Source organism: Sander vitreus, chromosome 9 (assembly GCF_031162955.1).
Source record: "Sander vitreus isolate 19-12246 chromosome 9, sanVit1, whole genome shotgun sequence".
Classification (NCBI taxonomy): domain Eukaryota; kingdom Metazoa; phylum Chordata; class Actinopteri; order Perciformes; family Percidae; genus Sander; species Sander vitreus.
Window position 1 is genome coordinate 28,921,369 of NC_135863.1, and position 72,089 is coordinate 28,993,457.

At 42.0% G+C, this 72,089-nt stretch overlaps 3 protein-coding genes across 4 annotated transcripts in view; 1 reads left to right on the forward strand and 2 right to left on the reverse strand.

Moving 5' to 3' along the window:
* LOC144523739 (uncharacterized) overlaps positions 1-6,823 on the reverse strand; it is a 9,652-nt gene extending 2,829 nt beyond the window's left edge. Inside the window, exons 1-8 of one of the 2 annotated variants that reach the window (XM_078259555.1) lie at positions 6,529-6,823; positions 5,880-6,080; positions 4,544-4,677; positions 3,096-3,365; positions 1,832-2,522; positions 494-760; positions 184-394; positions 14-76 (exon numbers count right to left, since the gene is read on the reverse strand). In XM_078259555.1, the coding sequence (XP_078115681.1) occupies positions 14-76; positions 184-394; positions 494-760; positions 1,832-2,522; positions 3,096-3,365; positions 4,544-4,677; positions 5,880-6,080; positions 6,529-6,690 (1,999 nt within the window). In that variant the 5' untranslated portion in view covers positions 6,691-6,823. Of the gene's footprint in view, positions 1-13; positions 77-183; positions 395-493; positions 761-1,831; positions 2,523-3,095; positions 3,366-3,652; positions 3,876-4,543; positions 4,678-5,879; positions 6,081-6,528 lie in introns of those variants that run through there. The other variant, XM_078259556.1, reaches the window with a different exon arrangement.
* Positions 6,824-9,860: 3,037 nt separating this feature from the next.
* On the forward strand, positions 9,861-35,877 carry LOC144522986 (transcription initiation factor TFIID subunit 4-like). The gene is made up of 15 exons (XM_078258230.1): positions 9,861-10,356; positions 11,567-11,698; positions 12,778-12,875; positions 13,939-14,067; positions 16,579-16,701; positions 17,217-17,306; positions 19,517-19,660; positions 22,015-22,141; positions 22,452-22,530; positions 24,831-24,991; positions 25,624-25,754; positions 27,788-27,913; positions 28,055-28,111; positions 28,486-28,593; positions 35,761-35,877. The coding sequence occupies exons 1-15, from the start codon at positions 9,861-9,863 to the stop codon at positions 35,875-35,877; spliced, it is 2,118 nt and encodes a 705-aa protein (XP_078114356.1).
* A 3,809-nt stretch (positions 35,878-39,686) lies between these two features.
* On the reverse strand, positions 39,687-58,870 carry LOC144522842 (uncharacterized). The gene is made up of 6 exons (XM_078258090.1): positions 57,293-58,870; positions 52,064-52,201; positions 50,501-50,700; positions 46,232-46,376; positions 42,610-42,915; positions 39,687-39,845 (listed from the first exon to the last, which is right to left on the reverse strand). Exons 1-6 carry the CDS (start codon positions 58,868-58,870, stop codon positions 39,687-39,689), a joined length of 2,526 nt encoding a protein of 841 aa, XP_078114216.1.
* Between the last annotated feature and the right edge of the window lie 13,219 nt (positions 58,871-72,089).

Below are 72,089 nucleotides of genomic sequence, written 5' to 3' on the forward strand. Positions count from 1 at the left end.
GAACTGATTTTACCTGGTCCAGGACTGGCATTCACATTGGTGCAGTCACTTGCCTTTGACAAAACGCCTTCACTACCTAGAGGGAGAGATAGAGATTTTTTTTTTTTTTCTATCTATTTGTCTATGGATTTCTGCATCCACGGTCTGTGACTTGAAATGTGACCGAGAGGCATGGCAACTCACCAGTTGCAATCTCATGGTAGAGCTTTCTCATCTGAGGTGTGGGGACGTGCGGGACGCTCTCATGGTGACCGAACTTGTTCAAAACGGCACTTTGATGTTTGCATAGTGCGCCAGCGAGTCCATCTGAACACGTGCAGCATCCAATCGCCACGTCGACGTCATACTGCAACTCAGATGTAGCGCTTGGAACCACGTAGTGGTTCTGGTCTACCTGTGAAAACACAAACAAAAAACAACAACAATGTAGTTGCCATTTTTAAATTTGACTTCAGAATTGAAAATAATACAATACAGTTTTATAAAGCCATACCTGTGCAATATTTTCACAATCCACATCATTTACATAAAGGAAAGCCACTCTGTTGTTTGCTGTGTCGGTGAGGCGGCGGATGTAATGGGCCTCCATCCTGGTTGTTACAAAATCTACCAACTGAGTAACATTGTATGGCTTCAACCAGTGGAGGACCTTCTCCTTCCCCACTCTGAAAGCACTCTCCACTAAACTGTTGGTGTTTTGCCCTCTCGTTGGAAGTTCATTGCGAAGACAGATGGCCCACTCTTCATGTCTCCTGTACACCTGTAGTCATTGTCGAACAGAAAATTAGTCAAGAATCTTCTTTGCTGTTGGAGATGGTTACAGCATGCAGGAGTATGGTTGTAGTATGTTGCAAATATACTTTAGTGATCAGGTGCTATATTGTATGTAGATGTCCTCAGGCCAGGACTCTTATCAAGAAGAAGACTGGGGCAGATTGGACAATGTACAGTCTAGTTTCCAACCACTTCCTGTTTGGTGGGGCAACATGGACATTTTCTGCCTTGCCACGCCCACACCTTACGACAAAAAATGAAAAGCTTTAGATTGTACTGACCAATTCTGAAGTCAATCAGGTTAAATATGTAGGACGAGCTTGTTAAAGCACAGCCCCTGAAATGGTCAGAAACATTCCTAATTTCCACATTAAATTAAATATGGCCGACTTCCTGTTGGGTTAAAGGGATGGTTCCAAGAGGCTTTTTTGTACGCCTGGATAGGATACATATGCCTACCAAATTTCATACATCTACATGAAATGGGTGCTATTAAGCCAATATGCCACGCTAGAGCTGAAGATCTTTGCCGTTTAAAATGATAGAAATTAAGACCGAACCCGACCGAACGTCTTAATTTCTATCATTTTACACGAACTTGGGCTTGCGCTCCGGGTTGCGCCGTAAATGAGCGGTCAGGTGATGCCTTTCGATTAGCGCGAAAATGAAGGCTGGGGAGGTGAAACGGAGGCTGGCCTCTGGAGGACTTATTTTATTTCTTTGTTCCAACTTCCAAGTGGCCTATAGCGTTATACGTTAGTCATGAATAAATGATGTTAAACAATGTATAAATGACTCATTCCTGACAAAAGGCAAAAGAGCTGTGTGCGTGCGCACATTTGACTAATGTCGGGCTGTAAACGGGTTCGGGCTTTTAAAAAGCTGTCAATTAAAATGTACGTGTCAGGCTCGGGCCTTGTCAGGCCTAACTTTTAAGACCCGATTACAGCTCTATGCCTTAGGCCCTGACTCTTATCAAGCATGACAAATTGGGTAATGTACATTTGAGTAACCACAACTTCCTGTCTCACAACAGAACATCAGAAAGACAACAAACCTCAGCCAGGTAGTGGAGGAATCTAGGATATTTAATGGCAACAAGGTCAGCAAGACATCTGTTGTACCGTTCTGTCAGCAACGCGGTTGAGTCGGGGTAGACAAGGCTCTTGAATGAATTTAGGAGCTGTGGTCGGTCTTGCTTAGCCACACCATTGCGGCCACTCCACAACCACCTCCACATGGCCTGCAGTTGGTGGAACATGCACAGGAGCAGCTTTGCTCCGGGGAAAACTGCCTGGAGGGACTGACGCAGAGCACTGCAGTCATCCGTCATGATGACCTGAGGCTGTTCCCTCCCAAAAAAACTGCTGCCAGGCAAAAGGGTTCGCAGGAGTCGAAGCCCAGACGTAATGGTGGACTGACTCTCTGAGGTCGTTATAAGCACCCCCAATGGCAATCCTCCGGCGGTGGAGTGGGCGAGAAGAAGAAATATCCGGTGGTTCTGGCGCTCACAATTTCCCGATGAATCCACAAAGACGATTTCCCCGCTCTCCCTCAACTTTGTGTGCACTCTTTTCATGACCGGGGTACATACGGCAATGACCACCTGACCGCATTCAGTTTTTTCCATTTTTGCACTGGTTTCCCCCTGCACCATGTTGTACTGGTAAAGTCTATCCTTGAGATCTACCAGCATCTTCTCTTCTGACGGTGCAGTATAAGCTTTCTGAAAAAGCTTGTAGTAAAGTCTGCATGCAAGAAAGGAAGAAAGAAAGAAAGACAAACCGGTATCAGACAGTGTACAGTACCCCATACAATTCCCCCAGCTGTAGTAATAATTAACAGTAATATTTTATATGTACATCTAGGGCTGGGCGATAGGGAGAAAATCTGATATTTTTGACCAAATACCTCAATGTCGATATTGCGGCGATATTCTAGGGTTGACAATTGGTGCTTTAACAAAATATGTTCACACTTAGATTTTAGATAAATAATCATTAGTAATGTGGACATAATGTCTAAGTGGGGAAAAGGCAAATAATAGAACAGCAGTTACCAGACAACAGTCTGGTAAGTTCAGAAAAGTACATCACTTTACTGTAATGTAGCCTTTAAAACCAGGAAAAGACACCACTTCTGTCATATCACGATATTAGAATATCCAAAATCTAAGACAATATCTAGTCTCATATCACAATATCGATATAATGTCGATATATTGCCCAGCCCTATCCATAACCAAATGTATAAGCATATAAAGATCTATTTTTATATTGCACTTTTTTCCCCAATACTGAAATTACTATATTGTTTCGAACCTGTAACAGAAATACATGTCAGGACAAATGGAGTGGTCTGCAGCTGTGTAGATGGGACTTTCCCCTTCCTGCTCCTGCAGATCATACTTGATGATATCCAGTGCAGAGGAGGGGGAGTGGCCACACTCAAAGAGCGTCTTCAGTTTGGCAATGGTCTCGTCGGAGGCATCTCGCTTCCGCACAGCGTCAGCAAACGATAACTGGTGGTTGTGCTCATATCTGAGATAGATGTTCAATAGATAGCCATCCTTAATATGAGGATCCCCAGACCTGTAGGAGAAACGACACATATCATTACACACTTTTCCGAAGCTGAGGCTCCATCCACACCGCTACGGTTTCCTTTTTTTTTTTAAGCGTCAAAAACGATCTCCGTCCACCCAAAAGTGTTTGCTCCAGTACAGCAGCAGAACTAATCTCCGTCCATATTAACACGTCTGACAACGCATCACATGACCATTCTTATACACCGAGCATGTGCTACACGTTATTTTACTGAGTGACGTGATGTTTTGCTGCTGTACTGCAATTTTTATGGAGGGAGAATAAAAACATACCATGACAGAGAGGAAGAGGGCATTACAGGCCTACCCTCTTCTTCATCTCTCTCTCTCCCTCTCTCCCTCTCTCTCTCACAGTCAATTCTTTTTTTCCTTTTCTCCTTCACTTATTTCTCCATCTCCTTCTGTGGCGTTCTTCTGCTCTCACCCTCCTGGTCTCTCCAGTTTACTGCTTTCGCCTTCTGCATGTCCCTCCTTCTCTTCCTCCTGTGCACTTCTTCTGTATTACATTACACATATAGACAACTTTATCCCATTGTATTTGTCGTTTTCCCAGTTTGACAGTAAAGGTTGTAACCTGGTTTAATTTGATGCGATATGTGAGAGTAAGGCCGGCTTCACACTGGCTGCGTGGTGTGTCCGTTTTTATTTCGGCTCCCATGTTAACAGGTTAGAGCTTGCACACTGCCTGCGTGACACGCACTCTGGTGCGGCTCGAAAACGCGCGCATGCTAGAAATAGGACCGACGCCTATTTTTCCACGCGTCACATGTCATTTTGACACGAATACATTTAATAAATGATATTTTGATGTTTGAAAGTCTCTAAGTTTTGACATAAATGCAAATATCAATGTAATTTAAAAAGATAATAATAAATAATTATCGATTTTCAAATACAGAATACAGAACAATACAGAACGAAATATTCTGTAGCCTATTTTGCCGTCAATACTGCCGACGTTGCCTTTGCTGTAATCAAATCAGTATATATTTATGTTGAACATGGTATTTCATATTATCAATGGGAAACAACATACATGTGTCCAGACAAGGCTAGCAGCAGCAGCGGCGCGTCAGGCGCTTTTCTGGTGTGCAAAGACATAGAAAACGCCACGCAACAGAAACGCCACGCTCACGCCACGCAGCCAAGTCTTATCTTAGTTACCTTGACTTCCTCTTCTGGCTGTGTGCGTCCCTTTTCAGAACCAAGTACATGATGGCACCACATGACAAATTTTTTGTCTTTTTCGAGGGTTTAACAGGTCTGGGATAGGTGTTGTGCTGACACCTTAAGTCCACCTAAGACACAAAAATAAACTTGTGATTAATGAACATTACATAAACTGGCTGCACACTCCAGCTTTTTTAACGGGATATTGTGGATCACCATAATCAAACAAGCTAATTTATGCTTTATTGTAGCCCAAATCATAACCTATTACAATGCAGGACTATGTTTCAAAGGTCTTTTGTTAACCTTTTATTCATTTATCAGCTCAATTGTATTAGTTTAGGTCATTATCAGCAGTGGGAGTAAGAAGTATTCAGTAAAAGTACTAATACCACACTGTAAAAAATACTCTGTTACAAGTAAAAGTCCTGCATTGAAAATGTTACTTAAGTTAAAGTCTGTAAATATCATCAGGAAAATGTAGTTAGTCACATTTTAGAAAGGGTAAAGGATCCAAACAGCTGTGTGTTTAATGGTCTAATCATTTCAGCTGGACCTGTAGGCCGTTATATTGTTGGCTAGTTTCATTTATAATAAAACATAACTTTTTATAAACTACGTGTGTTTTGTGTCCTAATGTGTAAAGTAACTAAAGCTGTCAGATGAACGTAGTGGAGTAAAAATTACAATATTTCTCTCTGAAATGCAGCGGAGTAGAAGTAGAAAGTGGCACAAGTAAAGTACAAGTACTTAGAGCTGGGCAATATATCGATATTATATCGATATCGTGATATGAGACTAGATATCGTCTTAGATTTTGGATATCGTAATATGGCATAAGTGTTATCTTTTCCTGGTTTTAAAGGTTGCATTACAGTAAAGTTGTCATTTTCTGAACTAACCCGACTGTTGTAACTGTTCTATTATTTGCCTTTACCCACTTAGTCATTATATATCCACATTACTAATGATTATTTATCAAAAATCTCATTGTGTAAATATTTTGTGAAAGCACCAATAGTCAACACTACAATATCGTTGTGGTATCGATAGAGGTATTTGTGATAAAATATTGTGATATTTGATTTTCTCCATATCGCCCAGCCCTACAAGTACCTCAACATTTGTACTTAAGTAAATGTACTTAGTTACATTCCACCACTGGCTATCAGGTCATGTTCATACTTTTAACTAGGCTACAGTAAAATAAGTAGTCTATATCTTTTAGGCATCTTTGTGGACACAACACTGTTTCAAGCAGTTTGGATTTATCGAGTGAATGTGATCGACTAACAAATGAAACACATTGGTTGCGTTTTGGGAAACTTACCCTGTAGGCATTGTAACGTCCACAGTTTGGATATGTTTTAGACTTCCTCCAAGTCTGCCCAGAAGAGGTCTGGAAATACTCCAGCCATTTAAAAACCTCGTCTTCTGAGGTAATTCTCAGTTTAAAATGTGATCTAAACTGAGCCTGCGCCAGCTCCTCATAGGAGCACACCAGATGGACATATCCCTCAGGCAATATTTTCTGAAAGAAAGCATAATTGTCATTAATATGCTATACCTTATGGTCAGGGTTCAAAATTAACTTTTTTTTTTCTTTCCACCAGCCAAATTACTAGCGAATGTTCCGAGTTTACCAGCCACACAACAGATAACCAGTGCCTTTTAGCTGGTGAGTGAAGCAAATCTACCAGCCCCTTGCATACTTTACCAGCATTTGGCTAGTGGATGGTGCTAATTTTGGACCCTGCTTATAGTTACATTTTAGCTATGGTTAAGACACTAACAGTTACAGTTAAAAAGTTTGGAAACAGCTGTTAATATTGATGTATTATACATTTTGAAACTCTACCTAAAACGACATATTCCAAACCTTTGAATGTACTGTAGTGTGACCCTAGTTAGCTAGCATCCAGTATCACTATTTAATCTGATAGGCTACATATCAAGGGAATTTAGCGTTAAATCCTCACTTCCAGAAGTGGATGTCGTCCTGTCCCCTCTTCCTCTCCTGTTCCTGGCTGCTGGCAGTGTACGCACGGCGTCATTTTCCTCACTTCCAAAAGTGGATGTTCTCCTGTCCCTGCTTTTCCTTCTCCCTCTCCTAGCTGCTGGCTGTGTAGGAACGAAGTCATTTTCAATCAAAAATGTAAAACTCCACCACTAACTTCATTCAATATCCTCGCGAAAACAGTTCTAATCTAGCATGATAACGCCACAGTAGGCTGCCGTAAACAAGAAGTTCGCTTCGAGGAAAGATGTCGTTCAACCCGGAAACCGTAGCAAAACGGCGCGAAGGCACGCCCTACTCGGCCTCTGATTGGCTTACCCTGGTATTGATGCCTAAATCTAACCAATCCAACCAAAGAAGGCAACTACTACTAGCCAATCAGAGGCAGAGTAGGGCGGGTCATGCCGTCACTATCCTAGAAAAGGCAAACGGTTCACACGTTCTTAAAATACAATAAAATGTTAACACAGATAATTATCCATGCAATGAATTTATTAATAAATGTAGACCTAATGTTGCCCCTGTGTGCTGCTTCTGCAAAGAGGAGGTTGAGTCCTTCTCTCATGTATTTAATGCCTGTACTGTATTCATATAACCAGTCCATTTTTTGGAGACTCATAAGGTTTTGGTCCCATCCCATTACAGAATGTAGGCCTAAGGTCTTATTTTTAAATGTAGAGTCTAACAACAAGGAAGTTGATAATGTGACGAAAAAAAAACTGTGTGTTTGGGCAAATATATTCACAAAGTCAGACTTCTTCAGTTTCTTCCCAACAAAAAGTTGTTTTATAGTGAACTTCAGACATTCTATGACTCATATGTAAAGTTAAAAAAAAAGTTTTAAAGACTGGACAACATTGCCAGAGGATTTATGTTGGTTATTTAATGTTATAAGCTGTAACTGTAGGCCTAAGCTGTATATTTATGTGCACATTGTACAAATACTGATACTGATACTAGTACTTTTTTTATTGTAATAATACTGTAGTAATAAAGTATAAAAAAAAAAAACATTCTTAAAGCGTAACTCTCGCCAAAATTCAACCTAGGGTCTTTTTGTGAATGTACCCGAGTCAAACTTTTGTCTAAAAGCATATTCAGGACGGAAGCGCCACTTTTAAGATTTACCGTATTTTCGTTTTTCGGTCAAATGGCCTTTTGAATGGGAGTGCTAGGGGCACTTCTATGCTAGCCTCAAAATAGCTATTTTTAAAACACTAAGAAGGCTTGACACAACATGAAACTTTGCTCCTAGTATCACCAGGGGCTTTACACCGTAACTACACCGGTGCACAAGGGATATACTAAATCTGTGGCTACTTGTTTTGATATCGACTCGTTTTGACTGCCGAGGTGGTAGCGGCTGGAAACAACAAGAGCTACGGTACTTTTTTAGTAAACTCTGGGTACACAAACAATGTTCTCAACGCTGGAGTGCCAGTGCTGAGCTATCATTTTCTTGGTTGCAGTTGAGCCGGCTAGCCAAATTTTCCTCTGTCTCCCAAGCAGGTGTAATTTAGAGTCGTCATTTAGTAACAAAACAATCGGGTCAGTAGGAATTCAACATCCTATCACATCAGATATTATTGATGTTGTTTTATTCCAGAACTCATGCACCTGTTCACACTCCCAGACCATATGCAGGAAAGTTCCAGTTTGTTCAGGTTGACAGAACGTGCGATAGGGAGTAGGAATGACTTTAGAGATGTAGCTCTTCTGAGGAGTCCAATACGTCCTATGAAATATGTTGAAGTGGATCTGCTGGTGATTTGGGTTCTTGGAGCAATGGAAAATGTTGTCCCAAACTGTCTCCCAATTATTGCGTTCCCCTCATGGCTCAGCTCTGTATTGTTTTGTTTTTGTTATCATAATATATAGAATTACATCTTTTGCTTGCAATTTAATTACGGGATTCTTTTGAATGTTGAAACAGTTTTCAATTGTCTTCCAGAACTCCAAAGGATACCGACACTACCAGATAAATGTATAATTTTAAATAAAGTTTCCTCTTGAATTTGTCAAAATTCACATTTTTTTGTCCACAGCCACAAATCTTGAAACAAATTTGTTATTGGGATAAATATTGTGCAATATTTTATAATGTAATTCTTTCAATTTATCGGGGAGTACAAATGTGTACGGGAGAAGCATAGACTGTAAATAGTATATATTAATATTATCAGTCGATGGGTAGAAGCCATGTTGTTTCCCAATGAATATTAGAAAAATTAGAGTTCCAAAATTTTTTTCCCGTGGAGTGATTTTCCTTTTGCTGTAGAAATAATTCCTAATATGTGTATTAGTACTTCCCAACCTTTTCAAAATAGCTCCTAAAACGCTGAGTGACGTAAAACGGTGCAATTGCGTCATCTGCTGGCGGGAAAGTACTTCTAGATTTCCTTTTACAGTCAAAGTTTACTAGTAATTGTGTTCAATTGAGTCTTTTTTGTAGTTCACATTTCATTCTGCCACACATCTTCAACTTACAGATATTGTAATAAAATCATTCAGTATTTCTTTTTTCCTCAGCCGTAGCTAATCATGGTGTGTCCTTCTTTCCTGTGTGCCCCAAATGCAGCACTGGGTTCAGGCACCACGCTGCCTCAAAATCACCGACAACAGGTAAGCTCGTCACTTTGCTTTTTCTCCTGAAGTGTACTCGGTGGATTTCAGCGAACGCAGCCCTAACTAATTCAAACCGAAAAGTTTGTTTCTTTGGATTAAATAATGCCTGACTCCAGTCAAAAGTCTCGGAGCGAAACGACTCGCAATAACGTTAGCTAACGTTACGTTAATGTTCATAAACTAGCTAGCTTATGTCAGTTGTCTAAAGCAGCTGAAACACTTAGCTAACGCTACCGTTACGTTAATGTTCATATTTTATAAACTAGTAAATGTTAATGTCCTAGCTAGTCTAAAGCTAAAACACTTAACGCTAACATTGTAACATTATGTAAAGTTCGCTACCAAACAGAAAACACACAGAAGTGAAATTTTACAAATACTAAATATTTTCGCAAGTTAACTTGGGCAGCGTTTATTTTACGTAAGGTTTGGGAATTTGAAAGTTTAAAATACACAATTATAATTTAAGTGGTTACAATCCTAAATCATGTCTACTCATGATAGCGGGCCTGCTGAACTGAATCTTTTTCAATGGGGTACAACTTGGCTTAATCCAACATACAATAACGTTTTAGCACTTGGGAAAAAAATAATCAAACTCTTGCTTTTGTATTTCATAATTTTTGGATTATATATAAAATCCCATTGTTTTTCCATTCAGAAATAATTATGGCCACAAATAAAGTGGTTATTGAAGCCCCAAAGCTGGAGTCCAGCGGGGCAGCAGTGGCTGGAGACACCTCTAATAAAGTCCAGATATTACAGGTCCCAGCCAAATGTGGACCCATCGCTGCCGTGCAATCCCCAGCCACTGCTGCAGGAGGCTCAAAGGGTGACTGTGTGTCTGCCACCCCACCTAAAGTCCTCCCCACTGGCCATGGCCCCCAACCTCCCTCCTGTACAGTTGCAGTGCGTCAGACTTCCTCTCCTTCTGTCATGGTGGTATCAAAGGTGGTCACCCCAGGACGAGTGACTGCTACCAGCCAACCACAGGTAACAAAAGCAGCTTTGAGCCAGGTGGCCCCCATGAACCAGACCCCCACCCCAGGACGGACAGTGGTGATAACTGTACCCAGGGCGGCAGGTGCACAGACAGTCACTGTGGCCCCTCGGCTGCCCCACGCTGCTTCCCAACAGCTCCCAGCCAATATCCAGATACCAGCAGGTGAGCTGCAACACGCTACTGGATGTTTTTTTTTTTTTTCAACATTTTACACATATTAAGAATAAATCCTATTCATGAGTAATGAAATGACATTTGAGGCTTTATATAAATGTAAGTTTTTATAGCATTTAAGTTGGGCAATTTTGGCCTACTTAGATTGTAGAAGTAAAAAAAAATAAAAAATCATACTGGGGGACAGGACATTTTTTAAAGCTTTAGTGCGTACGTTTTTGGTATTAATGAATGTTACATTCAAGTCATTGCCAAATGAGTTGCTACGAAGCTAATAAGGCTCGACACAACATGAAACTTTGCTCCAAGTATCACCAGGGGCTCTACACCTTAACGAAAGCATTGACAACATTGGCTGTGTACACAGAGTTTACTAAAAAGAGAGGTTTTAACAACTCTCTTTAGCAGTTGTTTACACTATCCGCCATTTTTTTCAGTCAAAAATAGTCGATCACCGAATGCGAATGAACAGACTCCATAGGAGGAAATGTCATTCTTATATGAGGCTCCTTTTTCAACTACAAGGTGGGAGGTGCGCGATCACAGGCTTGTATCATTACAGTGAAGTGATGTCATTTTCTGAACTTACCAGACTGTGCTAGCTGTTCTATTATTTGCCTTTACCCACTTAGTCATTGTATCCAAAATATTGATGAAAATGTATCTTAAAATCTATTTTGTGAAAGCACCGATAGTTAATCCTACAATATCGTCGTGTTAGAAAATATTGTGGTATCTGACACATACTAGGTATACTTTACCCAGCACTGTCTTTTCAGGACAAATCATCAATTAATTACAATAGAGATGAGACGCGAAGATGAATCGGTTACTTGTCAACTATTAAACTAATCAGCAACTATTTTTTATAATCGATTAATCGGTTTGAGTAATTAAAACAAAACTTCCCTGGTTGCAGCATGTTAAATGTGAATAATTTCTAGTTTCTTTGCTCCTCTGCGACAGTAAACTGAATATCTTTGAGTTGTGTACAAAACAAGACATTTGAGGACGTCATCTTGGACTTTGGGAAACACTGATCCACATTTTTCACCATTTTCTGACATTTTAGAGATCAAACAACTAATCCATTCATCCAGGAAATAAACCACGCAACACAATCCAATCAACAATGAAAATAATCATTAGTTGCAGCTGTTAAATGACAGCAAGTGATTTGGGACTCTGATTGTGGCAGGTATGATGTTGATCCGCAGTGACAGTGGCCAGCTGATGCTTGTATCCCAGCAGGCCTTGGCACAGGCTCAGCAGGGACAGAGAGGCGTTGGTGGTCAAGGGCCTAGAATACTGGTCCCACAGGTATGTGTGTGCTGCTGCTGTGAGTTTACTAGATACTGAAGTGGATGAATGTAGAGTAGGGCTGGGTATTGTTCAAGCATATTTGATACTGGTACCGATACCAATGCTGTGACTTTGATACTGGTTCCTAAACGGTACTTTTTTTCGATACCAATTTCCCTCACTTTGTGGAAGACTCCGGTCCGCGTATTTGGCGAGGGGTTTAGACGTCCTCCTTTAAGAAAATGTGTAGTTTTTTCCCCCACGCATTTTGTTTCTCTTTGTGGGATTTTGCATCTCTTTGTAATCGGTTTGTGTCTCTTTATGATAGTTTTGTGTCTCTTGTTCACATCATTTGGACTGTTATTATCACCATATGTGTCTACTGCATTTCGTTGTCTCTGTACTTGTACTTTGCACAATGACAATAAAGTTGAAACTAATCTAAAACATTTGAAAAGCTAGAGCAGATAATAAATATCTAATAAAAGCTTAAAGACAACACTTAACTAAAGAAGTCCAACTACAATCATATCTGAGAAAAGTCTTTTAGTTACGTTCGTTCGGCTTAGGTGCTGCCCAAAACGGCTCGGGTGCTGCACCTAAACCTTACGGTGGCAGGGAAAACAAAAAATAACATTACATATTACGGCACAGATCTTTTTATGTATTGTTCAGCTCCTACTACGTGAGTCGTCTCTGTGGAATCATGCTGCATGCTGATTGGCTCACTGACGCTGGTGAGATTTACTCCTCAGGTATTGAAATTGGGTATTGAACGGCGAGGCATTTTTCGATACTCAATACTTTAGAGGCAACTCGGTCGGTGCCTAAAAAGTATTACATTACATTACATGTCATTTAGCTGACGCTGTTTATCCAAACTCCAATCCAACTTCGCCCGCTCTAGAGCAACTATGGGTTAAGTGTCTTGCTCAGGGACACTTTGGTTGATGTATCGCAGTGGGAATTGGACCCAGATCTCCCACACCAAAGGCATGTGTCGTATCCACTGCGCCATCACCAATGTGGTACCCAGCCCTACTGTAGAGACATCCTCACCCCTGCGGTCTCGACTCACAGTCATGTCTGGAATCCAGGGATCTGCAGCATCTGGAAATAAAAGTAACGAGAAGGTGACAGTGATCAGGATGGCAGCCCCTCCCAGTTTCCAGCCCGCACCAGTCCAGAAGACCGCTGTAGTAAAGGTACAAAAGCTCAAACAGTCATGTAGTGTTCGCTCATGGGAAGTTTTACTGCAAATCGACCACAAATGTCATAAATAATGATACTTCGTCAATGATAATACTCCACCCATCATTTTTTAACACTTTTTTTAAAATTAATTTTTAACGAAACATTCACATATATATATATATATATATATATACAGATGCGTACACACTATACAATACAAAAAAAGTAACTAACAAATGTCCCTCCTATAACTAATGATCACCAGTGTTCTACCTCAGTCCTCCATAGTCTAAAGTCAAAGGCGAGATGTGCAGGGCCTGCATCCTACTCCCATTAAAGAAGCCCATCAATCATCCTCATTTGCACTCCCCCAATCCAGCACACTTTCCAAATTCGTATGTTTGAGATAGTCAATAAGAGGCCCCCACACTCTTTATTTTCCTTTTTAAAGTATAGGTCATTTTTTCTAAGAATACACACACTTACTTTGACCATTTACCAATACTTGGTCCGTGTACATTTTTCCATGATATTGCTATCATCCGTTTTGCTTGTAACAGACATCAATTTAAAAGGAACTGCTCCTTCTTTCTTAACTTATACTTCACCCATCATTAATAATAATAAATGATTCAGGATGACAGAAAAATAAAGACTGGTAGTCGCTTAGGTTTAAGTCACTCGGAAAATGATTGTTAATGCCTTTTATTAGGCAGTACTAGAAGGCTGACAGAGAACAAGGGAAAGACAAAGTCCCCCGCCGGACTCAAACCAGAGACATTGTGACCAATGTCTTAATCCCTAAGCCTCGCGGCACAAGTGAGCATTGCTAGTTTAGAAAGCAAATGGATTCCACCCATCATGAATAATGATGATAATGACGGAAAGCCTGCAATAAAAGTAAGAAGAAAGTGCCGCACACTCTGGCTCCTCAGCATTTCTCTATTTATTCTGACAGCGCTTCTGCAAAATCAACAATCAGCCTGCTGAAGAAATTAAGAATATGGCCTTATCATTTGTCAGTTTAATCTGCTGCTGTGTTCTTTGAGTGATAGATTATATTGTGTTGTTCAGGTGATTGGTGTTGCTCACAAACCAGCTGTAGTCCCGCCCCTCAGTGCTGTGTCTGAACAGGGGAGCCAGCATCGCATTCAGGCGGTCGTCGCGGAAACCAAAAAGGAACCCGCAACCACGATTAGTCAGGTGAGTCTGACCAGACCTAGCTCTAATGGCGCTGACACACCAACCCGATAATCGGCCGTTGGACAGTCTGGCGAGGTCGGTGACTCGAGTCTGTTCGCTGTGTTCCATGCCGTCATCCGCCGGAGGAGCTGTTGGCCTTGATTTGGGCCGACACGACATGTTCAGTCGGAGACAGGGCAGTCGGGACTCACCCGGAAATGGCGAGCGGATGAGCCTCTCAAAATCTGACGAGAATCTTTTAAACTGACCTTTGTTGATCTGAAATGAAGACAGATTCAGCAATTGTATGGCCCATTTCTCGCTTAAAATGTTTTCAGAAACACGTTTCGGTGAACTATTTTAGTACAATATGAGATCGTATTCTGAATAAGCCGCCATGACAGTCTGGCTGTGAATTTCCGGAGAAAAAAGACCCATGTGACGCGTTCGTCCTATCAGCTGCCGGTTTTCATTTTCTGAGAAACAATACAGAGAAGGGCCGCCTGCTGCTATGGAGACGTATTACGTTTCGCGCACGCGCAGAGCGTACGCTCAAGTCGGCGTCGCCTCAGTGTGTTTTGAGGCTGATCAGTCCGACTGCCTTTCCTGCCGACGGTCGGCCGTCTGGTTGGTGTGTAACAGCTCTAACCTGCATTCTCACTTTGGATTTCACTTGTCTGCGCCAACTGTCAGTCTGAAACTGCAGCACCTGGCCTGCAGCACCTGGACAGGGACCCTACTATCTCCTCCACGTGTTGTTATGGATCCCACGTAACTTCTAGGCAAGTCCCGCCCTACGAAGCAGCCCGATTTGTTGGGCTTAGGCATTGACCTCGAGTGGTTATGGTTAGGATAGCCGATTGGTCAGGGGATAGGACCTGAACAAATCGGGTTACGTTACCTTGTTAAACATGGACGCCTGGCCAATAGTAGTGTGTGAATGCTATTGAAGGGCGGGTCTTGCCTAGAAGTTGCGTGGATTCCATAATAGCGCCTCCTCCACACGTACCATTTCTTTTTTTGTGCTGTCATTACAGAAAAAACATATTTTTCAAATAAGAGTTAGTGTTACATTAACTAAAATAAAAAATAATAAACTCTCTTTACAGTAAAGCAAAGTTGCAAAGAGGATTACCACATCTCCGGTTTGGCACTCTTTGTAGTCCAAATAATAAACTGAGTCCAACCCCCTGAACATACCCAGCATGCCTAATTGCTGTGGATGTCTTGCTGTTGTGTTCAAACAGGAAATTCCCATAGTGTTCTTGGGTGGAGGTGCACTTGTTTTTCATGCTGACCATCTTCCATGTAGGGGTGACTCAATATTGTTATCGCGATATCATGTTGCGCAATATTATATCGAAAGTGGTAAGTATGCAATATTTTGTGGAGCGCTGCGTCCTGTCCGTTGGCTGTGTGGCTTAGTTGTGTTAGATTTTGAGCCCGCTTGAAATGCTATAATGATCATCATTTCATTGGCCAGTTACCGTGCCACTTGCACATGTTAGTACACGTCAGCGCACGGGTCCACTACGTGACAAACCCTGTGGAGCGTACCATGTGACGTGTGTGCAGATTTCAACAGAGTGACAGCGTAAGTGAAGAAATAGAGACAACAAAACGGAACGAATCAGAGAAAAGTTCTCTGTCCTGTTCTCTTTATTGATTTATTTTATACTGTCCAGCCAGTAAAACATGTCCTGTTCTGTAGACGTGGTCGTTATTTATTTATTCATGTTGTACCAGTCCAATATGACCGTCAGTTGAAATAAACCTTGTGTTGTAAGGAAACTTGTTTTATTTGTTATTAATCTGTTTTGATAGTATCGATATTGCAATATTCATAATCAATATCGCAATATCACATTTTGTTAATATCGTGCAACCCTACTTCCATGTACATTTTACCACTTAAAGCTGTGGTGTTTGTTTTCGGTGATGTTGGGCAAAAATTCCATAATCTTTCAGCATATTGTCCCATAAGTGGTCGGAGAGAGAACTGGACTCCTGCGTCTCCTCTAGGCTTTGTTTTCAAGCTTTAGAAAATATAGCCTGTGACAGGAGACCTTGGCCAATCACAGTTCATTTCAGAGAGAGCATTCCTATTTGGCGTTCTGCACATCAATATGCCCGTTTCTTTCTACCCACTGCAGCGTTAATGTAAAAAAAACCAAAAAACTACTGTTTTACTCCGGGGAATGTGTCCTGTTTGACGTGTAGTCATGAATTGTGGTTTTTCTTTGCAGAATTACATACTTTTGCTACTGTTTAATTACAAAGTCAGGCATTGGCTTACATACCAATTTAGAAGTATGTGTCAGCTTTAATATAATTTCTGACAATCACCAATCTATCTATTAAGTGAGTTTTCCTAGACAATTTACAGCGATCCAAAGAATGCCGGTAGTCGCTGCGTAAACGCTGATGCATCAGTTGCAAACAGCTGAACAGGAGGGATGAGAACAGCGTGTCACAAATTCACCAAGTTGACCTTTTATTACGCTTGGTTGTTGCCTGCCCTCTCATCAACAGGCGACCCTGGATAGTGTGAAGAAGTGCAAGAACTTCCTGGTGACTCTGATCAAGCTGGCCTCCAGTGACTCCAGGTCCGCCAACATGGCCAACAACGTCCGAGGACTGGTCCGGAGTCTGCTGGTACGCCTCTACTCGCCATCATCACAGGAGCTGCTTTCACTTAGTACAGTAATAGAATAATGAAAGTTTCTAATGTCTAAAATATAGTTTAAAAAATCTGTCAATTTTAGGCTTGAATTACCAATAATAATATCATAAATCCTTCAGTCGTCTCAGTGTTTTTAACCCGCTTTACAAATTCTTTACTGCTCATCACTTTTGGATTAGAGAAGAACTAGTACTACATGTATCGGATCTACTTTTGTCAACCAAATGTTTTAAGATTGATTGACTTGCATCTTGTAGACCTAAAAGTAGCTAGGCCTACTTATTAAAAAGCTAGTAAGTAGACCTTGAGTTAAGATTATTTTGTCAAATCCCTGTTCTTTTCACATTTCCTATTTGTAGTTGCATCATTTTCAGCAGGTGTTTTTTATTATTAACTTACCAGCTTATTTCCTTGTCTTTTGAACATGATGTTCCATGTAATATAAAAATGTATTAAAAGCCTGAAGTGTCCTTGTTTTATTCTGCAGGAAGGGAAGCTAGAAGCGGAGGAGTTTACAGAACAGCTGTATCGTGAGTTGAAGTCGACTCCACAGCCCTGCTTGGTGCCTTTCCTCAAGGTGACCAGAGAACAACACACAATTATTACCTCCTGAATAGTCTCTCATTGCCAGACCCATCTCCACAGCGCTGCGGATGAAGGTCTAGCAACAGGAGTGTACACTTAATTAGCTGGACACATTGTTAAACCTCATTTGCTTTTACCAGTGAATTGCCGTGTGTATTTGTTCCATAGCAAATCCCACCAATCGGTCCCAAACATCCCAGTTAGAGAGGAAATGCCGCAAACATCTAATTTGTAAATCTTTACAATCATTCCCCGAAAAAAACAAGCAGGCATACCCTTTTGCACCGTCCTTAAAGGAACACGCCGACTTACTGGGACTTAAGCTTATTCACTGTATCCCCCAGAGTTAGATAAGTCCATACATACCCTCCTTATCTCCGTGTGTGTCGTAACGCTGTCTGGCGCACCCACCACAGATCCTGGAGGTAACCGGCTCCAACTAGTCTACTGCTCCCAATAAGTGACAAAATAACACCAACATTTTCCTATTTACATGTTGTAATTTGTATAGTCACAGCGTATACAAATAACGTCACATGAGACACAGCCATCTTCTAACTGTATACAAACTGGGAACTATATTCTCAGAAAGGCGAAGCACTGCTACTTTGACGGAGTGATTTGCTTGCAGCACCTGAGAAGCCCCGTGGTGAGGAGCAGAGAGTAGCAGTGTTTCGCCTTCTGAGAATATAGTTCCCAGTTTGTATATGGTTAGAAGACGGCTGTGTCTCATGCGACCTTGTTATTTGTACACACTGTGACTATACAAATCACATCATGTAAATAGGAAAATGTTGGTGTTATTTTGTCACTTATTGGGAGCAATAGACTAGTTGGAGCCGGTTACCTCCAGGATCTGTGCCAACCAGGCTAGCGGTGGGTGCGCCAGACAGAGTTACTACACGCACGGAGATGAGGAGGGTATGTATGGACTTCTCTAACTCTGGAGGATACGGTGAATAAGCTAAAGTCCCAATAAGTCGGCGTGTTCCTTTTTAAACCTTGCCATTTTCAGCGTGCAACGTTGCTCACAGGTTCCGGTTAATGTTGCTTGATGCGACCGGAGTTTAAAGTTAACACAAAGAAAGCAGAAAGTGAGGGACATCCGGTGGAGCTTCCGGCAGCACCGGAACTATCCTGTAAATGAACCGCTGTCGATTTAGACCAGTGGTTCCCAACCTTTTTTCCTTGGCGCCCCCCCTATTTATGTCTAAGAAAAGCTGAGCCCCCCCTCCAAAACCGAAGTTGAGGTAACTCTCGAGATAGAGCCTTACATTCTTTTTTGATACAGAGGAGTTATCAGCACGTTTACGTTTCTCCGCCATGTTTCATTCATAAAATAGTGATGCCGTGGCGGCAGGAAAAACGAGGATGATAGCAGCTAGCAGCTGACCTGATGACAACAAGGGTCCCAGATTAAGAGGTCCCGGAGGTTTGGCCTACTAAGTAGCCTGCCTACAATTTTAAGCGAGAACAAAAATATTTAGTTTTTATACAGACTTTTGTATACATTATATATTCTAGTGTATTATCATAATTTGTTTAACGTGCAAATATATATATATATATTTTTTTACCTCAAACCAGATAAAGACTTGCACACCCCCTCTGATCTTTGCTGCCCCCCTGAGGGGTCCCCGGATCCCAGGTTGGGAACCACTGATTTAGACTACCTCCTGAATTACCAAAGAGCAATGTAGAAAAAATTATGGTAGGAGCTTCTCATTTTTGGCTGGCGCTGATACTCTTTTTCACTGGTTAAAATGTTGGCGACAGGTCATATCAGCTGTCGCTTATTACGTTTACGTTAATTACATAACTTGATAACGGGCCAAAACTAAACTGGGCTGTTGTCTGGTTTGTTTGCTCTCTGCAAGCCGGTGTCTGTACTCTGCCAAAGATTGTTTATGAGGTAAAGAACGCACTGTGTAATAGAAATAGAATAGAAGAGTAGATTGCACATTGTGTGCCGTGGTCAGTTGAGTAGTTCAAAAGAAAATGGCGCTCAGCTAGAATGAGTTAGCCAGCTACAGCGGTCACAGTTCTATGCAATGGCAGCGGTACGCATAAATAATGAATAAATGAAATGAATTTGAACTCTAAGTAGTTCATATAAAAATGGCTGTAGGCACTCAGGGGCAAAATGGAATTTGGCTGATGACATGACTTCTTTCCCACTCATCTTTTTGTCATTGCCATCAGAAAAGTCTTCCTGCAGTGCGCCGCCTTACTGCAGACCCCCAGTTATTTATCCAACAGGCTTCAGCCCGCAACCTCAGCACTCAGTCTTCCACCATGAAGCAGTCCAGCACTGACACAGGACAAAACCTCAATACCAACCAGCAGGTAAAGAAATGTCTGGATGTCTAATGAGGTGAGCAGTATACATTTTATAATAGAAAAACATGTCATTATCAATGAACGTGAGGAACAATTAATGTTTTGAATGCTTGTTTGAATTGGAGAAACCTGGTTTCCCCGGCTAGATCTGTCCCGGAGAACGCAGATTTCTCTGCCATGTATACGGTAGGGCTGCCTGATTCTGAACCCTACAGGACGCCATCAGTCTAAACCCCGTCCTTCAGAGCCTTCTCCACACCGCTGTTTAGTGGCATTTCTTTAAACCAATCGTAATCATCTTGGGCGGCGCAATGGTGCCTCTGCAAAATAGCCTTGGGAAGGAACTTGTGCTGGTGGAACATGTGCTCGTCAGCGGAAGGTGTCGCACATCCGGCCGAAAATGAGGGACATCCAGCGGAATTTTCAGCGGTACCTAAAAAAACAACAAAAAAAACAACCCGGAAATGAAACGTCGTCGATATAGACTATTCAGAGCCCAACCACTAACAACCGGTCACACTCACTCCATGCAATGCCATCATGAACTCCATTCTGCCGTCAGACCACAGAGGATGCAACGGGTTTCTCCACTCCCTCCTCCAACATCTGGAATCACCAGGCAACTTTGCTTCAGTCCTTTTTGTTGACTTCATCTCCACACTCAACTAGGGCTGGGCAATAATTCAACACGATAATTTATCGTCTTTCAATGGAATCATATCGTGATGAAATCATTTATCGAGATATAGTGAAACACAGTTACCTTGTCTAAATTAATAATAGCAAGCACATACCAACTCAGTTTTCTCAGAAAATCAGTTTGAGGGGATATCATTTGAAGAATTGCAGATTTGTTTTACCGTAATACCACACTATTTTTGTGCATGCATGTAAACATAGTATATAGCTGGAAAAGAATTATTTATATTTTCTCTATAATTTCACTTGAAACTGTTTACCACATTATTGATATTTATCTAAAATCTCATAAAAAATATTTTGTGAAAGCCCCAATTGTCAACCCTACAATATCACCGCAATATCGATATTGATGTATTTGGTCAAGAATATGGTGATGTCTCATCTATATATCGCCCAGCTCTACACTCGACACAATCCAGCACCACATGATCACGTGATAATTGCAGGATCACATATCACGCCAAAATCCATCTCGTCAGGCTTCAGGTAACGCGTTTGTGTTTGACCAGCAGCGGACCGAACCTGTCAGCGTCCGTTGAGGAGCTGCTGGCAGCTACATCGTGGGTGAGGTGTGTGTGACGGCCGCGACTGTTCCTTCAAAACAACAGTGGTGGGCGTGATAGACAGACGGTTCATCCAATCAGCTGCCAGGTATTTTTTTGAAAGTGCCTTCCCTTTCCAAACAGTTTCCAAAGACGGCTTCTTATATGGATCTGTTAAGAAGTCACCGGGCTCGTCAAGTTACTGACTACTACCTGCAGCTGAACATGGACAACTGACATTAGCACATTGGAAACCCCCCAACCCACACACACACACACACACACACACACACACACACACACACACACACACACACACACACACACACACACTGGACCGAAGCCGCCTCCATCCACAGCGAGACGGTGAGATACAGGACTGGAGAAGAGCTCGCTCCAACTGGAGCTTTGTCCCTTCTGCATTAGCAGCCCTGACCAATCTGCCTGGGTGACATTGTTGTGAGCTGAGACGGATGAATGCTTGCAGGAAGATTTATGTAATGTCTGTTAGGGTTGAACGATGAATTGTTTTCAATCGCGATTTGAAAGAATAATAATCGTGAAGACCGCGATTAATCGAATGCAGTTTTTAGTTGAATGTTTGGTGTAACATTTGGTTTAACGTTTTTAATTCCTTTTTTATTATTATATTTACCTTTTTTTCACAAGATAAATGCTGGAATAAAACTGAGGCATATCAGAAATATATGAAATTTCTGATATGAAATATGTTTTTATTGGAATAGTTTTATTCTAACTTTAGCTTTTGTGATGAATGTTCTGTGTTTGCTTATTAAAAGAAAAACACTTATTGCTGGCAGTTCACCTCTATGTTTTCATCCTTGCATAAGAATAAAGAGCAGTTTGGATGATGTCTCATGTTATAATGCTCCATGACATGTATATCTGTTACAGTGTATTAAACTTTAGCTGAAAAATTGCAAATCTAATCGTAATTGCAATATCTGGCAGAAAAATCGCAATTCGATTTGTTTTTGTTTTTTTCCCCCCCCAAATCATTCAGCCCTGCTGTCTATATCTGTGTGTGTGAAAACAAATCTCCCTCTTGGGACAATAAATCTAAATCTGATGTTAATGATTTCCCTTAAAATGCAGGTTAGCCACCAGCAGCCTCGAGGAGTGACTGTGAGAGCGACATCAGCCCAGTCCACAAACTACACGTATAAGAGCAGCAGACCCCCACCCAAACCCACAGTGGTCCCGTCAGGATCACACTTTACCGGTAACGGTTAGGACAAGGCTTCTTTGGGAACGTCACATGTTGGTTGTGATTCTTGGTGTCACGATTCAAATTCAGAATCAAGTCTCGATTTAAAACTAATTCTTGATTCTCTAAATAGAAACGAGAGAGCACTATTTTTAGGCTCTTATTCCAGTGCACTGGTTTGAGAAGCATTCACCTGTGTCCTTAGTCCAGTGAAATGCAGGTGGAAATGCACAAAGAAAACATACAATCAGATCGACCAGACTACATCAAGTCCACCAATTAAATGCTACTCTCCAAATAACTTTGTATGTTTTTCTTTTTACAGGATCTTTTTCAGTGAAGCAGCCTTTCACTCAGGAGCCACCTCGTTGTACCAAATTTGCATTCAGTTCAGGATCTTACAGGTAATACATAAAGTTGATATCTTTAGACTCAAATTTAAAGGGATACTTCACTGATTTAGCATTAAACTTTGTATCAGCATAAACACGGTAGTATTTTTGAATGACTGTGCTTCCCTCCCTCATGTCCCCTTCAGACAAGAGATCTCTGTATTGTGGGTCTGGAAAAATGCCTCCGCTGACGCAAAACGACTTTTGCGTCATCGGAGGCATTTTTGCCCAGAGGCAAAGGACTACAGCCAGTACTATGAGCTACTTCCGCATAGCCCATAGGGGGGTTGGACTGTCGGCTTTTTCCGGAGATTGCCGAGGAAAAAACGAGTGTCGGCCATCTTGAATTATCGCTTAGCTACTCAGCAACAACTGTTAGATTTATTCATCCTGAAGGAAATTTTAGAACAACAATTATGTGCATTCAAACTACACGTGTACCACCGGGATACATTGGTACAGATCGGGGGATATGCAGGACACTTTATTACAGACGGAATACTCGACATACTACGTGAGCTTCGCCCACCGGCTATCGAGACCAGCGGTGTTGCTCAATGCATCTGGCCGGTAAAGGGACATCATCAGCGGGGACGTTGAACGAATGTGTCGGTCGGTGGAAAGCTAACGTTAGCCAGCCACCTGTTCCATCAATCCTGCTTGCAAGTGTCCGCTCATTAGACAATAAACTGGACTACATCCAACTTCAACGAAACACCCAACGCGAGTTCAGAGACTGCTGTGTTTTTGTTGTTGTGGAAATATTGCTGTACCGGACTATCCAGCCTGCTGCTCTGTCGCCGGGTAAGACTAGCTAGTGGAGGTGGGCTGTGTTAACATGGACCGCCTGTTGCAGAAATGGGGGTGCTTGTATCCAACGAACTGCTAACTGCTGGTGGAGTTTGACTGTTAGATGCCGACCATTCTACATTTCCCGCAAATTTACGGCTGTGTTTATACTCGGTGTTTACAGCCCACCAAGCGCTAATGCTAGTTACCTGAACTTTACGGAGCCTATAATGTGTGTGCACTAGCCTGTTTCGTATGTCGTTTTTATATAATGTCGTTTTTATATATTTTAAATGTGTAACACCACTTGAGCCACGGTGAAACGTTGTATCGTGTATATGGTTGAAATGACAATCAAACACACTTGTTGAGTTGATCGTCTCACTGTCTGTCTGTCTGTAAAGGGTAGGCGTGGCTTGGGAGTAGACGCTAAAGCAGCGAAGCAAGTGCATTCTGGGATTTGGTGTCTTTCATCCACATGAGCCAAAAACACATTTTCTGGCTTTTTCTTGGCCTAGACGGCACCAATTTCTAAAAAAAAATCACATTTCTACTACATAAGTGACCCAATTTAAAGATATATTCATCTTTCCAATGGTGAAATATCCCTTAAGTGTGACGGGCTGACCTGTGTGGGGGGATTTCCAGAAACACCATGTTGTGGTTTGATGAAACAAAGGGAAAGCTTAGACAATATCAGGTCATTCATAGGTCACAGGTCAGGGGACGAGAATATGTGGGCAGTCTCTAATAACCAAACCTGTTCATCTAGAATTATGTTTGACTCTCTACATATTCAGAGAATCTAGGCAGCTGCATGATAAAGGAATGTTTCGTCTCAGGACTGTCTCCTGGCGCCTGATTCCCTTGAAGGTTCAGCTAACCGTAGTCTCTATTGAAGACGTTCACCCTCTGGGAACGTTCCGTGCCACCTGAAATTTTGCCGGATGTCCCTCTTTTTTTAGGCTGGATGTCCCACACCTTCCTCTTTCTTTGTGTTGGCGTTCTAAACTCCGGTGGATTTATGAGGACTATGGTTAACTGCTCCTCAGATCTCTGCAGGGTAAATCCAGACAACTAGCTGTCCAATTGGAGTTTTTTGTTGCACGACTAAAACTACTACTTTTGAACGATTGAAGACGATTGTGATTGGTTTAAAGAAATGCCAGTAAATCGGAGCACGTTTTTTTCCATTCCGGAATGCTGTGTGGACCTGCCAGACCATCCTCCGCAGCGCTGTGGAGGAGGATCTGGCAATGCGAGAGTAAGCTAAACATAACGCCTCCAGCATGAGTTTCAATACACCTTCAGGAAGACAGGAACTTCAGAAATTGGGATGGCACCCACACTGTACTGGGTGATCCTAAATTCTCCTCAATTGAGAGTCCAGTACATGCTCTTGTGTCATCAAGGTCACCTGAAACCACCTTCACATATGTGAAATGAGCTGTGCTGCTCCTGAGACATTCCTTAACAACCTGCACAGAGCAGACTTTGTGTGTGTGTGTGTGTGTGTTTCCCAGAGAAGATGATGACATTAACGATGTTGCTTCCATGGCTGGAGTCAACCTGAGGGAGGAGAATGCCCAGATCTTGACCAGCGTGGTTGGCTCTGTGGTGCAGTCGTGTCAAGACCAGCCCTTCCTCTCCCCTAACCCAGTGCTCAGCCGAATCCTCCGTACAGGTACAAGAGCTCAGCCAACCTGCTAGCCTCCACATTTCATTTAACGTTTTGACCACAAAGCATTCAGTTACATCGGCATTAGTGCAGGCTATTCTTTCATATTAGACAAAGTATTTGCAGCCACCAGCGGACAGCATGACTACACTAAATTGCAGTTTCACTTCTTACACACACAACCAAAATGGGGCTAATACTATTTTTTTTTTTTCTCATTAGGAATTCTGTTCATGGAAACCGTTCCAGGCTAAATTTAAAATGGGGCCAGAACTATGTCAAATGCCATGGCAATAAATGTATTAATTTAAGGCTACATTTACATTGCTACGTTTACTAACGTTACCATGGCAACTACCAGCAACAGGCAGGGTAACATGCTGCCTCCTGTCTATGCCCAGTGTACGAGAATGTTGATGAGATATGAGGTTTGGGCATGTTAGTTTAAACGGAGATTCTTCTACCGGAGATGAAAACACTTTTTACGGAGACACTTAAGTATTACTAAATTCATTTAGTCATGTTTATACTTCTATTTACAGTTTCCAACCTGTCTTTAACTGGACAAGCTTAGCTATAATGTGTCTTTGACTCTTCTTGTGATACTTGAGCCAGATGTTTTGTGTCTCCTGTGTTAGGACAGGCATTGGGAGTAACGGATGTCGCTCCAGAGGTGGTAGCTCTGGTTTCTCATGCCACGCAGGAGTGTCTCCGTGGGCTGCTGGAGAAGCTCAGTATGATGGCAGAACACCGCAAGCCAGCCCTGAAGGTACAGCAGTACCCATATGACGGAGGGATTTGTATTTACTCAAGCTAAGACAAACAGTCATACGTGACATATGGCAGGGTATTCAGGGTTCATATGTTTTGAAAAAAACTGGAAAAGTTATGGAATTTGAAAAATGCAAATTCCAGGCCTGGAAAGGTTTTGGAAACATAAAAAGACCCAGAAAGTTTTGGAAAAGTCATGGATTTATTATTTTTTTTTTTTACACAGCATAAGAATATGTGATTAACAAATGTATTTTCACGTCGTCCTAACCTCAACGTTCTATTTGGGGCGCGATATTACAAATCCCACCATGAACCACATAAATTGTCATTCATTTTATTGTTAAACCTCTGAGGGTAAACTTTAACACAGATTTTTATTCTTATTGTATAACGTCGACTGACATTTTCAGGAATACATAGTCATGGAAATCTGCCAAAAAGTCATGAAAAAGTATTGGTTAAAATGCGTATGAACCCTGGGTACTGCTGGCACCATGACAAAAACTAAATTCTGCTCAGTTTTTTGTTAGGGATGGGCATTCGATTACATTTTCTTAGTCGATCGTCGGGAGAATTAACGATCGACTATCGATTAATCATTAATATTTTTATATTAAAATGAATGATTTATAAATTAAAAATTCAATGAAAATTTTCTCGATGAGATCTTAATTACAACAAGAACAACAACTTAGTTAAACTGGAGGTTAGGCTAAACTTGGAGAGAGAGAGAGAGAGAGAGAGAGATAGAGATATATATATATATAAATATATTAAATAAATAAATAAAAAAAATATGCGCTGCGGTGCTCTGAAGCAGTGGAACCTGCTGCTGCAAGCCGGCGTTCTTAAACAGAGACCCTCGTTTGTTCCAAAATAATACATAAAAAGAATCATGTTAAATAATAACTTAACCAAAAACATAATACTTAGACAGGTTTTGTCAAAATGTAACTCAAGACTATCCAAGGCACGGACAAAGCCTAATAAAAAATAACCAGTAATAACTCACATACAACTTCTGCACCAGTCTACTGGTTTTTGATGAGAAAAATAAGCATGTTGACATGATCTGGGGTCAGACGTGATGGTACGTCGTGACAGAATGTGACATGCTGGTTCCAATATCCATCTCAGTGAACTTGCAGATCCCTTGGGTAATTTTCTCTGCTCGTTGTGCATCGCAGCTCCTCCGTGCTAACGCTGAGATGATGCTAGGTTGAGACAGAGCAGGATGCACCGCCACCGACATTAACCAGGGTCGGATGCACTTTGTTTAAGTGGTACATCATTTGAGTCGTGGCCGTGTTGTACTTATACACGGCGTCGCAGTGTTTGCAGTCGTTTTTTTAAATCAAAATGGTCCCACGCCACACTTCGCCGTGGCCCCTTCATGATTACTTTTGAAATCAAAACAGAAACTCGCAGGTAACTGAGTAGCCTATGACGCCCCCGGGTGGTAAAATGTTTAATTGCTGCCACACAGTGAAATTCATTTAATTGCTTCAAGACTCACACTACGCAACGCAACCAGCATTAGTTTAATCGATAACAAATTAACGTGTTCGACAACATTCTTAATCATCAATTATCGATCGTTGATTAATCATGCCCATCCCTATTTCTTATTAAAAGAAACTTTAACGTTTTCTTCTTATGACGGTTTCTTAATATTACTAGATATCACATTCTTTAGATCAGAAATGTCTCATTATAACAACATAAGTATCTTGTTATATCACAAAACATTCTTGGTAAAGTAATATTGTCACTGCCAGACTGAAATTAGCTTTTAGAAGATAATATATTAAACCCATATAAATCCATATAAATATATATATTTTTTTTAAACTCACACAAATATTTGTGGCAGTAGAGTGACTCTGCGTGGGGCACCAAAATACCACGCAGACGGGCAAAGGTCAGGAAAATACCAAACAATCTGAGCGGTGTTTACCCTGGGGGATGCGCTGCCAGGAAATGTAGGGCCTCTCCGTCTTGTTAACTTGTGTGTTTGTGTCGCAACAGGAGGACCCGTGGCATGCCAAGGTGAGTGATGTACGCTCCCAGCTTCGCTTCCTGGAGGAAGTGGAGAGTTTGAAAAAGAAGAGGAAAGATGAAGAGGAGAGAGAGAGACTGCTGCGTCTGGCCAGAGTAAGCGATGCACGTCCAGAAAGTAGCACGGCTTTTGTTTGACTTAAACCATCTTTTCATCTGAAGCCACTGCGATTGTTTCTGCCTATCATTACGTAAATTCTGCATACTCACTCAACATCTTTCTGTTTGTGATCACAGAGTCGCTCCCACACTGAGGATCCACAGCAGCAGCAGCTCAAGCAAAGAGCCAAAGAGGTGTGTATGTGTTTCATCCTGGAGAAAGCCGAGACTCAGCCAATACAGTCGGTGTGCAAGTCTGCAGGATCTTAAAAAGTAATACAAGTTTATAAATCAATTTTTTGAAAAATAACACGCTATTTTCTGAGGTATTAAATCTACATTTTGACAATTTTGTCCTTTTCTGTATGAAACTGTAAAGAAGTGTTGTTTGGGATAATAATAATAATAGTGTGTGTCATGTTTTTCGCTGGCAGATATAAGTGTGAGGGAGATGAAAGGCACTGGTAGCAGTGTGGCTATTTAAGTAGGCAGTACAACCTTCTCAGGCTCCCAGCCATCACGCTCCCAGAGAGCACGCACGCAACCCTTTGTCTCTCTTCTCTTTTCAGTTCCAACAAATAGAAGCAGCTCAGCTGCAGCAGAGAGAGGCCAACCTCACGGCTCTGGCTGCCATCGGGCCTCGCAAGAAGAGACCTCTGGAGCAGAGTGGAAGCCAGGTGAGTGAAAACCAAACTGCAACAGCACTCCACACTTCCAGCAGATATATTCACTTTAAAATAATACAAGGAGATGGTAGAATTACGACATTTGAACCGCTGGAAGGCTTTTAGTGTGAAACACCTGTGCAGGAAGAGCACTGAATGAAAAGTGGCAATGTTTGGAATTAGTGCGGGAAAACAAGACTTGTTTTAAAAAGAGAAACTCTGAGCAGCAGAGTGGTGAGTACGACAATTTGTGTTACTGATGGAATGGGTGCTGTGGAAATGAGACATGCTTCAACATTTTAAATGTTTTCTCGCAATGTGACAACCAATTTCAAGACTCATGAAGCTTACGCATTTAGATGTTGATTCCTTAGCCGTTCGGTATTTATGGAATGGACCACTGGAGGAAAATAGGGGAGGGTCATGTCTTTTTATTCTTTGTTGAGGGTAGGGTCATCCAATTTTTTTTAGTCCAGGGGGGAGGGTCACCCAACTTTTGTATTTATGAGAACAGCACAATTTCAAAGTGGCTTGTTTGGTGCATATTTATCCATGTAGCTCTCTCAGTCTCAGCCCCTATCGCTAGCAGATGGGTCCCTGTTTAGTCAGCCAGACAATTTGAGCTGTAGCTTTAGAGACCGTGGGATTTCCCAAACTGAATAAATCCCGCTCGCACATGTAAACACAAAACTGCTTTGCTAGCTCCATCGTGTTGTAACTAAGACATCTGCTAAAAAAATAATTTTATTCATTAGCATGATTGCCGTACTGTTTAGTTCAAAAACATCCAAAACCCCATACCGTTTATATATATATATATATATATATATATATAAATAAATAAATAAATTAGGGCTGTCAAACGATTACAATTTTTTAATCGCTGAATTCCTATAGTTAATCCCGATTACTCGCATATTTTATCACATGATTAAAATTCTATTATTTTGCATTTTAGAACAGTTTTTAAGTACATATTAACAATGGAAAGCCATTCTTACCAGTGTATCTTGATTGGGAATCAAATGAATGCAAAGAAAGTTACTTTATGAACTTGATTTTAAGATTTGTAATTATTTATTTACTGTAAACAAAAGAAAAATGTGTGAATCTGTCATTATTGCACAATTCCTCCAAGTACCTAACTAAAAAACAAAAAATCCCTATCCTTACCAGAGTCAATATAGTGTTTAGTAACTCCTAAATAATGTTGATAACTCACTGACGTCCAGTGATCACCGGTTAATGAGACAGCGTTTGCAGCACCTTGCAGCAGTTCCAGTGTGGCTGCTTTCTCCGTGTGGTACAGGCTGTGTATCCGTGAAAACTACTGTCCCCCTCGACGGCAACGAGACAGGTCAGAACATGCAAACCGTAGTACGTCTTTAAGATCCGAGTCCTCTACGATGCTGACAGGTCTGCAATAGTTGCCACCCGTTTAGCCCGGGTAGCATGCTAGCCGGTAGCATCACGTTAACTGTACTACTATGCTTAGCTCCGTAGGTGGTAGCTCAAGCTTGACGTGCTTTGGTGATATTTTAATTCGGCTTTACACAATGTGCATATGGCTTTCGACTTGTCTACGAGCCGTCCGGGAGTTTTGGAAAATAAAAAGCGCCATTCAGATTGTGTTGCTGCTGTCTTTCTCCATCATGCATGCAGCCTGCAGCAGCAGGATGTGTTCGGAGGAAGTGGCAGCTTGATGATAAGTAACGGTGCTGAAAAGAGTCAAAATAGTAGCCTGTTAGGCACGACGCAAAGCCGAGTGAAGTGTAAAATAAATTAATAAATGCCGGCATGCGATTTAAAAAAAATAAATAATCGCACCGCGTTGGCCCTTAATCGCATCGTGATTAACGCTGACAGCCCTTATATATATATATATAACACAAACGACAGGCTTTTCAAGGCATTTCAGAAGGAAGGAGTGGTAGCATGCAAGCCCCCAAATTGACGCTTGTCTGAGAAATGGAGTTTTGGATAATGTTCAGATTTGGCAAGCTTACCTATGCTAAAATATACAATGACTGAGGAAGCCTAGTGACGAGGCCATAGCAACCAGTGTTGAATTTGTTATTTCCCAGTGTCCTTTGCTGAATGGTCTCAATGTTTTATTGTTTTATTTCATGTGAATACTAGTTCACTAGATGAGTAACTTAGTATTTGAAGTAATGCAGTAATGCAGGAAGTGTGCATTTAGTTTCCATGCTTATTGTGTTTCCACAACAATGTTGGTGAGTAAATCTGCTGAAATGGCCACCACACCATAACAGAGGAGTGTGAAGCGTCAGATGAGAATTCAGCGGTTTAGTCACGTATGTCATGGCTGTAGAAAAAAAATGGGCATCTGTACATCTTTGCCAAGCGCAAACCAGTACAGAATGCATCAATAAATTGTTGGGGAGGGTCATCCCTTTTTTCCATATCATTTTGGAGGGTCATCCAAAATGTATTGCTGGTGAAAGAAGGATCAGGTCTATTTTGATTAAATATCCCAAAACTCCTCCAGTGGCCCCTGAAATAAATAACGAACAGTCCCTTATGAACGAATAGCTACAGAATACAAAAAACAATATCTTGCCAGCTGGCTGCCTAAGAAAAAAGCCCAAACCAACCAAACAGCTGCGAGTTTTGCATTAAGGGTCAAGTAAAACAAAAGTTGAACGCACCAAGCAGAGAAACAAAATGAGACACACCTCACACATATTTTCTTAGCACCAAAGATCGAAACGGAATAAAGAAATGCTCATGTAGCCCCAATGATGGATAGAAAATAAAAGAAAGCAGCATGTTCCACATTGGCACAGGTTATAGAATGAGGTGCTATAAAGGCCAGCACCTGCTAACGCAGACACACAGGAAGCCTACAGCTTACCACAGTTAGAATGTGTTAGTTTATCTCATGGAGTCTTTAATTCTCTGTGTGTTTAAGTCGCAGCGCTGCAGGCTTGTAGGTTTAAAGATGAGGACGCTCTGGTAACTGCGCATACTTGCCACTGCCTTTGAACTCCACTACCCAGCGCAGCCGGCAGCCTCTCTGGCTCTTTCCTCTCAGCCACAGGGCTTCCTCTACCTCTTCACAGGCTCTTCCTCAGCTGGCACAGCACACACTGAGGACAGGACCTATGGGGGAGCAATGGCAAATGTGTTTGGAGTGGTAGCTCTTTTTACAGCTATTCTTTTTCACTCTTCAGCATGTGCTGCTAAACACACCCAGGCAGAGAACTAGAGAAACAGCATATTGGGGTACAGGCACTTTTGTTCAGGCTTCTTGGTCAGTCTTGGTTTTTGGTAATATTTCCGTTGCTTCACTTCATAATTATTCGAGGACTTGGTCAACTTCGGTGTGAAAGCACATAATATTTACTTTGTTAAAGGTCCTATGACATGCTGCTCTTTGGATGCTTTTATATAGGCCTTAGTGGTCCCCTAATACTGTATCTGAAGTCTCTTTTATATAGGCCTTAGTGGTCCCCTAATACTGTATCTGATGTCTCTTTTATATACGCCTTAGTGGTCCCCTAATACTGTATCTGAAGTCTTTTATATAGGCCTTAGTGGTCCCCTAATACTGTATCTGAAGTGTCTTTTATATAGGCCTTAGTGGTCCCCTAATACTGTATCTGAAGTGTCTTTTATATAGGCCTTAGTGGTCCCCTAATACTGTATCTGAAGTCTCTTTTATATAGGCCGTAGTGGTCCCCTAATACAGGTGCTGGTCATATAATTAGAATATCATGAAAACGTTGATTTATTTCAGTAATTCCATTCAAAAAGTGAAACTTGTATAATGTATACATTCATTCCACACAGACTGATATATTTCAAGTGTTTATTTATTTTACTTTTGATGATTAGAACTGACAACTAATGAAAACCCCAAATTCAGTATCTCAGAAAATTAGAATATTGTGACAAGGTTCAATATTGAAGACACCTGGTGCCACACTCTAATCAGCTGATTAACTCAAAACACCTGCAAAGGTCTTTAAATGGTCTCTCAGTCTAGTTCTGTAGGCTACACAATCATGGGGAAGACTGCTGACTTGACAGCTGTCTAAAAGCTGACCATTGACACCTTCTACAAGGAGTGCAAGACACAAAAGGTCATTGCTAAAGAGGCTGGCTGTTCACAGAGCTCTGTGTCCAAGCACATTAATAGAGAGGCGAAGGGAAGGAAAAGATGTGGTAGAAAAAAGTGTACAAGCAATAGGGATAACCGCACCCTGGAGAGGATTGTGAAACAAAACCCATTCGAAAATGTGGGGGAGATTCACAAAGAGGACTGCAGCTGGAGTCAGAGCTTCAAGAACCACCACGCACAGACGTAAGCAAGACATGGGTTTCAGCTGTCGCATTCCTTGTGTCAAGCCACTCCTGAACAAGACACAGCGTCAGAAGCGTCTCGCCTGGGCTAAAGACAAAAAGGACTGGACTGCTGCTGAGTGGTCCAAAGTTATGTTCTCTGATGAAAGTACATTTTGCATTTCCTTTGGAAATCAAGGTCCCAGAGTCTGGAGGAAGAGAGGAGAGGCACAGAGTCCACGTTGCTTGAAGTCCAGTGTAAAGTTTCCACAGTCAGTGATGGTTTGGGGTGCCATGTCATGTGCTGGTGTTGGTCCACTGTGTTTTCTGAGGTCCAGGGTCAACGCAGCCGTCTACCAGGAAGTTTTAGAGCACTTCATGCTTCCTGCTGCTGACCAACTTTATGGAGAAGCATATGGAGATGATTTCATTTTCCAACAGGACTTGGCACCTGCACACAGTGCCAAAGCTACCAGTACCTGGTTTAAGGACCATGGTATCCCTGTTCTTAATTGGCCAGCGAACTCGCCTGACCTTAACCCAATAGAAAATCTATGGGGTATTGTGAAGAGGAAGATACGATACGCCAGACCCAACAATGCAGAAGAGCTGAAGGCCACTATCAGAGCAACCTGGGCTCTCATAACACAACTCCATGCCATGCCACATTGCTGCAGTAATTCAGGCAAAAGGAGCCCCAACTAAGTATTGAGTGCTGTACATGCTCATACTTTTCATGTTCATACTTTTCAGTTGGCCAACATTTCTAAAAATCCTTTTTTTGTATTGGTCTTAAGTAATATTCTAATTTTCTGAGATACTGAATTTGGGGTTTTCATTAGTTGTCAGTTCTAATCATCAAAAGTAAAAGAAATAAACACTTGAAATATATCAGTCTGTGTGGAATGAATGTATACATTATACAAGTTTCACTTTTTGAATGGAATTACTGAAATAAATCAACTTTTTCATGATATTCTAATTATATGACCAGCACCTCTACTGTATCTGAAGTCTCTTTTATATAGGCCTTAGTGGTCCCCTAATACTGTATCTGAAGTCTCTTTTATATAGGCCTTAGTGGTCCCCTAATACTGTATCTGAAGTCTCTTTTATATAGGCCTTAGTGGTCCCCTAATACTGTATCTGAAGTCTCTTTTATATAGACCTTAGTGGTCCCCTAATACTGTATCTGAAGTCTCTTTCCCAAAATTCAGCCTTGGTGCAGAATTACAGCCACTAGAGCCAGTCCCACAATGAGCTTTCCTCAGGACGTGCCATTTCTGTGTATGTAGCTTTAAATGCTAATGAGGTGGAGAGAGGGGGGGGCAAGGTGGAGGGTGGGGTGTAGCCTTGTGCAGCTTGCCATGGGCAAAGCAGAGAAAGGGGAGGTAACCTTTCCCCTTATGACGACATATAGGGAAGATTCCAGATTGGCTCATCCGAGCTTACTTTTTCTCAAAGGCATATCTAGCCACCGGGGGACTATAGGAACTCATATTAATGTTAAAAAACCTCAAAGTGAAATTTTCCTGCCATGGGACCTTAAAAAAAAGAAGAAAAAAAAGAAACAAACATCAGGGTTTCCCCCAGAAAAGTTGTTCAGCCTGGTGGCAAGTGTCTTTTTTTTTCGGCGAGGGCCCGCCTGGGGCCACTCAGACTGATGGTAGCATTAATGTAGAGCCACATAGTTTCTGTGATAACAGAAACATAGAGACGAAATCACAAAGTTTGTAAAAAAGCTAACTGGAGATTTGAAAGTATGACTGTCTAAGTTTCCAACCGAGCCGGCCCACTGTAACTATAATTTTTAAAAAAACTTCTTAAAAATACATTACAAAATAATTCCCAGTGGCTTAGGCATGTGGGGGGCAATTTAGGCCCGGAGGGCCACCGGGCTTGCAATACACTTGGGGTACCCTGTAGCATAATAGCTGTTTTGAAAAAAAAAATAAGAGTAAAAGACAGTAAGTGGACATTCAGTATTGTGTCAAATAGTCCATATCCTTCGTGTTCCACTACTGGGATTGCTCCGGTGCTGCAGGAAATTCCGCCGGATGCATGCATTTTCCGTTTCCTTCCGCCTTCTTTGTGTTGGCTTTTTAAATTCAGTGGGTTTGTGAGGACTATGGTTAACTGCTCCTCAGATCTCTGCAGGGTAAATCCAGACAGCTAGCTAGACTATCTGTCCAGAGTTTTCTGTTGCACGACTATTTTGCAGCGGCTCCGTGCGGAGTTTAGCACCGGCATTAAAGAAATGCCATTAAACCACAGCACGTTTTCCTCCCATCCCCGAATGCTATGTGGAGTAGCCAGACCCTCCTTCAGCGCTCTTCGGAGGAGGGTCTGGCAAAGCGAGACTGTCAGACTACTGCTCCGTAGGTCAAGAATTAACTCCAAAATGTCTAATGTATTTACAGTTGCCAATAACTTTGGTTGTCAAGGTAAAAGTTTAATTTGGGTTCGCAACATTGGTTTTGGAAATTGGATGATTTTATGTTAAAGTGCGGCAGATTTGCAAACATTCTTCTATTTTATCCATTTTCTGTAATAAAAGAAATAGTATCAGTGTTTGTGTCAAACACTGGCCAGAAGACCATCAGGTTCATGTCGAGGTGTGTTTTGCGCATGCCGTTTCCGACAGTCCAGACTGATATAAGTTCTTGTTAAGCATTTAGGATTCAACTAGACCAACTAGAGATTGGAAAAGGTTGTTGTTTATTTTCACAGAATAATTACATTTTAGTAAAGTATACTATACAGTTTTGTTGGTGTTACAGGTTGTGAATGGTCATGTACATTTTATTAAGGGTCCTTGAAAAGTCATGGAAAAGAAAGGTTGTCCATTAAAGTGTGTGTGTGTGTGTGTCTCAGGTGACTCTGCTGCCCAGACAGAGAGTGACTCGGGTCATGCTGAGGGATCTGCTGCTGTGTATGGAGCAGGACCACTTCCTGTCCCACTCTCTCACTCTGTACAAAGCCATGCTCTGACTACCTTAACTAACTCCTCCTACTGCTAATGATTGAATCTGTCTAAAAAAAAAAAAAAAAGGCTGCAGTACATCTTTGTTTTTTCCTCTATCTTTTTCCGAATATCTTTCTGTTTATTACCTACTATTTATTTTAGTATGACGTTCTGGATCAGTGATGGTAATCAGCTCGTCTCTAAAGCACTCAAAGTTTTGGTTTCGATGTTGATGAACCTGATTGGGATTAAAAAGAGAAGACCAGAAGTGTAGTTCTCAGTTGAATGTTGAGTTTTCTTTTGTTATTGTGCTTGTTCATTGTTTGACCATTAAAATAAGTAGAATGTGTCACATCCTGACAGTTTACTGTGTCTTTGGTTGTTTTTAGCCACCAAAGCAGCGTGGCTCTGGGGATGCTTATTACAGTGAGGGAGGCAGTCTCAATGTTATAAACTTTGAAACGTTTTGGCTCTGTCCAAAGTAAAATGAATCCACCAACCAGCTTCTACAGATGTTACTAATTCAAATATGCCGTTTGTTAAATCTTTCTGTATAGAAAGCTTCATATTTAGAGTACAGACACAAGAGAAAAATTGATCTTAACTCTTGGCATTAAAGCAAATAATCATGTTTCCCAAAATGTTGAGCTATTCCTTTAAGGCTGGAACTCTCCAGCCTGCACAGTGCCGCCACAGCATGAGGAAGCACTGCAGATGTGCCTTGTCTCTGAAAATCCTTCGTTATGAGTTCTTGTGTATTCATCATGAAATTATCTCACATTAATTATGCAAAACAGAGAAAACATGACGTATAAATAACGCCGGCTTGGGTTGCTGCTGCATGTTTCTTTTTGGGCTAACGCTAACCCCCAACGTGTCCTCTAAACGATATGTGGAAAAGATGTCATTTTGCATGGTCTTCCATCTCTATTTTAAGCGAAATAAAGAGAAATTGTACAATGAAGATATTGCATGCCACAAATCAAATGAAGGTTGAAATAAATAAGTAGATAAGAGTAGTTCAAAGTGCTCTAAAGGTTAGTCCCTCCAGGATTTCGCGTGGTCGCGATGGTGCCAATTCACGCGAATTCAACCAATCACCGTGACTTCGGTGCGACTCGCAGTTTTGACCAATCACTGGAGTTTCCCGCGACTTCAACCAATCCCAGCAGTCCCACGTGCCAGAGTTTACGTCAGTATAATGTGACTGAGAGCCACTGACCAAGTGGGAGTGAGAGAGCTGGTTTCCGATATGAAGACGAGACGTGAACATCTCACATTTGCCAACAAAACGTACAGCCAAAGACCGTGCAAAACATTTCAGACCGCCCTGCCAACCTGTATACATTTTAACATCAATGTACGCTGTAACGTTTTTTCACTCTAAAGTCAGCGGCTGCTGTTTCAATCCTGTCGGCTGTCTGCAGCAGGCGGGGCTGCTGCTCATACAGTCCCCCTCCCCCCCGCAACGGTGGTTGCAGGTAAAAAACGCAGATGAGACGACACGATGACCTAAATTGAGGACAGCTACTCTCGTTATTGTTAAGTGCAATGATAAGTTAAAGTCCAATAAGTACTTTATCAAACTGTATGAATGTGTGTCCCAGCCCAGGATAGGAAATGAACTAACAATGTAAAGATCAACAAGCACATATGTTCAAATCTGATTCGTTCAATAAATTATTACTTTTTGTCTTAAATCCACCAGCCATTTTCATATTATACCAACATTTACAGCATCCTGAGCCTTTTTGGTAAGGTTACTTGTGTAGACCTGATTCAAGTGTGAACCGCAAATAGCTTGTGCTGCTGATGTGCATCCTGCACTGTTAAAGGAGACGCTGAGCAGTCAGAGCGAAGTCATTTTCTCTGTTGGATCATGTAAAATGTTGCTGTTGACAAATCAACAGGTCCTCTGAACGGTCATCTGTCATTGTCTTCCAAAACTTGTCCCTATCAGCCGGACAATAACATGTCGATTCCCTTCCTTGCTCCTATAACAGATGAGTTGTAATTCACATGGCCGTTACAGGTATTTGAACAAATTACTGATGTGATCTTTTTTCATGGGTGGACCGTTTCAGAAAAAAATCCAATATCAGTATCAATCTGCCAGGGCTTTTTAATTCACAAAATGACAAAATGGTATATTGAGGGGATTACACATACATAACAAAACGTATGAGTGTCCAGTTGTCATTTTGAAATACTATACTGTTTAAAACTGTTGGACTGTGCAGAAACCCTTGTAAAAACATGCAGTCAGATCATGAGCTGTAGCCATCAGCCAGTTCCCAAAAATAGCTTCAGGAGTCCATTATGTGTTGTTGCACCATTCAGTGAATATCAGCATGAGGTTAAAGTACATGCATTTTATATGTAGGCATGGGACATTTTCCAGCCTCAGCATGATGGTGGGGTTGGCAAATATTCCAGTATATCATTAAACAGCAGAAATGTGTCAACAGGACCATGTGCAATATGGCATCAATGTGATGCAGTAAATGGTTCAGTGGATTAGCCAAAAACAGACATTAGCATCTGGGTATGTTATCCATCAATGGTTTCTCAATTGGATTGTCAGGAAATATACTATGTCACAATTTTAAATAACATGATAAAAGATGTCATGTATGCTGCACATCGCTAAGTACTTTAGCCTCCATTTCTTATCAATAGAAATGCTAATGCTAGTGTAGCATTAGCATTATCATTTCCTATGATCCCCTGCCAATCCCTGCGTCGATGGTTCTATTCTACTGTAATGGTACTACTGTCTGGAATGTATGTGTCAACTCTGAGTTAAAGGGTAATTTCGTTTTTTTCAACCTGGACCCTATTTTCCAGTTTTTTGTGTGTAAGTGACTGACAGATGACAGAAGATGACAACACTCTTTGAAATTGGTCCAGTATTAAGCGTGAACGCTGTAACCGGCAGCCACAGATCGGGCTGCAATGTAACCCTATGGGGCAAATGTGCATCGTCAATTTGGTCCACAACTACACTGCTGTTTTCGCCGCTGACAGGCTTAGATTATTATTCTAAGTATCTGACAACATTATGGAAATGATCCTTACAGAGATAGACCTCTTTGAGACGTTTCTGTTTAACCAGAAACAGCTCTGAGGTCGCTAGCGCTAAACACACCAGACTACATTTAAAAAAACAATACTTTAAGCGTGTATAGAGCCAACATATTTTCACATGTAAATCGGTAAACTATTCGTTTATTTCAACCAAAACTAGAGTTGTGATGGTTGGAAAAGTGGAAAGACGACCCAAAACGGCTTTTTAATAGTTTCATTTTGTGTCCGTCAACTTTGAACGAAGTGTATTTTACGATGCTAAAATGACTGTTTATTTACATGGAGTCTGGTGGCTTTTTTTCGCGAATGTTTTCATGTTTTAGAAAAAGGATCTTACTCTTTAACAGAAAGGTCGACCTCCTTAGAAATCTTAAAGAATATTAATCTGAGCCTGTCAGTGGCAAAACAAGCAAACAAATGTAAATGCTGCACAATTGTCCTATTAACTTACACTGTAGCTTGTTTTGCCGCTGCCGACTGCAGCAACCGCGCTTAATTCTGGACCAATGTCAAAATTGTTGTTCCCATCAGTCACTTGGACACAAAAACACAATAAAATAGGGTTCAGGTTGAAACAAATGGTAGTTTCCCTTTAAGTATTAAAGAAGATAACATCTCAGTCACCTATGTAGCGTATTTACACTGCGGCGTAAGAGATTCTGTGTATTCATGTCTGCTCAAAGTGAATCTGTTCTCGCTTTGAGAAACAGTTGCTGATGTGTGTGCAAAACGGGCCACATCCGTGAGTTCAGTCCATGAGTTCCTGTTTTATTTGGATGAGGGTGGGGGGGTGTCGGCTGCCTCGGCCCTCCCTCCGGAGAATGTATTCACTAAACTGGGACGAGTCCACTCCACCGCCGCACGAAGCCGTGATCCAGAACCCCTTCTGCTGGAACCGCTCCAACACCTGCAGTCACACACAAACCACACACCGTCACATGGAGACGTTTTCTCCAGTCAACAAAAACAGCTTGGAAAAAAAGATGGAGCTTGTTAAACATTTCATAGATCAATTTAAAGGATTTGGTTGTGTCCGAAATTGCATCCTCAGCCGTACATACTCAATATGTATACTATCGTTCGACATACTTTTGTGTGGATACGCAGAGCTTCTATTTTGGCTGGAGAGCTCCGCAGCAATTCAGCACAGGGCAGATTGTGCGGGACAGGAAGTCGAGCACAGAAACAAAATAAAACAAATGGTTAATTTTCAAAATAAAATACACCGTGCTCACGGCGGATCATATTTCCCTGCACTACACCTTGAAAATGTCATAATGGCCGGAGACAGGCCTGAAGTCAACTGTTGTTGGTTTTGTGGTGCTGTTTATAGAAACTACATCCTGTTATATCGCGCGATCATACGTGAAATCGAGAGATCTCGTGGGTCCTCGTGGCCGCAGCCGTTCCGCAACAAATCCGGACCTGGTGGGTATTGAAGGACGGCGGAGCCGTTCCGCAGTTGGTGGAAATAAGGGGTAAGAGCCTACTTGCCGTTGAAGACATAGAACCATGGTAACCCCTGCCGACCCCCTCGCCCTAGCGGCATCGCCAGATAATGCTTAAATTACTGAAAGAGGTGAATAACTAGACCAACAGTCGTTTTAAACGTGTAGAAATATAACTTAGAGCGTTATTGAGGTTACAGAGCTCCTTGGTTTCTGTCCGTTTGTTATGATCGTTGTCTACCGCATTGCATTGTGGGATATTTATGCCGGCAGAGTGTCCAGTATTGCATACTGTTAACATTCTACCGGAAATAGTATGCAATTTGCGTACTATTGGTTTCATACCAAGGTTTTGGACATACTAAACAATCTCACATACTGTTTTAGCTACTAAATAGCATGTTAGTGTGGAATTTCGGATGCAGCCACTCTGTGCCGATTTTGACAATGTTCGTGCCCTCCGTTAGTACACACTGAGGAGCCACCATTGCATGAGTCCCACCAGAGGCCTGGACTACGAAGCGAGTTCAACATACCCAGGATGTCTTTTGGTTATCGTTCACTTAGTCTATATCGACGACGTTTCCTTTCCGGGATTGTTCCGGTGCCGCTGGGAGATCCCTCATTTTCGGCCGGATGTCCCGTCACCTTCCTCTTACTTTGTGTTGCCGTTCTAAACTCCGGTGGATTTCTGAGGACTATGGTTAATGCTCCTCAGATCTCTGCAGAGGAAATCCAGACAGCTAGCTAGACTATCTGTCCAATCTGAGTTTTCTGTTGCACGACTAAGACAACTTTTGAACGTATACATGTTCCACCAAAACATGTTCCTTCCCGAGGCTATTTTCTCCTATCCCAGAATGCTGTGTGGACTAGCCAGACCTCCTTCCGCAGCGCTGTGGAGACTATCGTTCACCCTTAACAACCGTGATCACGGTAAGCGGTCACACGACAGTGATTATCAACCCAGAGCAAACTATAATGTTACAATGTACAAATACGCAGAAGTTAAACACATAACCCGGGTGAGAAGCAACACAGCTGCCAAATGCAGGAAAGACAGCTGACACTGAGTGGGAGTGTGTAAAAATAATAGGCTTATAAAATCACTGTGTAAAGGAAAGTAGCAGCACGCACCATAAAATATTGAGCATCAAACGCCTTATTTCCTGCATTCTGGTGAATTTGTATGCAGCAATTTATGGTTCAAATGTCTTTATTTATGTTAAGGAAATTATTATTCAGTATTATTGAAATTTATTTTTCCAATAATAGCAAAGCATAGTAGACACAGTTCTTGTTTCCCGCACTTGTTTTGAACCCCCTTAACGATTATTTTGTACCTTTTTTGGGGAGTGGTATTTTTTGAGGGGGGACAAAGCTACCTCTTCTTAATATTGGTCCCCAGCATCCCCCCCCCCGGGGAAATCTACGCCTATGCTAACAATAGCTGGGGAAGAGCCCTCCGGGGCCCAGGGTCACTCTTCATTTTCTGGATAAAATCCATCTCACACAGCCTGAAACATCAACTACTTCAGAAGTAGTCCATTATTTTATCCCCCCCCCCCCCCCTTCCTACTGAAGTGAACATCATGGGGCGTTTGCCCTCCGGAGTCCTCTGTTCCTCTCTCTGTATCTCTGCCTGACTGATATTTCCCCTGAGACACAGAGACGCAGACAAACAGGAATGAAATGTGTCAACCATCAATATTATCGCCACACAAGAAAGTCGTTGGCTGATTGTCAACATGTTCTATATATTACAAGGTTCTGACTGAATATTGAGTCATATGAAAATCAAGAAAAACACATGTCCCAATAAATTGATGGATGATGACATGCAGGGGGTAATCCAACCTGACAGAGCATCTGCAGAGAAGAATGGCGGAAAATCCTAGCGATGGCCAAATTAAGGCTCCGTTCAGACAGCCTGCGTCGGCCGTCAGATGGTTACGGCAAAAACACAGGTCTTTCCATTCATTTTGAATGGGGGTAGTGTGTTTAGGCTGCTGTGGGGTTAGTAAGTAAGTGTGGGCTAGACCTGCTCTATCTGTAATGTTTCCTGAAATCTCCTATTGTGATTTGACACTATAAATTGAACTGAAATGAATGGTGCCGAAATATGCTGACAGAGAATCCTGACAGTCCAGCCACTACTGTCTGATCCCTTCCAAACATTGGTGTCGAAGGGTTGGACATTTGAACCCAGTGTGTGTGTTGTACCTGGATAGAGTTGAGGTGGCAGTAGCCGTTGAGTGGGAAGCGAATGACGTGTGTGGAGTCCTGGGTCCAGCTGGTGTTCAGGGAATTGGACATGACGTCTCTGACCTCAGGAAAGACTTCCTGGATCACGGCCCACTGGGCGCTCACGCCGATCCTCTCACCAAGCTCCGGAGCCACGTGAATCGCGACACACTCGCACTGCGGACACACACCCCCGCATTCCTGCTCAGTCCTCCAGCGCTGCAGCTCGGCCTGTAGGGGAGTCAGCTGGAAGAAAGTGGCCTCTTCATACAGCATGGAGTATTCCTGCAAACACACACACACACACACACACACACACACACACACACACACACTTTGTTTGTATGGCTGCTTTTCTTGCAGGTACTGCAGGTTGGCGTGGCAGACAGTTTGTCAGTAGAGTGGCAGATCCTGGGCTCATTAGTTACACTGGCAACACCTTGTCTCTGTGGGCTCGTGCACTTTTAAAAGGCCTCACGGATTCAGTTGTGGTCACTACTCACTGACTCATCCTCATCCTTGTCTTGTTTTGCTGTGCCATACAACAGTACACATTCTTTCACTCATGCACCCACTCATCTTACTGAACTCACTAATCACACATCCCACTGTTAGTTTATTTTTGCTTTATGATTTAAAGGAACATGCCGACTTATTGGGACTTTGTCTTATTCACCGTATCCCCCAGAGTTAGATAAGTCCATACATACCCTTCTCATCTCCGTGCGTGTCGTAACTGTCTGGCGCACCCACCGCTAGCCTAGCTTAGCACAGATCCTGGAGGTAACCGGCTCCATCTAGCCTACTGCTCCCAATGAGTGACAAAATAACGCCAACATTTTCCTATATTTACTATATTCTCAGAAAGGCGAAGCACTGCTACTTGGGCGGAGTGATTTGCTTGCAGCACCTGAGAAGCCCAGTGGTGAGGAGCAGAAAGTAGCAGTGCTTCGCCTTTCTGAGAATATAGATCCCAGTATGTATACGGTTAGAAGATGGCTGTCTCTCTTGTGACCTTGTTATTTGTACACGCTGTGACTATTCAAATCACAACATGTAAATAGGAAAATGTTGGTGTTATTTTGTCACTTATTGGGAGCAGTAGGCTAGATGGAGCCGGTTACCTCCAGGATCTGTGCTAAGCGAGACTAGCGGTGGGTGCGTAAGATAGTGTTACGCAACGCTCGGAGATGAGGAGGGTATGTATGGACTCATCTAACTCTGGGGGATACGGTGAATAAGACAAAGTCCCAATAAGTCGGCGTGTTCCTTTAAACTAATACATCTGTTAATTGGCTTTGTTGTGCGCGTCTCTCGTTTTTGTCATGGCCGTGCGCCAACAACATGTAAACAATGTTGAGATTTTTAAAGTCTTGTAGTCGGGGAGAAATGGTGGCTTTTAAGTGAATTAAATTGAGTGCTTATAAAATTATGAGTGCTCACAAGACAAAGAATGCTAACATTGTTGCCTGCACACATTTGTGTTTGGGCCCTTGTCGGCAGTCATATGTTGGAAAGACGAGTAGAGCACTGAAAAGTCGAATTGCTGAACATAGAAGCACTATTGGATATAAAAACATAATTTATCCAGTACCAGCACATATTGTTGAATTCATCCTATTTCTTCTGCTAGATATGTTGAGATTGATAGGGTGTCGCCCCCCCCAGAGGAGGTCATTTGGATGTGTTACTTTCCAGAAAGGACCGCTATAGTATCCATGGTTTGAGAACCCTGTCATCTCATGGATTGAATATAGATTATGATTTACAGTGTTTTCTGTAAGGTACCTCTACTTGTTGGATGTTTAGATAAAGTTGTTTGATGTTCATCTAGGGCTGATGTCTAACTTTTACTATATATCTATTAGGATTTCTTATTCAATTGAAAGCTCTATATATGATCTGACACATTGTGGCTCTCATCATTTAGTTAAAAGTAGTGTGACTGGCTGCAGCTTTTGCCACTGTTCACTTGGAAGTTTTGATTTGCTGAAGGCCTCTAATGGTGGAACATGATTATCTAATCCCATCAGATGTGTGACCGGGGTGTGGCCTTTATTACATCAGTGCATGTGTCTGACTTTGATTGTTGATTTTAAAGAAGGCCGCAGGGCCGAAACGTCATCCAAATAAAATAAAGAAATGCAAATGGAGTCAGAGTGTGCAACACTTTTTTTCTTACTTTTTTGGGCCTAAAACAAAGTCATATGAATGTACTCAAGATGCTATAATCACATTTTTTTTTTTTTTTAAGTCTACGGTCTTTAGATGGTTTTCTGCACATAATTAAAACGATGAATTAATGAATCAGAAAGTTGGAGAATTAAAGTTTCTTTGACGGTGGCTAATTACCCCGACATTGGCGATAGTGGGAGACATGGGATGGGAATCATGTGAGGCTCGCTGGAAAGTATGTATGGCCCAGTTATGGAATTGTTTATTAGATATGGACACAAATAGGTTGACGAGGAAAATATTTCTCTGGGATAAACACATTCTTCTTCTTCTGTTTTGTAATTATGGTTTTGGTGAGTTGTTTTTAAATAATGAAAAGCTGAATATTGGTTTGTTTAAAAAATCTGTGTTTGCTAAAGATAAAAAGCAGTGGGCCGATGATATATGGGCTAAGCCAAAATTGCATATTTTTGTGATGATAAAACCGGAATATGGCACAGAGAATTATGTTGTATATAATTTGTCAAAAAGGCAAAGATCTTTATGTGCTCAAGTGAGATCTGGGGTTTTGCCTTTGACTGTTGAAACAGGACGACATGTTAATTTAGAAGAGGAAAAACGGATCTGTCCCATGTGTTGTTTGAATGATATAGAAAATGAGTTCCATTTTGTTTTTTACTGTCCTTTTTATTGTGAACAGCATGATTTTTTTGTTTTCGTAGGATAAAAGCAGAGATTGATTTGGTAAATGTGTATGGATGATGCTCAAAGACTGAGATGGCTGTTCACATTTGAAACATAAATTAGCCAGTTATCTTGAGAAAGCTTGGGAGAAGAGGAAAAAAGCTCTTTATCGAGATGAACATGTAATGTGTGTGTGTGTATATATATGTATATGTATATATTTGTATTCATGTATTTCTCCGAATGATTTGTATATGCGACAGGAAGACATTTGTTAAATAAATAAGTTTGTGGTGTCTTGTAATCCCATGTGGGATGGGCCAAAATGTTTGGCATGACACAGAAATAAAATATAACTAACTAACTATAATGTAAACAATAAAAAAAAAAAATCCAAAGCATAGTTATTTAAAAAGTGAATACATGGAATGTGTTAACATAAGTTATTAGTAAATAAGTAAAGAAAACATATGACTTACAACAAAACAAAACCAAGGTTGTTAGTTAAAAGTGTTGTGCCTTTTTAGCAAGGCATTGTTCAGTGACTGAACTGTTACCCAAACTCTCTCACAGCAGTTCTCAGGATGCTTTCTGCGAGTGGTCTGTAGTCATGTGACAGTTAAAAGCCTTCCTCTGACAGTCTGGACTCTTCATGTGTTTCCCTGTAATTTGGGACTTTTCAGACACGCTGCAGTGATAAAACTGTGGCTGTACCTGATCAATGTTTTAGACCAACACTCACTTTGAAGTCATCAGGGAGGAGGAGTTTCGAGGTCCGGAGGAAGTTAAGTATGTAACGGAACATGGGGCCGTCTCGATCAATGAAGTAGTGCTGCTTAAGACTGTCCAACACGATGGGCTCCGTTCCATCAAACAGACGGCCGATCCTGCCAGAAACAATAGAGACAGAATCAGACAGGCCTCTTCATCAAATATTAACCAAATGTTGGAGAGGCTGTCATGTCTGCTGGCCACTAGTCTTGCTTTGCCAGACCTTCCTCCACAGCGCTACGCAGGAAGGTCTTTAAAACCAATCGCAATTGTTTTGGGCGGCGCCAGGCCGAGCAACTGTGCCTCTGCAAAATAGCCTCGGGAAGGAACTTGTTTTGGTGGAACGTGTACGTTCAAAAGTTGATTTCAGTCATGCAACAGAAAACTCAGATTGGACAGGTAGTCTAGCTAGCTGTCTGGATTTACCCTGCAGAGATCTGAGGAGCAGTTAACCATAGTCCTCATAAATCCACCGGAGTTTAGAACGCCAACACAAAGAAAGAGGAAGGTGACGGACATCTGAGGAACATCTGGCGGAATTTCCGGTAGCAGCGGAGCAATCCCGGAAGTGGAACATCGTGGGTATAGACTTGCTGGCCACAGATGTCCTGAAATGCTCTGCAGCAGCTCAGTGTTCAGATCTTGTTGACATATTTAAAGGGGAACTATTTTTTAGCATTTTCAGGTTCATACTTGTATGCTTTGATGTTCAAAAAACACAATTTTTCTCATACTGCCCATGGCTGCTGCTTCTGTATTCACTCTCTGTCTGCAACGCTTTGTTGGAGCGCCTGTCTCTTTAAGCCCCCCTCCTGAAAAAGCCCAGTCTGCTCTGATTGGTCAGCTTTCTGTATCAGCGCTTCTGTTGCTGTTTCCGTACAATCCTTGGCTTAAACAGAGTATATAGCAGGACTTTGTACCATGAAAAACACCAATAAAGGCTTCTAAACCAAATACTACACAACCGGACATGATTCGGCAGTAATGTGACCCGAAATCAGGGAGAAATGAACAACATTGGCAACCAAGATTACAGGTTTCCCTGCCGTTAGCATGCAGCTGCTATAGTAAGCAGTGCACAGTAATATAGTATACCAGCACTTTCTTCCGTCAAAAAGATAAAGGCATTTAAACCATGAACAACATTAGTAGCCAGGATTACAGCTTCTCTGGCATATGCATGTAGCTACAGTACTTGTGACAATAAACACTGCAGTAATGTTAACAAGCCTAAAACAAACTGATTTCTCTGAATATGTTTACCTGAATACGTTTACCTGAATCCTACTTAAAGAATAGGGACTACTTTGTGTCTATCGGTAATTATGCATCTGAGCATACAAATATGACGTGTGGAGTTCCCCAAGGCTCCGTTCTGGGGCCTCTTCCGTTTAACATCTACATGCTTCCACTGGCTTCGATGGAAAACAACAAAATATGTTACCATAGTTATGCGGACGACACACAAATTTACATAACCTTATCACCAGGGGACTATAGTCCAATACAAAAACTGACTAAGTGCATTGAACAAATTAACGACTGGATGTGCAAGAACTTTCTATTCTATAAATGAAGAGAAAACTGAGGTGGTTGTTTTTGGAGCAAAAGAGGAACGATTAAAAGTCAGCGCTCAGCTTCAAACGACAATGTTCGGAACAGATGGAAAAAGCCAGATATCTTGGTGTAATCATGGACTCAGACATGAATTTCAACAGCCACCTTAAGACAATTATCAGCCTATTTTCACCTTAAGAATATATCAAGGGTTAAAGGACTTATGTCTCAGCAGGATTTGGAAAAACTTGTCCATGCTTTAGTCTTCAGTAGACTTGACTACTGTAACGTTGTCTTTACAGGTCTCCCTAAAAAATCTATCAGACAGTTGCAGCTGATTCAGAACGCTGCTGCTCAAGTTCTCACTAAGACCAAGACAGTGGATCACATCACTCCAGTTCTGAAGTCTTTATACTGGCTTCCAGTGCCTCAAAGAATTGATTTCAAAATACTTTTGCCGGTTTATAAATCACTAAACGGTTCAGGGCCAAAACACATTTCTGATCTGCTACTACACTATGAACCACCCAGACCTCTCAGGTCGTCTGGGACAGGTCTGCTTGTTGTCCCTAGAGTTAGAACTAAACAGGGGGGAAGCAGCGTTCAGTTTTTACGCTCCACATATCTGGAACAAACTCCCAGAAAACTGCAGGTCCTTCACAACTCTGTTTTAAATCAAGGCCGAAGACCTTTCTTTTTGGATGTTGCCTTTCTTTAAATAATTGTTAATTTCTTATACTGCACTGTTTTTTTTAATCATTTTTAACTGTTCTTTAATGTTTTATGTAAAGCACTTTGAATTGCCCTGTTGCTGAAATGTGCTATACAAATAAATCTGCCTTGCCTTGCCTCATTACTTGAAGCTTTGGCCCTGGTTTACAAAAAAAGAAATCTGGTATTGTAATGTTATAGATATGGCAGAAAATACGGAAAAGCATAATAGGTTCCATTTTAGAAAAAGTACACTTTGCCACTTTCCAATCTTATTTGAATATATTAGGTAAAGTTATGCTGCAGCAGCCTTTACCTCCCATCATCCACTGCTGTATTGTGACATCAGTGGATGGTGGAAATATGGGTCATTTTCTCTCTCTGCCTGGGGCTGTCACTATGACCAGGTCTGCTATCAGAAATGAAATCTGACTAAGAGCTTCCCACTTTAAAGGCTTGGTTCAAATTAGTGATAACCAAATGAAGCCTCATGAAGCTTCATGAACCATTTTATTTATATGAGACGGCCATCTAGTGTGCTCAGAGAATTAAGAAAATGGTTCATAAAGCTTCATGAGGCTTCATTTGTCCGTCACTAGCTACAACCCAAATAGTAGATCACCTAACTTCAACTGTTATATTTAGAGACAATATGCGAGAAAGAATTTTCTGTCTCTGCGGCGGAAGACATGTAGGGTTTCTGCTGTCCTGATGTCAATGGGGAGTTCATTCCACCATTGAAAATTCTTCATGAAGCTTCCTTAAGCGCCATTTCAGTTAAAGACGCCAAAATCGGATCAATGTCAAAGCCATCCGTTATTTTGTTGTGTTAACAAAATAAGCAGCTTGGGCGTTTTTTCTGTCTGAGTTTAAGTTTCAACTCGAGATGTTCAGTTACCTTGCACAGCAGCTTGATTCTTGCAGGATCACATATCACATGAAAATACATCCTGTCAGGCTTTGACAGGCTGAACAGCAGAGGACTGAACCAATCAGCGCACGGTGAGGAGCTAATGGCAGCTACAGCGTGTTTTAGCTGTGTGTGACAGCCGTGACTTTTCGTTCTAAACAACAATGGCGGACGTGATAGACGTAGATGGTTCATCCAATCACCTGCCAGGTATTTTTTGAAAGTGCCTGCCCTTTTCCAAACAGTTTCCAAAGACGTCTTCTCACATGTTTTTTTTTTTTTTGTGAACAAACCATCTAGCGCGTCAGGTTAGGCGCTCAGTGTGCTGCTGCAAAAACGCGAGGCGCACAAAGCTGAAAAATGTAACTTGCTCAGCAACGCAAAAGCAGCGAGCAAAACATCTTTTAAACTGACCTTTGTCGATCTGAAATGAAGACAGATTCAGCAACTGCATGGCCTATTTCTTGCTTAAACTGTTTTCAGAAACACGTTTCAGTGAACTATTTTCGTAAAATACGAGATCGTATTCCGAATGAACCACCATTACGGCCGGCTGGAGAAGCCAGACCCACGTGACGCGTTCGTCATTTCCAGTTTCATTTTAGCGCCACCTGCTGTTATGGAGACGTATTACGTCTCGCGCACGCGCAGAACGTACGCTCAAGTCGGCGTTGCTTCGGTGTGTTCCAAGGCACTTTTTGGACCTCGGGGAGCCGACTGATCAGTCCGACTGCCTTTTCTGCCGAAGGTCGGTCGTCGGGTTGGTGTGTCAGGGCCTTAAGAGCCCCTTAAGAGTCATTAATTTACACTTGAAAATATTTCAGACCCCTAATGTAGTTGTAAATACAAATACCAACCTTAATAAAACATTGATAATTAATGGATTTGTCAAATATTTCAAGTTAATAGTTTTGCCATTTTAAATTAAGGGACAGGTTAGGGATGACTACCATGGTGACTTATACTATAACAAACACCTTGTATTGTAGTCAGGTGTTCTGTGTTTTTTCAGGAGTTAGGTATGTTAAGGTTTATTTCATAGTGGCTGTGTGTCTCTCTCACCGTGACTCAGGGTACTTTGTAAGGGTGGCCAGGCTACTGGTGTACATGTGTCCTCCTACGTCGATGTGGACAGGCGCGGTGGTTTTGGTGAGCTGGGCTGGTGTGGGGATGCCGGCGGATCCAAGAGGAGACGCAGGAGACACGGAGACCAGCTGCTGACTGGACATACTGCTGCTGCCACAGCTGTCCTGCGACACAAAACGCACACACACACACACACACACACACACACACACACACACACACACAGTGGTAGTACCAGTATCAAATTATAGTACTATTATAATTAGTATAGTGGCAGTGGTAACAGTAGCAATAGTGTGGCTGTCAGTTGTCAACAGAGGCCAGTCAGACATTTAAATCCCCAATAAATACCATCCAGTAAAAACTATTCTACTTATTTTAGAGATCATAGGCACAATATCTATTTATTTATTTTCAGCTGACTGTTCCGTACGCCCACAAAAGATAAAAATAAACTTCATCCCCACCCCCAACACAGCAGAGGTCCCCTTAGGCCTCTTTCCTGCTCCAACACATGATTGGAGTGTTTTGAGTTTGAACAGGTGAGACGTGAGTAAGACCCAATTGGTAATTAGGGTGTGGCATTAGGCTCGTTTGAGATGAGCCAGGTCTGCGCTGAATCGATCACCGGCGATCGCCGCCTAATGCATGCCGGTTAGATTTGTGTCCGACTTGATCCCGACTTGCTCTGACGTCACGCACACGTGGGCGACGATAACCTCACGAGATCGAGGCGGCCGCAGGTTTGAGACGCAGGCAGCACAGTTGCTCACCACTGACTGCAAGACCCAGGCGGACCCAGGGCATGCTGGGAAACGCCTGGCTCTCAGCCGATCTAACAGCTGATTGGTTCAGAATCGACTCAATATGATGACGTTTTATATAAGCTTTTTATTGTTTTTGAATTGGAGGGATTTGAATTGTTATTTGTCTGATTTAAATGTTTATTCTGTACAAACCACATGTTGTGTGGCCGATAGTTATGTTTAGAAGTCAGAGAGACTAAATCCGTCTGTTGTTAAATAAAATCAGCAACAGATCGCATGTAGAGCATTTTGACAGCTACTCCGTCATAATAAAAACAACTGGAGACTGTGTATAAGCTGATGGGTCTGATAACATTTTATTAAATCGGAATCGGACCTTACAGGATGTGACCTGCTGTTCAGCCTGAAGGCTGCTGGAAAACGGCTGGAAACTGTCCGACTTGACAGCAGGTTTTTGTCACCGCCCCCGGCTTCTGCCGCCTGCTCTCGTCCACTTTACAGGCGTGGCGCAGTTCATCTCGAACGAGTCTCTTTTGAAGGCCAGCGTTCTCCAGGTGGACAAAGTGTGCTAAATGATAGGATTTGTGTGCAGAGTTTAGCATTCTGGAGGCTTGTTGTTTAAACATGACCTTCAAGTTTTCAGAATTATGTGCACAAGTCCATTTGTTGTGAGTATGTAGTACAAAGAGAACTTTCACTTTTTTAAGCTTCAGTGTTTTTCAGCTCGTTGTTTTGGTTTTATGCCCCTCAACTGTTTTGGCTTCAGTCTCACAGCTCTCATCAATCTCATTTTCAGCAGAAGAAGGCAGCTGTTCATGAAGCCATTGTACACCACCTGCTTGGTAGCAAACAGCAGACGGACACAGCTAGAGACTAGCTGGTGGACATACTGTAGTGGAGCATTTAGCAGCTAGAGACAAGAGAATATTGGACTGACATTCGTCAAGTGAGCAGAGACACGACCCAAATTGTTTGCTAATGTTGCTTCATGTCTGCTGGATGTGTAAAACGAGGCAACTTTTTGCAACTTATATGTTAATCTTGTGTTTGGTTCACACCTTGTTCTGTTGCCCCCCCAAGTGGCCAAATAAAACCATCAATGCAACTCGAAGTACTTAATTAGCATAAATTACTGGGGGCTTATAATATACCCCGTTGATATAGTATTTTATTTTGGTTTATATATTTGTCCAGGCCTATAGGACTGCTGTTCCACCAATACAGTCTGACAGGTAAGGCTTCCCTCTGCAAGGAGCCAATCACACTGAAGCCTGTGACATCCTGGGATCCGGCTGGCAGGTCTGACCCACTAGGTCCAGTATGTGTTTTTAGAGAAGTGCTGATGATTCAGAATGATAGCTCCCAGGCAGCCCTGAGGGCTGTTTCACAAAACCAAGATAAGGGATTAAGCCGGGATTTCCCAGTTATCCTGGCTCAATTTAGCCTTGACTCGGTTTCACAAAAGCAGAGGCACCTAAGACTTAGGGTTGCACGATATTGACAAAATGTGATGTTCTGATATCGATTATGAATATTGCGATATTTTTAAACATATGTCAAATTACAAAAGTTATGGGAAAACGCATCAAAATAGATTCCTAACAAATTAAACAAGTTTTTTTTTTTTTTTTTTACAACACAAGGTTTATTTCAACTGACTGTCATATTTGACTGGTACAACATGAATAAATAAATAACGACCATGTCTCCAGAACAGGACATGTTTTACTGGTTGGTCAGTATAAAATAAATCAATAAAGAGAACAGGACACAACTTTCCTTTCTCTTCTCTGATTCGCTCCGTTGTATCTATTTCTTCACTTACACTGTCACTCTGTTGAAATATGCACACACGTGGTACAGTACATAGGGTTTGTCACGTAGTGGACCCGTGCGCTGACGTGCACTAACATGTGCAAGTGGCACGGTAACTGGCCAATGAAATATGATCATTATAGCGTTCCGAGCGGGCTCTAAATCGAACACAACTAAGCCACGCAGCCAACGGACGGGACGCAGCGCTCCACAAAACAAACTAAATGTTGCATACTTATTGTGACACTTTCCGTCGCAACGTGATATTGCGATAACGATATTGAGTTGATTGTTACTGTTATATTGCTGTATGGAGACTGCTGTTCATATTGTTGTTAGAAGTTTGATGAATATATTATGACAGTTGTTGAGATAATTAGGAAAGGCTGATAAAGTTGCCAAATGTGTTTTAAATGAAGTCAGTTACTAAGGGCAATATAGAAAGTGTGTGTGTTTCTATAGTGCACCTTAAATTATTTTAGTTGATTCATTTTTTTTGTATTCTTTAACAATAAAGGATTTCATAAATTGGCGTTCTTAGCACACAATTTGTGTTGTCGAGTAAACTGGGACTATAATTTGGGAGGATTGTACTATTATAAAAAAAACTCCCTAATTGTACAATCCTTAATTATAGTCTTAGTTCACTGAACCAATATCTACTGTATATAGTGTAGACGACTGTACTTTCATGTAACAACAGGGAGAGGACACCCCAATGGTTTTTGACCTTATATTCTGCTGAAGGGAAATAACTGATGAATATACTCTGTTACATTCATGTTTACAGTGTGCATTATAGTTATCACTTAATTATCTTTATAGTTTCTAGATTTTAGAGTCTACAACTGTTCATTCGTGCAAATGATTAGTAGCCTAATCATTGAATGGTATGATTATGACAGTTTCAATTCAGAGCAGTGGTCAGTTAATGTATATTTTTAGGCTACGTACGCATTCAGTCAGTCCGCGATCGTCTGCTACGCTTTCTCTCGCTGTTTCATTACAGCGCCCATGTTTCTTGTTTTTTACAAATAATGTGTTTCACCTTATCATACTTCCACAAGAAGCTGCTGCTCACTCTGTATAAAGTATGAACAATGTGTATTCTCCATTTTAGCATCAGTAAATCTGTGATCGACTTCTTGCTAAGGAAAGCCGTGAATGCGCATCTATCTGAATTACTTCAGCCTGGCTCGACCTAGACGCTCCTCCTCAGCCTGGCTTGGCCTTCGTGAAACGCACCAAGCCAGGATGCACAGATTAGACTAGGTCAAGCCTCGCTTTATCGCTTATCCTGGATTTCTAAATTCTGCTTTTGTGAAACAGCCCCCAGGACTGCCAGATAATGTCAGGATCCTGACAGGGAGTAAAGAAACACAATGACAGTCTGTCAGACACATAGATATGCCTTTGCTCTGTCAGAGCACCAGCTATTCCAGATTGCCTTGTAGGCTACTTTACAATGCCAGGTGCCTGGCAAGAGGAAAAGCGTTAGGCTCAGACAGAAGCAACTGGCCGGCCGGTTGGAGGCCAGTGCCTGACAGGATGAGAACAAAGGTCTTCTAGACTGGTGTGCCAAACTGCTCTCTTCAAACCTGTTCAGTTATTCATTGTCTTATGTTCAACTCTAAAGCGCGATTAACGCTTCTGCGGAGGCTCCGCGCATAGCTTTCACCGTAGCCTACGTAAGTGGCCTGAAGTTTATACTTGTGTGTTGGTGTGTGCGTCGATCTCTTGAAGAGAATAGCAGGGTGTGTGTGTGTGTGTGTGTGTGCGTGTGTGTGTGTGTGTGTGTGGTAGAGCGAGTGACGGTGATTATCTTCAGAGCGAGTAGTGACTCTAGAGTCATAGTGAGAGTAACAAAGTGTCTCCCCTGTTCTTTCTGACCACGGTGGGAAATCTGGAGCAGGAAAAGTTAACCCTCTCCTTGATTTCATGTTGTTTATGGAGAAGGAGAACCAGGAAATGAGTCGGGGGGGGGGAAATGCAACGCTACCAAGCCACGGCCGAGCAGACCAATCAAAGTTGTTGCGGGCTGCGTCGCTGTGACGTGTGGTTACGTTTTTGGAGAGATGCACGTCAGGCTACGGCGTAGGATTCGTATCTCCACGTAGCTACATACTGTACGTACCCACAGCGTCGATTAACGCAGAAGCATAGATTGGCCTTAAGTCTCGCAAGATCAGATCTCAAGTCCTTGACCTGAAGTCTGGTTGAGTTATTCTCTGAACGGTTCTCTGTTTGCCCACCCAGAACAACAGCATTATCAGGTTTATGGCCACTTGGCAGTTTATAGTCTCATTAATGTGTGTATTATGAGAATAATTAGTATCCATAACTTTTCATTAACACAATTTTTTTTCCAACAAGCTGAAAACATGACTCGCATAATATCACTTTATAAAGATTTTGGGGCGAACATATTAACAAACTTTTGCCTATTTACACATCCAGCAGTCAACATTAGCATTGATTTAGAGTCATGTTTGTGTCCACCTGATGAATGTCTGTCCAATATTCTCTCTCCTTTAGCTGTTTCTGTCTCCACCAACTCCAGAGGGTATACATCTGTCTCTTTAGCTGCTAAATGCTCCACTATGTTTCACCAGATAGTCTCTAAACACACTGTTAAAACAAAATATCTATTAGTGCAGCTTTAAAGGTGCTCTAAGCGATGTTGGGTGACGGCACTTCTTGTTGACGTTTAAAGTATTGTCAAACAAAGCGGAGGCTAGCTCGCCCCTCCCTCCTCCTCATCCCGTCCCCTCCCCCTCCCTTCCGTGCTTCCTGAAAAAAATCATGAACGCGCATTGTGGAAGTAGCCTATGTGCTAACGCTGCTGCGGTGATGGCTCAACCAAATCCTTCTTGTCGGTTATTGGCTGGGACACTGTTTGTTATGTTTGGTGGTGCAGGTTGGCGCAGTTTGTTTTTGTTGCCGTTTGTGGAGCCTGGGCTGTCTACAGAGACCACGTTTTTTTTTTTTTTTTACAGTGTGTTCAGGGGACAGGCAGCTAGCGGGTAGTGAGGAGATGTTTGCTGTATGTGACAAAAAATGTTGTAGCCTAAAAAACGCGTGACATCGCTTAGAGCACGTACATACAGAGTTAATGTACTGTATAATGTTTAAGTGATTATAGCACATTTAAAATGACTATGAAGGCACAAGTTGAACATTTACACATTTTACACATAGAGGCTTTAAATGTGTAAAGTTTTCGACCGTTATCAGTAGACTATGTATGGTCAGGACTGTGCCAATTCTCCACTAAAGTTTTCCACTAAACATGGGTAAACTAATCCAGAAATTGATCTTTTAAAAAGTATAAACATGTAAACTAGGCTTATCCCCTTTCATTATTTCTATAACACTTTGATACAAAACTGTAAAACAAAAAAAACTAAAAATGGCAGCTTTGAGGCCAAATAAGTAACGTAAAATAACTTTCTTGTAAAAAAATACAGTAATTTTCCAAAATTAAAAAGCTTAAATTGTACACTTACTAATTTACAGTATTACATTTTTTTATAGGCTTTTCTGCCTTTAAGATGATAGGACAGCTTAGGTGAGACATGCAGGAAATCGTCACATGGTGGACTCGAACCGTGGAGCTCTGCGTCGAAGGATAAGCCTCTCAGTATAGGGGCGCTCTACCCACTGAACCAACTTGGCCACATTAAACTTGTATAAGTTTAATGTGGCCAAGTGTAACAGTTTAATCTATTAAATAAAAGATACATATTTTTAAAATGTTGATACATTTGCAAATGTATTTTAACATTTTTTATTAATTAATACATTTTCTTTAAAAATCTAAATGCTATGGTTTTTCACAGTTGTGTGTTTTTCATGTTCTTTTACCATAGACATGTAAACTCACAGTGTGTTTTTTGTAGTTTTTGGATCTTTTTGTGTTTTTTACAAATAGGAAGAATATGTCAAATAAAACAGAATAGTGCGGCCTGTGCACTTTATTTATCGGCTATAGAATACGTCCTCCTTAAAAGAGAGGTGGTGTGTGGACATCTCCAGAACTTTTGTAAGACCTTCATTTGTCATAATAAACTTTCTGTGCGCAGTATGTTACTCACGCGCTGCTGAGGCACGCTGCGGCGGATTTTACGCACGAGCTGTTAACACACAGGCTGCTGGAGAAGAGAAACGATTACGTGTCCTCTGTTACCTGTGTGGACACGGCGGCCGGGGAGCGCACACCGGGCTGCGGATGACTGTGGGACTCCGGGACTCTTGCAGGCTCAGGCTCGCTCTCCTTCCGCTCCATAGGCGATGGCGCGCGTGTCCCGGGGCGAACGCACAGCCTCTTGGCGTACGGAGCCCCCGGGTCCTCCTCGGCGCGGACCCTGTCGGCTGTTTCTGTGTGTATCGCTGTCCGCGGCGGCTTCACGTCCGCGACGTCGGTCACCCGCCGGAGGTACGGGATCACAAGCTGCAGGTGGGACCGCGCGTGGCCGTTTCCCGTTTCCGAGGCAACGCAAAGCGTCGTCGTCGGCCTGGAGCTCGCGACGCCCACGATGCTGTTGAGCGTTGCTATGGAGACGGCGCCGATGCAATGGTTGGTGTAGGTTTTGGAGAGCTTGGCAGCGCGCGACAACATCTGCATCCTGGTGCCCAACAGGTTCTTCCCGATAGCTTTGTTCTCGTACCACGTCACGTCGCTCGCGCAGCAGTGGTCCCGGGGCCGCTGGAAGAACGCCCCGCACAGCGGGTTCCGTTTGGACACGTAGCGGACGAAGCTGGCGTACGGACACTGCTCCGAGCCCGTCTCGTACATCCGCGGCAGGGTGTCCTCGTCTGCGTCCGGACGCTTCTTGGTCCAAGCGGCGGAGCGGGACTTGTGGTACGGCCCCAGAGCTTTAAAGTAGACAAACTTTCTCCCGTCCTCATCCACCGCCAGCCCGAACGAGTCCTCCTCCAGCTCCCGCTGGTTCTCGCGGCCCCGGGTGCAGAAATACATGCAGGTCTCGAACCAGACTTTGTTGAGCAGCCCGAACGGCGTGTCGCTCTTGAACACAGAGGACTCGTAGAGTTTCCGCAGGTCCGAGCGCGTGATGGCCTGTTTCTGCACCACGGGCCCGGCGCCCTGCTCCTCCAGCCGCCGGATGACCGCGGCCAGGGTCAGGTTGGCGCTGCGCAGCTCCGGGTCCTTGGTGAGGTCCAGGGTGCGGCAGTAGGGCGGCTCGTTCAGGTACCGGTTCAGGGAGCTCCGGATGCTGATGAGGGACGACTTGCTGTACAGCTGTCCACTCTTGGAGCGCGCCTCCGCGTAAAAGGAGCGCAGCACCGCGCACAGCGCGTCCTTGTCCAGAGTTTCAAAGTCTGGACTTTGGGCTTTCTCGCTGAGGTACTCCCGGAAGATCCTCACCGCGTACCGGGTGGCCAGGCGCGTGTTCTCGCTCAGCCTGTTCCGCTCCGACCGCTGCAGCTCTCCCTCCAGGTGAGACTCCATCCCGGCGGGCATGCTGCCGCTGCACGGCTCCTCCTCTCCCCGGTCCATACTCCGCATAAGGACCGCCTGCATCTCCGCGGAGGAACCGCTGGAGTCCAGCACCGTGCCACCTGACTCCCACTCCAGCTCCGCACCATCTCTGTCGGACTCCTCGTCCTCTTCATCCCCGGTGATCTGGACCTCCTGGATTTCATCTTCATCCTCTTCCTCCTCCTCCTCCCCCTCCTCCCCGCTCCTGTCGGGGCAGCTCAGCTGCTCCTGCTCCGTGTCTCCGCTGCCAGGCATTCTCGCCATATTGCGGTCTGTGAAGCAGTCCTCCGGCAGCGCGCATGCGCTATATTGGACCGCAGCACTGAAAGCCTTTTGTGTTTAAGTGACCTTCAGCCGTGCACGCGGCTTTTTAAGGCACGGGGAGCGAGCGCAGCGGGAGGGTAGATTTGGAAGCGCGCTCCCTGCCGAAAAGGCTGCAGTATTGGACTGCATATTGGACCAGCAGTGTGATGTGGTGGGGAACAGCACTGCACGAGCGTCACCTCCAGTATCATCATCTTCAGCCAAACAGACACTGTTAGTTTCGCTTCTAAATCACTTTGATACATTATATGACGAGTAGGACTGTATGATTAAAGACACAAGCTACACATCCATTCAGCAGATTAACTAGGGGACTGAGTTCAGGCTATTTCCCGTTTGGTACCTCAACTCATATTAAACTATTTGCAAAAAGACAGAGGAAGACTACATGCAGTCAGTAGTGACTGAGAACATCAAATCAAAGCATCATCACACATGCACACACACCATTTTGCTATCATTATGACAAATCAGTGTTTTACCTTTTGTGCTTGTTTTAATAGTTATATTACATGTGTTCATGTTCATGCTGCATAAGTTATACTTAGTTATTTGTCTGTTTAGCATAAGTTACATATGCATGATATTGGCTCGTGTGTGTTTGTGTGAGTGAACTTACTGTATGGGTATTCAGCTTGGGACTTATGATGCAATCTGGTGGCTTTCAAAAAATAGTAGAACTGGAACTAGAACATATAAAGGAGATATCCACATGTGTACTTTTATAACCACCAAAACAAGCAAATAAGATGAAAAAAATGCACAAAGTAGATTTGTAATAATTGAGAATTAACTATAAATTAATTGCGGTCTTTGCACATGAAAAAGCACATGGAAGGGAATAAACATGACATGTTTTTACATTTGATAAAAATGAGGGAATAAACAGGAGAGCAGAACATCAGAGTGTATTAAGGAGCACATGTGGAAGATTACTAGTGGGGCAAAGTGCGCCTCAGACCCCAAGGGGTCCCATGCCACTGTGTGTAAGTTTTTAGTCATTTCACTTTAGAAATTACAAACATCATCATTTGTGTAATTCATGGCTCAATTCAAACAGGATCAAAAATGATTTGTCTCTCCCCATTGACAACAGTAATTATTTTTTTAAAGAAATAAGATCCCTGGGATCCACCGGAAGGGGAGTGACTTTGCCTCTCTATACAGTTAGGCCTCCTGCTGGCTGCGTGGCGTGAGCCCGTCAGCTGCGTGGCGTGTCCGTTTTTTTATATCGGCTCCCATGTTAACAGGTTAAAGCTTGCACACCACCTGCGTGACACGCACGTCTCAACCTCGACTCGAGCTGCGCCGAAAACGCATACATGCTAGAAATAGAACCAACGCCTATTTTTCATGCGAGACGCAAGCGTGTTGGAAGCGTTTCCTAGCAAAATGACACAAATACATTTAACAAATGACATTTTGACGTTTGAAAGTCTCTAGGTTTTGACAGAAATGCAGATATAAATGTAATTTAAAAAAAAAAATAATAATAATTATCGATTTTCAAATATTGCACCTGTCAATACAGAACGAAATATTCTGTAGCCTATTTTGCCGTCAATACAGCCGATGTTGTCGCTATTATTTCATTTTATCAATGGAAAACATACATGTGTACAGACAAGGCTAACAGCAGCAGCACCGCGTCAGACACGTTTCTGGTGTGCAATGACATAGAAAACGCCACGCAGACACCACGCAACAGAAACGCCAAGCTCTTATACTTCTTTTTGGAGCCAATGGAGTCGTCCCCTGTTGGAAGTTAGATAGAATGCAGGTTTAAGGCTTCGACTTCACCATTGACTTCACTTTTCAGACCTGGTAGTTGCTGCTTGGTTAACTGCTTGAGACCTGAACAAGACATTTTGATCTGATCAGAATTACAGGCCTGTAACACTGTAAGTGCTACTGCAAATATTCATCTTTTCATGGAATGATTTACCAAGCCTTTGTGAAATGTATTAGGCAGCCAGAGGACATGTTATCTTTACTCCTCTTAGACTTTCACTTGAACCGATAATTTAAAAGTGGAGTCCTTGACTCTAATCCAATCATTTTGTGAAATTCAGCAAATATCTCTCCATGGTCTGCTTGCTGTCTGTTCTGTGTGCGCTGAAAATGGGAAACAAACAAAACAACACTCGTGCACAGGACAGGGAAGAGGCCATGATGTGTAAAGAGAAAGGCAGTGGGAGTGAGCGAGAGGGACGGTAGATCTGACACATGCTAACGTTCTGAAGGAGCAGTGATGGGACTGCACCTTTAAGGCACAGAGAGCAGTAGGTTTAGTGGGGGTGTCAGCAGGGGGTCCAACAGCAAAATTTTGGCCTTGGAATATGTTAATCAATCCATGCCTGGAAGATTTCTAGTATTATTAGACTGATGTTTGACGAAATCTCATCAATAATCAATGGAGCTCTCTTCATGCCTCTTCATTCAAGTATAATGTGAATGATACTCTATTCAATAAGCAAACCTGATGCTACAATGTGAAACATGTTGTTGGGTCACAGATTTAAAAAAAAGCAAAAGATTTCATTCTAAACAATTAAGTTTATCTGGACATTTAGCACACGTGTGTGGGATGTTTTGTGCGTAGATTTATAGAAACCGTGACATTGTTGCTAAACCTCTATAAAAGTCAGTTCACAGTCATGGGGAGTACCAGCCTGTGAAAAGAGTTGAACAAATCGGTTCTGTGGCTCTGCTGGAGCTTTGTCAAGTCCTGAGAAAATAACTTAAGTGACATGTACTGCATTTAGACGTTTGGAAACGACACATTTTTATCGAAAGCCTGCATTACAAACTGGGGATGAGGTTCTAAATTCATTCTTGGCCTTGGAAACAGCAGTTGACAAAACATTCTTACCAAAATATCCATTTAGTAGCTGTTCTGGAGATTTCAATCAGATCACATAATCTTCACCAGAAGTGATGTGGACATGATGGATGTAGTCCCCCAACTTAATGGAAGTGTAATGCTAAACTGCTGGAGTAGCCCTTTAACACTCTCAACTGTATATTTTTATAAGATTAATGTAGACCTTTTTCCCAAATGGCTTATCATTGAGCAGTCATACTGTCATCACTTTTTATAGGGTAATACATTATTGAGCATTGATCATACATAGTCAAAATCCATGTAACATTATTAAACCAGGCTGTTCTCATGAAGCATTTGTATATATATAACTTTGAAAAGTAAAGCAATGTAATCTGTATGTAGTCCACGTATTTACTACTGTCCGCATAGTCTATATCGAGGACGTTTCATTTACAGAATAGTCCCAGTGCCGCCTGAAGTTCTGCTGGATGTCCTTCATTTTTGGCTGGATGTCCGTTACCTTCATCTTTTTTTGTGTTGGCGTTCTAAACGCCGGTGGATTTCTGAGGACTATGGTTAACTGCTCCTCAGATCTCTGCAGGGTAAATCCAGACAGCTAGCTAGACTATCTGTTCAATCTGAGTTTTCTGTTGACTAAAACAACTTTTGAACGTACACACGTTCCACCAAAACAAGTTCCTTCCCGAGGCTATTTTGCAGAGGCACCATTGCTCCGTCCGGTGCTTAGCGCCGCCTTGGACAATTGTGATTGGTTTAAAGAAATGGCAATAAACCAGCCAGATCTTCCTCTGCGGCACTGTGAAGGAAGGTTTGGCAATGCGAGACTACTGTCAGCACCGCATTGACTGCTGCTGTATAAGAACGTTAAGATCCACATAGTGAGGAGGTCGGGGTGGATGGATTGGTCCTAAAAAACTGCGCTTTCAAGCGGTGGAGCGAAGTTCATGTCCCGGAGAAAGTTAAGGAGAAAACACAGGACTTTCACCCAGGAAACGGGTGTCCGTATCCCGGGATTGTTTTAATCCAAACCACAATCTTTTTTCTAATCTTAACTAGTCGATTTGGTGCCTAAACATAACTGTCATTGCCGCATATCGGCAGTGTTGTAGTCAAGACCACCTAAACCGAGACCAAGTCAACACCAAGACCAGAGTGTATCGAGACCGAGACAAGACCAAGACCAGACCAGTGCGAGTCCCACACTGCATTAAAAGATAAAGTGTGGAAAATCCTAACCGTAGGCACTCCTCAAATTGATCTGAAAGATCCCAGCTGTCTGAGTCAGTGTTACATTGCAGAATCCATTTTTAGATGCTGTTTTGCAAATAAAATCCTTATGGTTAAGGAATGACCAAATGTTATTACCGAGGATTTGGCTGACATCTCCCAGACAGCCAGAGCTTCTCCTGTCTGCCTTTTCATTCCCTTTCTTGGGAATGTGAGTTAAGGGAGCGGGGAGAGGGGGTTAACAGGAACACATTTAAAGTTAGAAATGAGTCAAATTCTTGGTTGCATTTGAAGCAGGAAGTTTTACATCCAATCACAGTAATGATGTTGACACATGACTCCGACAGTGCACAGGCAATTTAGTGATATCCCTCCAGTTGTGGTCTTGACCGGTCTTGAACAAAAATCCAGAGTCCTCTTTATCTGAGAGTGACAGACTGAGTAAAAATGCGGTCTCGAGTTCTACTAATCTGGCTATCACCAGACCAAGCTCAATCTTTTAAGATTGAACATTAGTCTGGGGAGTCTGCTCTGTATTTTCTACTGCACAAGAGGCGTGATCAACGGGCATAGTTCAAATGACTCTGTACGCAATTGGATAGTCCTTCAACCAATCAGACCAACGATCCGGGTGACGTAGCAGCGACAGCGGCATCAACGGGTTGCTGCGCTTCGGTGGCCATCATGTTGAATGTAAACAAGAAGCTGCTTGGTCGCGTCTCTATCGTCATCGTGTTAAACAGGATAAAAAAGTGTACAGGTTGCAGGGCCTGAGCTGCAGGGCGAAATCAAATCGCCGGCAGATCGGGCCGGGTTTACCCAGTCTAGAGTTCTACAGCACTTCATGACGCTCACCTTTTGTTGGCTAAACTCAACTGTAACGGCTTCTGAAAGGACCATCACCTCCTGGTGCTCTGTAACTTGCTCACAGTCTCCTTCTCTCGACTAAATTTAACTGTAAAGACCACTAAACTTTACTGTCATGTGACCGGTCGTCACCGTCGTGACTGGCCAGCGGTTGCAGTAATTTTGTAGGATATCATACGAACCCGCTAATGAGAATGCGTTGATTAGGAACATGAAAGACACATTAGTAAAAGACCCCTCACAATCCAACACAGTAATGACACTGACACATTGATAGTTTTGTTCAAATGCATGCATTTGGTCTCTTATCTGGGCTCTAGTGCTGGAAGAAAGTAGCATTGATCATTTGTGTCTAAGATACCCTTTTTTTGATGTGCAGTTACAGGCTGTTAGCAGTTATTTCAGCAGCTTATTAATATAGTATCCCATCATGCTCTATGCCTGCTCCCAGCTAAGAGCACTTGTTCCTCCCCTGGGCAAACATGACCTTGATATACAGTCTGCACTCCATGCGCTGCCCTCATTGCTGTTTGGACGACATCAACTTATTATCTCATTATGTCTGCTGCACTACAGATTCCTCTTCTTGTAAACCTGATGTGTGGGTTGATGTTATTGATGTGTTGGTTGATACTGGAGCAGGACCTGTGACACATCAGAACACGTCAGAACAGAACAAGAAAACCTTAGAGTTATCGTAAAGTTCCACATAACTATGCTATATTTTAGTGTAAGTTAAACATAAACAATATAATGTACTTTTCACAAGAGAAGAAATCCATCCTGTCTAAGCTTTGAGAACTGCATGCCCTTCGAGCGAGCGTGCACAGCTAAAGTGAAAACTGCCGGACATTGTAAAGTACTGTTTGAAAACAAGTCTTCTTTACAAGAAGCCGCCTAGGCCAAATTTAAATGCTTGACTTGCACATACATGTACACCGTACACATACCACATATGTATGTGTGCATAAGTATGTACAGTATGTACAGTATGTACTGTATGTGCGTCGGAGTGGAAGGCTGGGTCAAACAAACTCGTGACTTTCACCCAGGAGACCAGTGTTCATTTAACTTGTATACGTCCATAATTTAATTTACGTATCTATATTTATTTTAACTAGGGCTGTCAATCGATTAAAAATTTAATCTAATTAATTACATACTCTGTGAATAATTAATCCAAATTAATCGCATACCTAATTAACGGTGCCTGAAACGATACTTTTTAAGAAAGTAAAAAAAGAAAAGAAAAAAAAAGGGTACTAAACAACAATCGGTGACATTAAAGAACGGCTTGTTTATTGCTAAGGCCATAAGGTCAAAATTAAATGATTTAATAATAATGTATATATATATATATAATAATATTATATATATTATAATGTATGTATAATGTAATTGTATATGTAACAATAACAATAACTTATTTCACGAGTAAATTGCTGTTGAACGACAAAAACAACCACCAGAAGGGAAAAGGACATTTACAATAACTTCAAATGCACCACGAGGCTGTAGTTTACCAGTTTCATTGAACGCACCGTCTGTGTTGTTTCTTCGACGGCAGCTGCAGATTGTTACATCCCGGTGTTGAATCCTCTACAGTAAAACACAGTCAAACTTTACACCGTTTAGCGTTAGCTGTCAGCATTTTAACCGTGTTTAATCCAGCTACTAGCTAGCTGTAGGCTAACGTTAGCTGCTGTCGAGTATAGCGTTAACTAGCGTAACGTGCAGCGGTGTTTGTGTTACTTGTATCGTCTGTTTAAGAGCATCAGAGAGAAGCGCAGACATATCAGTGGCACCAGATTTCGGTAGCCAGGGTTGGCAGGAAGAAGATTTTTACAAGTAAATGTTCAAATTAATAATCCAGGCAGAACATTCTCATCTCCCTCCTTCATTTTACAGTCGAATGGTGGCTAGAACGGCTCCGGGTCAAACGTCAATATAGAATGGATTAATCTGCGTTATTTTTTTTAACGCGTTATTTTGACAGCCCTAATTTTAACCCAAACAAAATAATGTCACGAAATAACAAAATAAAGGCCTAAAAATGATCTTAAAATAAATAAAGAAAGAAAAAGTCCCAAAAGATGACTTCGCACAGGAGACGAACACAGGTCTCCTGGGTGAAGACCCGGGTTTGTTTGACCCAGCCATCCACCCTGGCCTCCTGGATGCCAGGTTTCCCTGATTAATCTCTCAGTATTTCTGAGGGTCAACTCTTTAGTTTCTTAATCAATGTGTTTTAAAGCATTTCAGACAGTTATACTAAAATGTAACTCTAATAATAGGTTTTTAAAAATGAATGTGAAGTATCAGTATTTGAGAGCATTTCAATAGTGTGTGAGAGCATTTCACGTGTATGCGTATGAGGTTTCAGTATAGTATGTGAGCGTATAATTGTTCAGCGCTAAACAGTTATACATGTAAAAGCTTTTTAGCACTGTGTGTAAGAGCATTTCACTTGTATGTGTGTGAGGTAATTGTGAATAATGTCCCAGACGGCCCCTCATAAAATAAACGATGTGCTGATAACAACATTTGATTCCTATCACAGTTTGATTTGAAGTGTCCTTCCGGAGTGTTAAGGGAATGCATTATTCTACAGAACTGAATGTAGCTGCAGAGGAATGCATCCCCTGTTATTTCAGCTTAGGTCATTATTAAAGGTATGAAATTCACACTGTTGAGTCAAAATGGCCCAAAGTATGTGCTGATAAAACCATACGATTCACAGATCTCTAGAAAAATAAAGTTACAGTGCAGTTGCATTGTTTGGTACACCCCCTCCTGACCAGGAGAGTGTTCCATTCATGGAATCTACGCAAGCCAAAGCATTCCAAAATATGAGCTGGTAACATTGTTTGATCCCAAAGTGTCTGAAAAGAAACTCAAACCTATCCTCGGCACGTTGTACGTAGCACAGGGAGAGCTCAACAAAAGATGTGACAATTGCTAACAATGTCAGGCGCCATATTAAAAACTAGTTTTAGTGCCCACCATCACACAAATTGCAACAATCAAATTACAACACTGATAGTATCAGTAGCAACCAAAAGTCATTAATAATAATATAAATTGCCTCATAATCTGTTCATGTGTAACAGCAATTAGACATAAACCTGATTTTAACTCAGATGTCAATGGGGAGACACCATGTAGGAATGTTAATATCGTACTATGAAAATGTGTTTTGAATCCTTGTGTAAATGGAGCTGAAGAGTCACCGAAAAGCAAAAATCATTTGACATTATGTGATATTCTGAAGCAGGCCGAACTGAGAAAGCAGCAGCAGCCTCTCAGAGTCTTTCTGTGGCTGTGGTCTTTGTCAGTGTGTTCCTGCTCTGGGGGTTGTCACCAGGAAGCCCGAGACACTTCACAGGCACGGACGCCCCCACATTTTAATTCTTGTTAGCCGAGCCTGCTTCAGACATTGCGACCCAATTAGCAATTAGCCAGCCTTTTTACGTGGAGACCCTTGCTGTGGTGTGGGATCCTGGCCTGATTTGTATGCACTTTGTGCAGATGCTGATAAGAGCAGCCCAATTACATGTGCAGTTCTTTTTAAATTTCATTTTATGATGATTTGCATGCCAGGACTGCTGCAGGGCTAGGGGAAATAACACAGTCTGTCTTCAAAAGGAGATCTGTACACCAAGCACAGCAAAATGTGTAGGACTGGGATTTTTTTTGTACAGGCAGGTAATTTGCTCCCTGACTAATCTGCAGAGATAGGGAGAAGTTCAGAAAAAAGCACTTACACAAAGAACAAGCTTTAGCTTGGAGGCTTGTCAGAAACCTGAAGAAATTTACACTGAGGTGTAATAGCAAGATGAGGATTTGCACCAAACTCAGAGGCGAGGAGATGATGTGTGTACACGTTTGCTTGTGAGTTCATTTAGAGCAAGCTAATACCAGTATATGTGTGTGTGTGTGTATGTGTGTGTGTGTGTGTGCGCACATGTATCTTAGGATAATTCATTTACTGGATATGAGACATATGCGAATGTGTTATACTGAAGTGTGCGTGTTTGTATCGGATGAGGAGTGTAGGTGGAGGCTAGATGAGGTTAAAACTGAAGTACTTTGTAGTAAGCCAAATTCAAACATTTTTGACACACTTTCACAATAATCCGTCAACACAAAACAGTGATTTTCCTCCCAATTTGAGTTTTAGTTCTGCAAAAACATTCTCATAGGTGCAGTAGAGTTTTCCTCTCTACTTAGTGAATGGTCAAACTACCATATAGGTGAGCTAACAGTATATGAAATTGATGTTCTGCTACTTAATTAGGCAACTGCTTAACCAAGGATTTATGATCTCACCACTAGGACGGATGGAGTCGCGGACTGTGAGTGTAGAATCTCCTCAACGCAACTTATTTATTATTTGTTTCGTAATTTTCAAGTGAGATCATGCTCAAAAGCACAAGCTGACTCTTGCAACTGTGCGATATTGCACGTCTGTGATCAGTTAAATGTTTTTTAATGTAGAGGAGTTTTCACTAGGGCTGTCAATCGATTAAAAAATGTAATCTAATTACATACTCTGTGATTAATTAATTGAAATTAATCGCATACATAATTAACGGTGCCTGAACCGATACTTTTTAAGAAAGTAAAAAAAGAAAAGAAAAAAAAGGGTACTAAACAACAGTTGGTGACATTAAAGAACGGCTTGTTTATTGCTGAGGCCATAAGGTCAAAATTAAATGATTTAATAATAATGTATAACAATAACAATAACTTATTTCACTAGTAAATTGCTGTTGAACGACAAAAACAACAACCAGATAGGAAAAGGACATTTACAATAACTTCAAATGCACCACGAGGCTGTAGTTTACCAGTTTCATTGAACGCACCGTCTGTGTTGTTTCTCCGACGGCAGCTTCAGATTGTTACATCCCGGTGTTGAATCCTCTACAGCAAAACACAGTCAAACTTTACACCGTTTAGCGTTAGCTGTCAGCATTGTAACCGTGTTTAATCCAGCTACTAGCTAGCGGTAGGCTAACGTTAGCTGCTGTCGAGTATAGTTTTAACTAGTGTCACGTGCAGCGGTGTTTGTGTTTCAGAGCATCAGAGAAAAGCGCAGACATATCAGTGGCACCAGACTCGAAAATTCACGGAGGTTGCCAGGTTGAGAACACAACATCCACAACAATTTTGCTTAGACACTAGTCTCACATAGCCAGACGTTACTCCACAGTGCAGCAGAGTAGCTAATTTTAGATACTTTCTTGGCTTAAAATGAGTTTGTCGGCTACGGCCGCTGAACAGACTACACTGTTGTTTTGCCAGAGTTAAATTGCATGTTTCCATTATGAGGAAGTCAAACTTGCGGTTTCTGTCATAGGTCTGTCACGGTGGTTGTAAACAGCCGTGGCCCGCTTGCCTGGTCCTCCGGTAACGTTAGCAGTTATGGCGTGTTAGCATGGAGGCGTTAGCCAGGACCAGTCGGGATCATTTCACTGGCTGTGTCTCAATTGTGTTTGCTAGTAACTAACTCCAGTACTCTATATAATTCAATGTGAGTACACAAATGTTGAAATGACTGAAAATGCCCGTCCCTAGTAGCCGTGATAAATTAGCCTGAAGCTTAATGCTTACCTATTCAGGAGGAAATTAGTCACCTCGGGGTCCTTTTGGGCTCTAAGCTGTCTCCATCTTTCAAACACATCTCCAATATTGACCCGGAATTTATTACATCTCTGGTCATGCAACTGTTAGAAACATGCCAAGGTTTTTTAGGTCGGGTAAAATCTATCTCTATCTCCTGTTCAGGGGTGCTGCTTCCATGGCTGTACTAACGTTACAGCCGTAGCGTGCTGGGCAGTTGATACCAACATACAGGCCTAAAAACAAACAGACATTCCATCACGGAACGGGAATTTCGAAAGGAGAAAATACTGGCATTGGCATTATTACAAAGATAGTATTTCAACTTAGCATGTTTCATTCAAATCTGATGACATATTGTGTTCATTTTTGGATTTAATACAGTACATATATTACATATTGCACCTTTAGGAGCCAACAACACACTCAGCCTAGAAAACTGTGTGCTGCTCTGACAGAAGCCTTTTAACGGTCCACTTTTCCTGGCTGTTTAGTTTTTTTTTTAGAGATGTACTGTTTTATGGTAACAATACATTCTGATTCTACAACTTCAGCATTTTTCAAGTCCATGATTGGCTTTATTGCCATTGAATCCAAAAAAGCGTGACTCCATCTCCCCACGGGCTTAATCCAAGGCACTGATATACAGTCTCTGGGAATCGGTTTTGTAGTTGGCCTTTAATCTGTCTGTTCTTCATCTCCATATAAGTCGAAGTTTATATTGACTTGGCGCCTGCGTTTCGTTGGAATGGTGGTAAATGTGGCAGTGTCACTCGCTGTAACTGAAAAAGTTGTAGAGGGGGTTACATATACTGAAGAAGTTGGATACAGTACACCAAGCCAGCACTGAGAGGCCCAGGAGGTTTTAAGCCTTTGTTGAAGATCCTTTAAAGTTTGCTTGTCCTGTTAGTGTGACTATAAAATGTGATTATGTTAGATTTAGGTTTAGGTTAGATTTGTATTTTTTCTCTCTTTGTAAAAACAATAATACATTAACTTTGTCCCTGTTTACATGCTTTCATTTGCCTCAACACTTTGCCTGTTTTAATGTAATTAAGATGTAATGTAACAGACTGGTAACAGCAGTGATATTTTAAACTGTATCCTCTCAGGAGTTTGGTCTGTAGCTCCAGAAACATGCATCTCTAAGCATCTATCTGTGCAGAGAGCAAGCCGTCACTTTGTCTTAAATGGATCTATGATACATTATTAATAACCTGACAAACTACTGGCTGGCCTGAAGCAACACATCCAAATATGTGCTTAGCCAAACACAAAACACACAAAGAGAGGGGTGTGTGTGTGTGTGTGTGTGTGTGTGTGTGTGTGTGTGTGTGTGTGTATGTGTCCCATCATGGGGACAAATAGTGTTCACAGTCACATTTTGGGGACCCACCTCCCATTTGGGATCATTGCAAGATATACAATCTGCACACTGCACAACAATGTGATCTTCATCAGGCACAAACAGACTAATAAACGATGATGATGATATCCAAAATCTATAAATATGACCATTCTTAAGAGTGGCCAGCCACTCCCTGCTGAGAGGACCTAATCAGGCAAACCTGGCATGTACTCTCCTTGATTGAGGTGTGAGCAGCTGACAGATCACAGACAGAACCAGAGCTAAAATACTATGAACCCATAAACCAACTAAACAGGCCTGTGCCATTTTCTACACACCAAATGATAATGTATCCAATAAACTGAAATATTATACAGAAATTAAGGATTAAGCAGACACAAAACATTGTTAATGTTGGGAACTAGGGCCTAGTGAAAAGGGAAAAAAGACTTTTCAGTACATACTCCATGGTCCCTAATTACTTCATGATTATATTATGTAGCTACTGTTTATTCAGGAATTCACAATGAGTACGAGAGATAGCAGGATGTTATGAACACAAGAGGGACACGCAACGGTGCCTCTGCAAAATAGCTTCGGGCAGTGGTGCAACTACCCAGTTTCAGAGGGGTATGCAGCAACAATTTTGCCCCCCCCCCCAAAAAAAAGTGCCGGACATCATTATGTATGGGCTTTAAATAATAAAGGTTTATTTTAAAGTATATCAGCGACGTTAACGGTTGCCCAAATTGTGACAATTGGCAACCTAATCATCACCCCTGGTTGATGTGATTTGAGTGGTGAGTGGCTTTCCATCTCTGTCTGCACTATTTCTTCCCCCAAAAAGGACACAGTGAATAGGTTGGTCAACAGAACTTCAAACCATACTGGACATTTAGTTTTGTGTGATCTAACTAATAGAACTCCTACCTGATGCCATCACTGGTCTCATCTCTACGTGATGCCATCGCTGACCTCATGTCTGTCTCATTCACTCTTTGCCTGTGTTCTTCTCCATTAAGACATAATGTCAAACAAACATGTAATAGATTTTTCATTAGTTTTTCCACACCTGAATGAAATGACTCACTGTTAAATATAGCAGCCTAAATTCAATTCTTATCAGCCTAGTGATGGCATCAGATAAAACAACTATTATGCAGTAAGGTTGTGCTGCTTTTGAAGTTACATTCACATTTTGTATTTTAAATATTCATATATGTTTTTCATATTTATTTATTTTT

What these genes read in the sequence shown, in the direction of transcription:
- LOC144522986 (XM_078258230.1), top strand. Translation starts at nt 9,861, where the DNA reads ATGGCCACAAATAAAGTGGTTATTGAAGCCCCAAAGCTGGAGTCCAGC. An exon ending in GACTGGTCCGGAGTCTGCTG is followed by an intron (nt 16,702 to 17,216) that starts GTACGCCTCTAC and finishes TTTATTCTGCAG; the next exon opens with GAAGGGAAGCTAGAAGCGGA. An exon ending in TTCAGTTCAGGATCTTACAG is followed by an intron (nt 22,531 to 24,830) that starts GTAATACATAAA and finishes TGTGTTTCCCAG; the next exon opens with AGAAGATGATGACATTAACG.
- LOC144522842 (XM_078258090.1), bottom strand. Translation starts at nt 58,870, where the DNA reads ATGGCGAGAATGCCTGGCAGCGGAGACACGGAGCAGGAGCAGCTGAGC. An exon ending in ACAAAGTACCCTGAGTCACG is followed by an intron (nt 46,377 to 50,500) that starts GTGAGAGAGACA and finishes TGTTTCTGGCAG; the next exon opens with GATCGGCCGTCTGTTTGATG. An exon ending in GCCACCTCAACTCTATCCAG is followed by an intron (nt 39,846 to 42,609) that starts GTACAACACACA and finishes GTGTGACTGCAG; the next exon opens with GTGTTGGAGCGGTTCCAGCA.